Genomic DNA, 58,293 nt, shown 5'->3' on the forward strand with positions numbered 1-58,293 from the left:
ATATTTACAAGTTTTTGTGAGCATTTTTTAAAATATGTTTTGCATAAATCCCCTAAAGCTATCGGTGCACTTATGAAATCAATTTAATTGTAAGCCCCAGTGGGAAAAGCTTTTTAATTGTTATTATTATTAAATTTTTTAATACTACAAGAACAGGATACTAACACACTGCACTGATGAGTCAATGAAATAAATGAAAACTGCTGTTGTTTTTCTCAACGCATGGCTTTATTTTATCTCTCTGAAATATTTTTTTCTCTCATTTTGTCTCATCCTTCTCTTCATGTATTCACCGAGTTCTGTGGCTCTGTCACAAGAGAGGAGCGAAAAAGGGAAAGGGATGACAGATGGCGCGCGATAAGAAGAAGAAAAGAGCATTTTGAGGCATAAACAGAGAAACGTGCCAAAATAAACAAAAAAAGAAGAGATGGGAGGTTAAAGCAGTACAGAAATCTCCAGGTTTCTATGACAGACATGGTTAACTAACTAAAATATACAGAGTTTGTATGTAAAAAAAAAAAAAAAAAGAAAAGAAATGGTAAATAAATAAATGTGGTAAAAGAGGCGGTTCTGCTCCTGGCTCGTGGCAGGATGTGTAGAGACGTACACTATGATTGGCTGTAGGTATTCACAGGAGAGTAGTGGTGTAAAGGGTTGCCAAATATTATGCATTTACTCGTGCACCAAAGCTTCAAATTCTGAAAGAAAATTGGAGGTGATTGTAGATTAAATCATATATTTCGTCACTTAAGAAACATTTCTTGATTTTTAGAACAAACATGGGGCAGAGTGTATTATAATTTAAAGAGGCACCGCTCCTTTAAGAGCACTAGATGTCTCACCATCTATGCCAATTTTCCCATCTCCATCCTTGTCGGCAGCAGCAAGGAATGCTTTGGTCTCCTTATCGCTGAGATCTCTGCCATCTGCAGAGAAGCCCTTCAGCACAAACCTGTCCAAGAGAAGGGATAAACCATCAATCTGGCAACCCAGGTCACAGCTTTGGCACAACAGTCAAGTGACTAAATATGATATTAAAATCCAAAAACCTTTCTAGTGTGCGAGTTGATCCCCACAACAATAACAAAATAATTGTTTCGACATACTTTGGAGGTGGTAGAAGTGAAAACTAAGATTCTGTAATCATTCCAAACCTGTACGAGTTTCTTTCTTCTGTTGAACACGCACAAAAAATATATTTCTAAAATTGTTGGTAACCAAACAGTTGACTGAAACCATTTGCTTCCAAAGTGTGGTGGGTGAATACTTTGGACCATCAACTGTTTGTTAAGATTTTTCAAAGTATCTTTGTTTGTGTAACACAGAAGAAAGAGACTTACACATGTTTGGAACAAATTGTGGGTGAGTTAATAATGATAATCGTTTACTTAAATATCTCAACTAATTTAAATTACAAAATTGGTCTCCCCAATGGCTCTCTGTGGAAGTCTTGTCTTTTTCTGAATCTGGCAACCCCGTACTTCCCTGCTGTTGGCCAATGATGGACAGTCATATATTAATAATGAATAATAGTGGGCAATGATGCTGCCAGAGGAGATATATAGAGCCAATCAATGCAAACAAGAATGTAAAACCATGCAGCCACTGATAAAGCGTCTCTCACTTTAGCTCCTCCTCCTCGATGAAGCCGCTGGCATCCACATCCAGAGCTTGGAAGACCAACTTCACATTTTCAGCAGACAGAGCCTTCAGTCCCACCACGTCAAAGAACTTCTTGTGGTCGAAGCTGTCCACAGCTGTTTATGAGAAAGACACTTCAGTGATGACATTGCACTGCAGACCACAAAATAACTATAGCGACTCGTTCCTCAGTTCATAAAAACTATCCAAATTAAGGGGCGGTAACATTAGACTTAGAACGTGCTACATATTTTCGAATGCTGCTCAGGCACCAAGGTTTCACCTCAGTTGTCACAACATTCCTGCTGAAAAAACAGCATATGCTGGTTAGGTATGTTTTGACACTGGGATGATGGTTTATGCTGGCCCTTTGCTGGTTTATTCTGGTCCTTTTGCTGGTTTATGGTGGTCATTTGTCAGCACATGACCCACATAAACCAGCAAGGGACCAGCATCCCAGCGTCAAAACATAACAAACCCGCATATGCAGATTTTTTAACAGGGAATGGATTCTGATGCACTTGTACTGTGTCTTTTGCGATGGCATCGGAAGCATCTTATTATATTGTTCCCTCTCCCTCTCTCTTTTTATATATATATATAAAATGTGTCCGCATTCAAATGTACCATCTGTTACCGTTTCCATTGACATCGCAAACCATGCAGCTTATTTTAAAGATGTATTACCGTATTTTTTGGACTATAAGTCGCACCTAAGTATAAGTTGCATCAGTCCAAAAATACGTCATGATGAGGAAAAAAACATATATAAGACGCACTGGACTATAAGTCGCATTTATTTAGTGCCAAGCACCAAGAGAAAGCATTACCGTCTACAGCCACGAGAGGGCACCCTATGTTTTCAGTGTAGACTACTATCCAAATTAAGGGGCGGTAACATTAGACTTAGAACGTGCTACATATTTTCGAATGCTGCTCAGGCACCAAGGTTTCACCTCAGTTGTCACAACATTCCTCCATAATTATATATAATATATAATTCAATATATAATATTGAAGAATGTTGGTAGCCAAACAGTTATTGGTAACCACTGACTTCCATAGTATAGAGAAAAGTATGTATAGGCAATGGTTAATGAGAGAGTGACGTTTTAGCAAATGATGTAGGACACAGACTTGTGAGACATGTGAGAAAATGCTAGTAATGCGAGAAGTTTTGTTTACAGCAAAGGAAAACCACTCTCCTTTCGGCTTACATCTAAATTCTCCATATTTATCTTTACAAATCCTTATTCTGTACTTCTAATTCAGGACTGGTGTTTTGCTCTCTCCTCTGCACTTCAGGTTTCGTCACTTCTCACTGGAGCTTACGCTACGCAATCCACTGGAACGCCACACTTTCATGAACGTGCATTCGATAGCGGAAGCTAGAAATTGCATTTTATAGTTTAAATATAGATATTTTTCTTACACAATAGCATCTATTCGCTTCAGAAAATCGTTATTAACTTCTAGGAGCAGTGTGGAGTCCTTTTTATGATGGATGGATGCGTTTTTTGGGCTTCAAAATTCACAAAATTCACCATTCACTGCCAATATAAAGCATGGAAGAACCAAGACTGTTTTTTTTCATAAAGTCATATACACCTAGGATGGCTTGAGGGTGAGTAACTAATGGGGTAGATTTCATTTTGGGGTGAACTATCCCTTAACTAATGGTAGTGTTAGCAATTATTGTTTATTACTAAACTTACCATTGAACTGATCAAGGGCTTTCTTGATGTCGTCTTCTTTCAAAAGGTTTTTCATTGCCATCTTGACAGCTTGACAGAGTCAGAGAAAGAGAAAGAGAGAGAAGAATATTAGGTGATAATACCGAATATAATTGAAATGGATGCCAAAGCAGACTTTGAGCAGCAAAGTCATTAAGACTTTTTTTTCTTCTTCCCAGTTACAGTTAAATCCCAGGAAAACTATTATCTAATCCATTACATTCTGTTTCGCAATATATGCATGTGATATGCGTAACACAATGCACTTATGCAATAGTAGACTTATAAAATGGAAGTGGGTTGATTTTATTTTTATTGCTAGGAATTTTACAGTCGCGTCTCTAATCCAGTGCTAATTTGATTGTGTTGTCTTGTTTATCTGTTTATATTAGTCATGCCTTTCACCTCTGAGATGGTTAGCCTTTTCTTTAACTTGAAGTTTTACAACTACATGCAGGTTTTGTATTACTATACAGACTTTTTTTCCTGATGTCTGTATACCAGATTTAGCAGTGATTTTAGGCTGGGTTTCATGTGTTGATGCATTTTGGTGCACATAAACTAAATTTATAATGCCATGCAGGTGCAGTTTGCATTTGCCACTAGTGTCCACAAGGAGCGCTATAGTATAGCATAAACCATTTTCTTCTTTGGTGTTCATGCATTCCAATAAATAAGTTTGCTTTCTTGCTGTTTAATCATTCAAACTTTGGTTGATGAATTTAAAGTTAAACAAACTACTAACAAAAGGATTTAGATGGTATTTGTTTCAAATTTAAGTATTGATACAGCAAATTTTGTCAGGAAATCTTGATTCTCAAGTTTATTTGATTCTCCTGTTAATATCCAAATGGCAAATGGCAGTTACTGTTCCAAAGGTACTGATGTTTAAACCAAATCCTCCTGCTGTATCAGCTTACTATTAGAACCATTAGTGTCCAAGCTTAGGCAACTGCTGTAATGAACACTAACCAACAATGAGCTCCGCTGCCAAGAGAAGAGATTCGTTTGCTCTCATCTCAGCCTCTCATGATTGCAAGAGTTCCTGTCACCCGTAAATAACTTTACAGCATTCATACGTTGCAAAGGTGGCATGCATAAGGCATGACAGCTGTGTATGTGTTTGTATGTTTGTCTATTTAAGTTGAGGTATGTTTCATCCAAGAGTAATGGGTTGGGCAAAAAGGCCTTCGGAGAAGAATGTGTTAGCCTTCTTGAGAAACTCTATCCTTCTGTAGTTTAGACTATATATGTGTGTGTGGTTGGGGGGGGGGTCGGAGATTATAAAGTGAAGTGACATTTGAGATGTCTCCGTTGTGACGCTAAGAGAGATCTGACTGCTTAACCTTATTTACCACTTCACAACTGCAGCAGCCAATAAGAGATCGGTGTTTAAAACCAGATGTGCAACCAGCCTTATTTACACTTCTACGGCGCAACTTTACACTTCTAAATCTGTCATGCTGAGACCACAAGAAAACCAAACACTGAAAGAAACCATTAGCTAGCCAATTCTAGTACAACAAACGAAGGTAATTCAAATGTAAAAAAAAAATATGGCATGACAGATGAGATGGTGTTTTCTTAACGATTCTTCCTTGCGCAGTAGGTGTTTACGAGCTCTATACAACTAGCTGCCACAGTAACTTCACCAAAGAAAACTACAAATTGATAAAAATCACACAAAGTTCTAATGCACAGTGACTGTCAAAATATTGTTTAACTATTTGGAGTTTCTGACAAACAGTGGTCTAAAAAGTCACAAGCTCAATTTACAGGGAAAATTTAAATATGAACCATACGGGCTCACACCAATGGAACCATCTGGAGAAAGTCATTTCTTTCAGGAACCTGCAAAACTTCCTGCAAGAATGGTCAATTGAATATATGTAGTGAAGTTTCTAAAGAACATCATTAGGATATTTGTGGTGCCTTCAAAAGGGTGTTCGCTAGAAGGTTCATATTTGACGAACCCTAAATACTAGTTCCTAAAGTATCTTTTATTTTTTACAATGACTGCTTTTGCAATCTTTAAAGTAAAGGGTCTTTATTGGCATCTATGGTTCCATTAAGAACTTTTTAAAACCAATGGAACCATTCCACTGCACCAAAGGCTCTTTATGGAAACAAACTTTCTTGACGATTTTTAAAATGTTTGTTACAATAAGGAAATGGATCTATTAATTATGGTTTGCTGAATTCTTCTTTGAGGAACCGAAATTTCAACATCCTGCTTTTGTAACCTTTATTTTTAAAGAGTCCGGTTATACTTTAAGCCAGATTATGCACACAACCCATTATAAAGCAAAAAATGCTTCTTAACAGGAAAGACAATAGAGATTTTTGCTGAAGTTCTCTAAAACTTTACAAAAGATCTCAAGTTCTCAAACGCGCTTAGATGTTCCAAGATATCAGTTTCCATTAAAACTCAGAGATCTCAATAAGAACTTAAACATTTCTCATCAGATTCTTTCAAGACCAAACTATACAAGTTACGCTGTCCGCATTATCATTTTATACCTCTTTACCATCACCTCATGTTAGCAGTTGTTTCGTTTATGTCAATTATTTTTAGGAAATTCTCAGAAGAAATGATATGCCTAAACTCTAACCTTACCTGTGTGAAGGGAAAGTTGGAGGGGAGACTTGGACAGAGAGCCAGAGGTGAGAGATGGGGATCCACCAAGCGTCTTATATACTCTGGCTTACCCTATGTCTATTTCAGGATAGACTGGGTCATAATGCAACACGCAGGAGAATGAAGGATTGTGTGTGAGTGTGTGTGTGTGTGTGTGTGAGATCACTTTCTTGGTGGCACTAGCGAATCAAATGCTACTATTAATAATCAGGTCCCATTTGACTTCTTGTGTCCTCACAGTAAATCTCTGTCTGCTACTCTGTCTTCAGCTTCTTGAGCTCTTTTACAAACCCCAGTGAACTGCCCTGCTGTCTACTGCCTACATCCTGACTCAAATGGAAATAGGTGACCGATTTGAAATGCTCCTCCTAGACAGCACTTCAGCACACCACAGAAGGTGCGACTCGCATTAATCCAACTGACTACCAGTTGAGTCCAATGGAGCTCAATAGCGAATGCCCACTAAACACAAAGCTACTTGGCTGAACAGTTTTATTTGCCGTGTGATGGAAAAGAGATTAATGGAAGCTTGTTTCCAATATGTGCCAATAACATCCCCCCCCCCCCCCCCAAGATAATTTTATCTCACAAGACTTTTTTCATGCAATTATACGAAAAATCTATTTTAAAAAATCGGTCTACTACGGGATTACAGCTAATTTGCCATAGTCGCTACTACGTAACAGAATGAAAGGCGAATATATTTTGCATGGTAAATCTAGGTTTTTAGACTCATTAGCATCATACAAGACTAAAAACTCTTCTTCTGACAAAAAGTTGCTGTTTAATGCCAAAAGCACGTTTTCGCTTGCCCTTTTAAATTATTATTTTTATTACGTTAATGATAAATGATTGAATGTTTCACCGTCTTCTTGGTTGTTGCTGTTGCTTAATAATTTATGCACTCTTTGGCTACAGCAGTTAACAGTTTACGCCAGATCGCTGTTACGGTTCCATCAGCTGTTGTTGTTTAAAGTTCGCAATATAGAACCTCGGAAACAGTTGTGGTCCCACTTTGCCGAGCAACACACAGACGTAAACAAAGGTGAATGTTTGTAGTGTAATTTACAACCACTTCGAAAGTGGCCCAACCAATCAGATTCAAGCACCGGAACTATCCGTTTTAAAATGTTTAGCACACCGAATTGTCACACCAAACACTTGTTTATAAAATTAATTCTATTATTATTTGATCCTTTAAGAACCAGCTTTAAGAACCAGATTTAAGTTTTAATATTTTATTAATTTATCACATTTTTTATAGAAAACATGACTACTAAAATGAATGGCTGTCAATTGAATAAGATGCTTTTTAACCAAGAATGCTGTAAATTTTGCCAAATTCAGAACGAATATGTCGGTGACGTCCGAGTTCTAGTGTGACATGAGGTAGCATTCAGTTGTCTTTATTTTCCCAAATTGTTGTAGGAAATTCAGACTTTCTGAGAGGAATGCAACATGCCATAAATTATATCTCCAGGTTCTTGTCTTCGCCCTGCTGTTGAAATATCTTTGTTCGAGATTTACGACGACTGAGCCACGTGCCCCCACCAAAAAAGACCTAGGATGGGTTTCACTCATACTTAACGCATACTTAAGACAGTCGACGAAAGACAGGGAGAACTCCTTACACATGTTTACACACAACACCAGTGCTTGGTGGGTATACATAGCCCTGTGTGATCCCCGAACTGTAACACTGTATTAATAAGAACATCTATATCAAACCAGCTGGGTTTCAGATGTCCCTCGTCCCATAAATCACTTTCTATAGCAACTGTATACTGTATAGCATTCAGTTTATCTCTCTTCGCTTCTCAAGGTTATTTAGTACAGTATATGTACTTGAGCTTTAACCAGTGTACATCTTGCTTCCCCTTTTGTTCTTAGTGAAACCAAATTTATTAGTTTCCTCTATCTTGTGGCAGTCAAGGTAGGGGACCACAACCATCCCCACGCTCTGTGACAGTGTCGGGTCTGTGGATATATGGCTTGATAATCGGAGGCCCTTGTGTTGGGCTGAGTTTAGTTTTTTATTGTTGTTTATATTTGATGTTTTGCGACTTTTACAGTGTTGGTCACAGTGCTGTCTGTCATGTGGAGAGTAATGTGAATGACTGAGTGCGCTTGTCAACTCTCAGCAGTTTCTCTTTGGCACCTCGGAAAGTGGCACTCAATCCTGTCGTCTCAACTAACTAATGTGAAATACTTGCCGCATAAGCACACACACACACATATGATAAACTGCACAGTGATTTACAGTCATTCTTCTGTATAATTTATTGACTTATTTATTTTATATATTTATAAACAGATTTTATTGCATATATTAAGGTAATTATTGTATTATATATATATATATATATTTTGAAGGAAATATTATATAAAATACATTTAAATGTATTATTATTTTATGTATACAAATGATATTATATATATATATATATATATATATATATATATATATATAAAATAGATATATAACCAAGCAGGGGCAATTGTTTTTTTTATATGTAGGTATGTATTTATTTATTTTTATTTCACTGACTCTTGACCTCTGTATGGTGCTATTAACATTGACATTAATCCCTCCTTCACTGTTGGCTTCTAGCAGGTGAGGAGAATTTCTCTTGAGCAGACAGACAGATAGCAGTTCATCTGAGAAGGGATAGTGGAAAGTAGCTAAGGCACAAGAAAGCATTACTTGTGGCAATAGGACACAATTCATTTTAAATTAGCATCCATAATCCAGTGAAACTGACGTAAACCACTTTAGCATTTGTTCACCAAAAAATCATATATAAAAGACACCGTATCAGTTGTATTAATTGAGCACCACAACAATTTAATAATACTAAGAGGTGTGTCATGAGCAGAAAAACAGCATATTAGAATAATTTCTGAAGGATCATGTGACACCAACGTCTGCAGTAATGTTGCTGAAAATTATATATGTATACAGTATTATATTAAATTATTAGTGCTGGCTAGTAACTGATTACATAATCTAGATTTCATCATCAGATTCCAAAAATAGAGTACTCATTACTGGATTTTATTACATTTTAAATCAGATTACAGTTACTTTATTATGGTTTATATGATTACACCATTAAACGCTGGTTTCATTTTTAATGCACTTCATATAATTTTGATATCAATAAATGGAATATATTTTCATTCTCTCTTTTTTTACATCATTATGATACATTAAAAGGTAAGTTTAAAACAAGTTAGGTCTAAAAGTAATCTAAAAAGTGGTCAGAATAGGCTTACATTATGTAAAAAAAGTAAACTAGATTGCTACCAACCGTTTTCATCATGTAATTTGTAATCAGTAACAGAAAAATTTATATTTATTTATATATATTCTGATGGTTTTCATTGGTCAGAACAGGAAATGGAGCCCTGACGAGTCAAATATGTCTTCTTCTTAGGGATTCCCCTTTAACACAGCACTTCCCATCCATTAGAAATCAGAATATTGTTACTGTATCTATTTTACTGTATCAAAAACACTTGAACGAGCTGTGTTCAAACAAGTCTCTACATTTCTCACACACAACAATCTCCTGACAGCAACCAATCTGGCTTCAGAAGTGGACATTCAACTGAGACGGCCTTGCTCTCAGTTGTTGAAGCTCTAAGACTGGCAAGAGCAGAATCCAAATCTTCAGTACTTATTCTGCTTGATCTGTCCGCTGCTTTTGACACGGTTAATCACCAGATCCTCCTATCAACCCTACTGGCAAATGGTATCTCAGGAACCACACTTCAATGGTTTGAGTCTTACCTATCAGATAGGTCCTTTAAAGTGTCTTGGAGAGGTGAGGTGTCCAAGTCACAACATCTAACTACTGGGGTGCCTCAGGGCTCAGTTCTTGGACCACTTCTCTTCTCTGTCTACATGGCATCATTAGGTCCTGTCATTCATAAACATGGCTTTTCATACCACTGCTATGCTGATGACACTCAACTCTACCTCTCATTCCATCCTGATGATCCGACGGTAGCTATTCGCATCTCAGCTTGTCTAACTGACATTTCTTGCTGGATGATGGGCCATCACCTTCAACTCAACCTTGCCAAGACAGAACTGCCTGTGATTCCAGCAAATCCATCGTTTCATCACAATTTCACCAACTTAGGCACAACAACCATAACTCCTTCAAAAATTATGATTGATGATCAGCTGACTTTCTCAGACCACATTGCTAAAACTGTCCGATCCTGCAGATTTGCTTTATTCAACATCAAGAAGATCAAGCCTTTTCTTTCAGAACATGCTGCACAACTCCTTGTTCAAGCTCTTGTTCTGTCCAGGCTGGACTATTGCAATGCCCTCTTGGCAGGTCTTCCAGCCAATTCTATCAAACCTTTACAATTAATTCAGAACGCGGCAGCAAGATTAATTTTTAATGAGCCAAAAAGAATACACGTCACACCTCTGTTTATCAATTTGCACTGGCTTCCAATAGCTGCTCGCATAAAATTCAAAGGCATTGATGTTTGCCTACCAAACTACCACTGGCTCTGCACCAATTTACCTAAATTTGTTACTTCAGACTTATGTGCCCTTTAGAAGCTTGCTTTCTGCAAGTGAACGTCACTTGATTGTGCTATCCCAAAGAAGCACTTTTTACAGACTTTAGATTAAATGTTCCCTCCTGGTGGAATGACTTCCTCAACTTAATCCGAGCAGCTGAGTCCTTAGCCATCTTCAAGAATCGGCTTAAAACACATCTCTTCCATCTTTATTTGACCCTCTAACTTTATTCTAATTCTATTCTTAAAAAAAAAATTCTAACTACCTTTCTAATCTTTTTGTATTCTATTTTCCTCTAACACTAACTTGCTCTATTCTTTTTTTTTATTCTATCTGTTTTCTTTTTATTTATTATATTATTTAAAAGCCCATGCTATGTTTACTGTGTTAAGCTAACTGAGACTTGTTATAGCACTTATATATCATTGCTCTTTTTGTTGTTTTAGATTGCTTCCACTGTCCTCATTTGTAAGTCGCTTTGAATAAAAGCGTCTGCTAAATGAATAAATATAAATGTAAATGTATCTTGATCCTGCCTACATCTAATCCATGTTCTCTCTCTCTCTCTGTACTGTCTGACCCTCTGTTCTCTCACCATGCTAGCGTGTTTCACTATTTCTACCGGCCCTATTACATTACCCTGCCTCAGCAGTACTCACACACGGTGTTGGCTGTGGAAGAGAAAAACGAAGACTGAAAGAAAGGCAGAGGGAGACAGAAATAGAAAGAAAACGTATCCACAAATGGACTGTCCTCCTGCTAATAAATAAGAAGTGATGAGAGGAAGGAGGAGAGGGAATGGAAATGGTGACTGGTCAAAAAGAACTTGCTGTCGTTCGTTCACACAGAACGCGTTTTTCCATGCCACTGCGCTGCTTTTGTATGTAAACACGTGTTTGACCGTTGCACTCCCGCGTTTTGCAGCGTCCCGCTCACAGTGCCATTAAAAAAATGCGGCGCTCCAGTTAAAAGTTCAGTTCTTAACCTCGCGCTTTTTTTTTGTACTTTTTTTTTTTTTTCAATAATAAAATTAGTGACATGACGTAACAAAAGTTGCATTATATTATGTGACAACAGCTTTATTAATTATGTAAAGTAAATATAAAGTAAATAGTTTTGGTCCTAAATTGCTCAATGGGTTTCATAGTACACAGGCTACTATTTGACCAATATGCCTTTTTTATTGAATATAATATATAGCACACTAAATAGAACAGCTTTTGTATCTTATTGTTTCATTATGATAGGAATGTTTTATTAATTATTATTTATCACATCAATTGCTTTGTTTGTTTTCTAATTCAACAATGGTCTTGGACTATTCTGCCATCTTTAGACCTTGCTTATAGCTCTGCCTCTTTTCAGCGCTGCACTCATAGTCTTTTATCTTCCGGTTTGTGTTTTTGTGGTGTGTTCCAAATGGGATATATCACCCTCTGGAGTAAATACAATCATGGCCGCCATATTGAAGAGTCGTTCCAAACCGAAGTGCTCAAAACTGGCCCTTGGGAATAAAGGATTTTGAAGGGTACAACTGATGGACACTTCAGCCCTTCCTGATTCTTTGTGCTGATTCTTTGCATGATGACGGTGCCTCTATATGGGCATGGGAGGATGACACAGAAGGGCAATTCAAGGAACAGTTGTTTGGTCCCCTACACACTCCAACCCTCTAAACATCTCACCCCCTTTGAAGGGATTAAGGCATAGGGAAGAGCCCTTCTAAATGGAATGCAGGGCTAGTCTACAGACATTTGTTAAAGGGGTCATCGGATGCCTATTTTCCACTTAATGAAAAGTCTATCTAATACATACTCTTAAATTTCTCAATGCTAGTGTAAAACCTTTTTTACCCTGTCAAAACAGCTCTTTTCAGAGCAAGCTGTTTTATTTCATGCCGCTTTAAATGCAAATGAGCTCTGCTCACCCCTCCCCTCTCTTCCGAGCCAGTAAATTTAAGCCGCAGTCACCGTGAAACTTGCTAACTAGCACATTATTCGGAAAAGCCATTTGTAAGGATACATTAAAAAAAAATGTAAAAAAAAAAATTGTACAGGCTACTCACTTCTTCAGTAGGTGAAGCTGGAGCGCGAATGATGGACATAAACGCATTTATGTAATCCAACAAATGTAATCCAACAAGTCATTCTTGTCTACATCTAATCCTGCGTCAAAACAATGACTAATGACAGATCACTCAGAGCAAGTCTATTGTAAAACGCTAGTGTCAATCAACAATCATGGGAGGGGCTTGGGTCTGTGATGTCACACAGACAAGAAGCTGAGAACGGCTTGATTTGAGAAAAGGGTTATGATTTTAGTAAATTAAGAAAAAAACACTGGGTGGATTTTTATCATTATAAGGTGGTTGTGAACACAAACTGCCAACACAAATTTATGTTCAAACGAGCATGTAAAAGTGCATTTTGCACCCGATGACCCATTCGATACATCCACTTTGAACATTACAATGCTAATATATTAACTCTACAATAAGTAAATGCACTTAACCAGCTAATTAATCTTCAACAGCGATGCTGTAGAGCTACCGCAAAAATGAAAGTTCAAAGAAAATAAAATCTAAAGATGACCGACCACTTGTTTCTCTGACGCATAAGGTCTATAATTGTGAATACTGAACACTGTGTCATGTAATCTCAAATTAAGTAGGACAAGGGCAAGTAGAAAGTTTCTGTATGGCGTGTGTGTGTGTGTGTGTGTGTTCAGTGTTGTGATTTAGTCTTCATTTCATATATGTAAGCAACATTTAAATCATTTTTCTTTTCACATTCATTTAGGTGTAAAAGATGTTTCTCCTGAAGGGACAGACACAAAGAAAGAAAAAAAAAACGGACAATAGTTGATGTACAATCTAGGTAACCTTGAGTACTGTCTTGATACATTGGTTCACTCTGAAACTCGCGTATGAGATCTTTTCTCAGTAGAAACATCTGAGAAGCAGGACACTTACAAGTCTACAAGAAACAACCGATATATTAAAGTGATCTCATTTGTGGTGGGTTGTGACTTTCCTAATAATACAAGAACAAACACTGTCTGGGAAACAATCTCTTGATCCAAAGAAGCCCTGTCAGTCAAATCTTAACACTCTCCTCCTCTCAATTTGTGAGAACGTATGCGTGAGCAATAAACATAGGCATGTGTGTAACCTGTAGGTTGAGTTTTTGGAGCGTTGCAGTGAATGGCCTTGAATTGAGATCATGACACAATCGCTATGTCTTGCTGAAGTGGCAAAGTGAAACCTCAGACACACACACGATCCCTGGAGCTGAAAGCAAAAAAAAAAAAAAAACATCACAGCTGCCATGACATTGACCTTAATGTAGCGTCTATGTATATGATTGCAATGTTATAAGGTTCATCTTCTTGGATTAAAAGTGTCTGGACATTGTTGACATTCCCAGGCTTAAGGGATCTTAGAAGTACATTTTATAGTAATATGTACAGAACAGTAAGGGTCTATATATAGGCTAGTGGTGCTTAATTTATGTCTATATATATATATATATATATATATATATATATATAATGTTTTACTGTTATATACAAGAGAGTATCTTGAGAATGTATCTGTTATAAGATCGTTAAACCATTTGTGTCTCTGCAGAAGGTCTGTTCTTTTTGCTGCCACATAGCGGTCACTCATTATTACTGCATCTCCATCCTTAGCCTTTTATTCTGCTGATGTTTGTTGGTGGAATAGTTCAACCAAAAAATGAATTCTCTTTATCCTCATGCAATCTAAAAAAAAAATAAAGCTGTTTATTTATTTCTTAAATTGGCTAAATTACTCAATTTGATTTGTGAACCATTTACGTTTGTAATTTCTAGCTACAGTGGCACCAAATAAAAATGCAAAATTATCTATTGTTTTCAAACAGGTTTCCCATATAGGTTTTAGTAGTATTTTAGTAATAAATGTGTGTGTGTGTGTGTGTGTGTGATAGTATTTTAACAATGAAAAAAGGTAACATTATGCCCATATCAAAATTCAGTTTTTTTTTTGTTTTGTTTGTTTGTTTTAGCGACCATTGGTTCAACCAATAGCGTGGCTTATTGGGACTACTTGTTTAGCCGACCAATGATAGATTGGAGCGAAACATTCAATATTTTTGCTATTTGGTGACACTAGCATTTACAGAAATTATAACTTCAAGAAACTGCTTCTCGAGACCCATGAAATAAATTAACATTAGCTATATTATTTTTTATCTTTACATACTTTAAGCCTGTGTTCGCATCCGAGTATGTAGTGCAAAAATGACCTGTCTCTCCTGATGACTTTGCAGGTGAATTCCTCTCATACTCAAGAATTAAAAACTTAAAAAGACTGCTGAACCGAAAGAGAAAATGATTCAACAACACTACGTGAATGAATCAACGAAATGTCGTTTTTGTCAATTTTTTTAATTATTATTATCAATATTATAATTAATTTCTTTCTTATTAAACTAGAAAGTCTAAGTGGGCGTTACACAGGACGCGTTCTTTCACGAGGCACCTCTTGGTCTTCGCGTCTTGAAAACATTTTAAACGCGTCTTCATACCGCTGTTCTCCGCGTTCGTTAATCGTTTGTGAAGTCCACATGCTAGAACCCCCCACCGGAACTCTTTCAGTTCCCCTTTAGGTTACGTTCAACTGTAAACCCGACTCAGAAACCCACTTCCACTTTCCTCAACTAATCTCACTCTGTCTCTCTGTCCGTGAGCGTCTGAAGAGCTCGGGATCCCGCATCATCCAGCATGTCTCTCCCGCAACAGCTGCGCGATGAAAGGTGAACGAAACCATCTCTTTACTTTTATTATTTACTCGAGAACGTTCATGGAATCAAAGCCGGTGTTCCTGCGCTGTAGTAGAATCCTTTTAAAAGCGTAGTGTTTGTGTGCTATTCCAGTTTAACTTGCAGCTGTACTTTATAATGAATATGCTGTGGTGTAGTTATTCTTCTGTACAGTAGGCTACCTCCTGTACTGGATGGAGTGTACTGTGGGACAACAGACTAGTCTCAGTTTAGTATAGTTGACTAAACCTAAACTAGACAAGAATAGTCCACCATTTCTTAACACTATGTGCAGTACAGCCCTAATAATCACATACATTTTTTTTTTTGTTTATGACTAAATAAAGTTATTCACAAAGTAAAATTGATCTAAAAATGTTCAAATGTAAATAAACTTGTGGGTATTGATTTATCCACAGAAAAGTATTCTCATCTCAAAAAGTATAATTTAGACAACTATAAAACATTATTTTTTTTATTATTAGTTGTAGTAGTAATAGTAGTACTAATATAAGTGTTCTGACAAATAATATAATCTTTATATTGTGTACACACACACACACACACACACACACACACACACAAATGCCTTTATTGCTGGAGCAAATTTCTTTATTGTAAATTAATTACTTTAACATTGATTAAAAAACACATTTCAGGACATATTTTCTGTGCTAATCGAAATGTTTTGTAACATTTGTTCACCTGACAGTGATTTCGACCAGCTTCCGGACAACGTCCCAGTCACTGCAACCATTGCTGATATTGAGGAAAAGAAAGGTTTCATTGTTTACTATGTAAGTTTCCCCAGACCTGAACCCCTGTAGTTGATCTTTCCCCTAGTCTGCCTGTCTTTTACTATTTGTCTGCATTATAGTCATAACCTGTGGTTTGTTTAACCAACAGCATCCAACTACAAAATACTATTAAATGCCATGTGTATAAAATGGCAGTCTTAAACTTTTGCCATTGTGCCTCTTTAAATGTTTTTAAATCAAGCATACTGCGTTGGTTTTTGACTTTTTTATCACCTTCTTATAGAGGTTCGTGATTGAGGTGAAGACCAAAGGCAACAATAAATACCTGATCTACAGAAGGTATCGTCAGTTCTTCACCCTGCACCAGAGTTTGGAGCTCAAGTACTCATCTGAAGCCCAGCCGGGATACTACACCTGCCAACTACCTTCGCTGCCAGGTCTGGGACTAAGCCACTGTTTTTCTCAGCATTATCTAAAACACTAGCGATGTAGAGGAATCTAGGTTCATTAGCACAAGCCACACACACACTGCTGCTTAATACTGTTGTCTCCATCCACCAATTGTACTATTCACTTCACCTATCCACACACAAGGAAATGCAGTTTTCAAATTATTTCAGGTATGTGTATGATTGAATTCAAAGGAAAGGAGAGGTTGTTCTTTGGCACCCTACCTAAAGACTACAAGCCGACAGGCTTCGACGTCTCTCCGTGACTTTCCACCAAAGTTTCTTCAAAAATCCCTGCCAGCTTAACCCGAACCTATGTTATATCAAGCCCAGTTATATTACAAACTATTATCTTCATGACAACTGATTGCTCAAGCCAATGAGTAATATTGATTGTGCAATATTACAGAATGGAAAGATAATTGGCAAGTTTATATGAGGACGTTAGCAATGTCTGCTCTGATGGACTATAAAGGGACATCTCCTTGCTTTGCTCGTGCCATTCAGATCGAACTAATTCTTAGCTAATGCAGATTTATAATGAAGCTTATTAGAAACGATAGACCGTTTAAGAGACAGCGATGAGAATTGGAAGATTTAAATTGGACTTATTGCATGGCGTTTGAAATGGTGTTAAAATTGGATTCAAACCAACTTGTATGAATGGATCGCTCTTAATTTTTATTTTTTCTCCTAGTCGTATCCCATAAAGTGCTTTTGAGAATGACCCTCTGACTGTTATGATAGACCTCTATTTGTTGTTCACTGTGCACATTATTAACATTTCCGTCGGGTGAAATCAAAAATACAAATGAGAAAGTAATTTAGCGTAATATTTGGGCTGACACTACGCTAAGCGCTAATTAGCGTTAGCACTAAAGAGATTCGGAGGCGCCCTTCGGCTAGCTTTTGATTGCTTGGTTTACAAACTAATTTGTTTTGAGACATAAATACTTATTTCTGCCGCTTGTTTGTTTTCGCCGCAGGTAAGGTGTTTATGGGACACAAAAAGGAGATTGCAGAGAGCAGAATCCCAGAGCTCAACAATTACATGAAGGTGAGTCAGTTTTCGGTTGTGTCACAGTCATGTTGCATTGGTGGGAGTTGCGCTCGGTAATTGTTGCACTCGTGTGTTTTAGGGGTTGAAATCTTTGCAGGATGAACAACGCTATGTTGAATTACCAGAAGAAGGAAAAAAGCAGTTCCTTTTTTTGTTGCTTCTCTTTTTTTTTCACTCTCGGTCAGCTTAACTTGTCAGTTTTGATTTAATTTAAGGGTGATTCTTCAACTATGGGTTTTCGTAAGATCTCAAATGCCATTTTCTGTTCAATAGCATTCAAGACTATATTTAAATATGACATTCATCTGAATACACACAAAAAAGCACATTTCATTTAAGCTAAAAACATCCTACTAAACAAGTCTTAACTATATCTCTCTGTCTGTTTAGAGGTTGCTTTGTCTGCCTACCTGGATACTCTTGGATGATCTGATACGGATGTTTTTCTATCAGACTGAGTCGGACAGCCAACAGGTCCCCCGGGTCCTGCGCCGCCTGCGGCCCCCCACACGCAGAGTGTAGGAGCCTACCCACAATCCCTCATTTCTCCTTCCAATACTTCACTGTGTACTGTTACAGGATTCTGCTGTTCTGCTAACTTTCTGCCGCCGTTATTCAGTAGAAAAGTTTTGTGGCTCTATCAATCATGTCTATGCGTTTAATCTCTTGTTTAATGTGATTAAATAGAGAGCAAATTGAAAATTTAACTGCTCCTGTGACTATAAGAGCTCAATAATGTGTCAGAGAAGGTGGTTTGACAAGATCCGAACCATTGAAACTGAGCTAAGGAGTTTTTGGAGAAACATGAATGATAATACACAATAATGATAGTGCTGTCCACAATTAAGAAAATAAACAAACAAATTAATTGCGAATTCTGAAATTAATCATGATTAATCCCACCCAACATTAAAGTCTTTAAATATGCTATTGCGTTGCAATAATTTTACTTTCAATATTCAAATTAATGTGTAAACAAGAATATATTTAATATTTGTTTAATGGCATCTTTTTATGTTATTTATGGAAATAGTAATTTGATATTAATATGGGCATTTAAAATTACAGTATAAATGAGAGCTATTCATCTTAACATTTCTAATAATAATTATAAAAAAAACTTCTTATTTAATTGAAATTGTCATTTTTACCTGAGCCCTTCAGAAGGTAGGAAATTGAATAATCAAATTCTATATTAAAAATAGATGAATCATTAAAGCTTAAAAAAAGTTATTGATTTGCTCTTTTTTTACTTTTGTTCTTTGATGAACAGGAGCTGGTTTATTAGCTTATATGGCTACTGTTCCTTTAAGAGCTGCCACTGCTGAATGTGATGCAGATCTGACACACATGCTAGTAGTTTCAATCACACTTTAATATGAAATTATACAGGGTAAGAGCATGTACTACAAGCACAGTATAACAGCTGACAGGACAGAAACATATGTATGAAACATAACCTAAGTGCCTGAAACTACAAAAGAGGAACTTCTGAGCACAAAAATTCTCATTTAGGGTTGTCAGCTTTTCATTTTGACTGTCTTGTACGTGAAAACTCATGAAAATGTTGAAGAAACCACTTCTTCTTCTGTTATTCAGCTGAAGCTCACAATGCTCTTTCTTTTCTCTCTCTTACTAGAAAAACCGTAAAGCCCAAAACGGACCTTCTCTCCGCACCCAGAGCAGAGGTATACCATTGTTTCCTTGGAAACACGTTCAGAAAACAGCCTACACGCTACATACTACACACATACTCACATGCTCAAGAACGCAGGCACCACACAAAGCTCTGACATTTGGTCAGGAGGTTATTACACAACACACCTCCAACAACTTCAGTTTCAAAACTCTCACATTTTGTCAGAAGATTATGACACGAAACTTTGTGGAGGCCGAGACTCTTCCGCAATGCTGCAGTGTCACTTACAGTTTGCTTTGCGTGATTCAATGTGCTCCTTTTAGGGAGAATTCGGAATACGTATCAGAATTTATGTAGAAAATATTAATGATTTTGAACAAATTAGTTGTGACCAAACACATGACTGTAAGCTTTAAATTTTAGCATGTAACTTGTGTTATGGACAGAAATGATATCACACATTTTGGCTAAAAAATCTCAACTACCTCGAATACCCTAGCAACTCAAATCCACTCAGAAAACACCAGGATCCACACAGCAAGTCCTGGCAACCACCCAAAAGTTTCCTGTCAGTATCGTGTCAGTCTTGTCAAAATCTAGTTTCCTGATACTGTGACAGCATAATTATGTGGTTTTGTGTACTCATCATTTAATAGATTTACAGTGATGTCACTAAATCTGTAACATTCCTCTTGTACAGAGAAAAAAGAGAGCGACATCTGTGTTTTTCAGTTTTCTAGGTCAGATCTTTGGCTCATTAATGGTTCCTGCCCTGTTCTACTTCTTTTGCTAATTTCTTTATCTTTTTTTTTCCCTGAGCTGCTTTTTTAAGGGTTAGTTCACCAAAAAAATCTGTGCTCACTCACCCTCGTGTCATTCCAAAACACACACAAAAAATATATTTTACATAAAATACAGATCACTCAGTTCCAGCAAATGGAGTTTGTCAAGCTTTAAAAGGACAAAAAGCGCCGTGAAAGTGCATACAGCTTTTGCATATCTGAATCACTGAATCGGTGAGTTGAACTTGTGAACTAGATCCGTTTGATTCATGAACCACTTGTTTACACTGGGTTTGTGAACCAACTGAACTTACTGAACCAAAAGATCTGGCTCAAAATGGCTATTTGTGCATGAATTTGTATAAACCGTTTATTCTGGAGTCGGGTCGATCTAGTTCACATGTTCAATTCATCGATTACTGATAATTAGCAAGACATCTTGACTGTTATGATACTTTTAAGTTGCTTTTGCTTTCTTTTTGAAGCTCGAAAGCCTCAATCTCCATCCAATGTAATTGGAATTGAAAAGAGCAAGCAGGAAATTCTTAATTTTTCATTTTGTATTTTTATGGAAGAAATTGTCTTGAGCGATTGGAAATGGCATAAGGGTTGAATAAATGATGAATATTTTTGTGTGCTTTACTCCTTTCTATCACCCTCTCTCTTCCACCTACTTCTCAGTCACTTTCCTTCAGCCTCTCTCTCTTATCTTTCTCCTTGTCTTAATGTATTATCTGCTCTTTTTTCCATCTCTTCACTTTATCCTTCAATCCCTCCTTTAATCTCTCCCACTCTTCCCTCAGAGTTCACCCATCAGTCTTGCTTTCTTCTTTCGCTTTCTCATACCATCCTTTAATGCATCCCTCACTCTTTGTTCTCCGGACTACTTGCACTCCTTCAAGACGGTTTCCTCCATTTTGTCTTTGTGTCTTCCAATGCTGTCAGACCTTATTGCCATTCTATCATTCCTTCCACACCAGATGTGACCACAAAGAAATGACATAAATCATTATTCATATCCCACGCTCCTCTGTAGTTATGGGCGGAAGGGTGTGTGAATTTTAATTTGCATGTGTGCGTCAAAGTTTAATTGCCAAACAATTCTAATAAGATTAAATCATGTCCATACCTGCACTCAGCAAGGTGGCACTATTGTAAATAAACCTGATTTCGCGATTTTGAGTGTACGATTGATTCGACAAAATCTCATGGCAATTCAAAACTATTTTATCCTTTATGATCAAATTTGTATGTTTTCGTACATTATTCTAAAAATCTGCCATTGTTTAACAAATCTCACCATATAAATTCATACAAAATTGCCACCTAGTAAAATAATTTTCTCATGAGATTGTGTTGATTCCCATTTCCCATTTTCTCTTTGTCTTCCAATATTGAGACAAACAGTTAATCCCAAGTTATTCAAAATGCAATTGGTTGAGCCCAAAGGTCAAATTCTTTCATGCTTTTCAACCTTGACACACTTTCAACAAACACATCCTTCTTTTATTATCTCCTCAAAAAATGTTCTGATGTCCCATCCTGATGTAGATCGATGTAGCAGGTGTGCCGATAAATCTCACATGCTACTGGACATTTGTCTTCATATGCTCATGTGAGAGCAAATGATTCAAAGCATGCTGCTCTCCACATGGAGATCCCAGCGGAAGAGACTCCTGCCTTATTCTTTTGTGGACATGTGGCCGGGAGAGAGAGAACGTGACAGATTACACTTCTCATAACACAAGATAGAACAATGCTGTTAAATATCTGGGAAAGGCTGCAGGTTCGAACTTTAAAGGGGATGATCCATGAGCTGTCACTATTGAAGCCTTGAGCAAGATGTTTTTATTTGGGATAAATCATGTTGTTCCAATCCTGTTTGACTTATTTTCTTCTTTAGAGAACAAAAGAAGATGCTCAGCGGGATGTTCATGCTGCTCTTTTCCAAAAAAAAAGAGAAAAGAAATCAAACAAGTTTGTGAGATGGCAAGTTTGAATATGTGGAAGCTGAAGTTTAAATGTAAATTTGAAAGCCAGATTTTAAGTGAAAATTGAAAAAATGTTGACAAAATTATCATATGGTTTCAGAAGACTTGGGATATCGTGTAGTCGTGTTGTCCACAGTTTTGGTGCTGCATTTTCATGGCCATTTTTCTGGGGCTCATAAGACACAAGACAGAGAGCCTGTTTGAAAATCCAAGCCTTTTCTTTCTTTCGTTTCACTGTAAGGAGTTTAGACAGTAAGAGTGAGCCATCATAAAGAGATTGGAGATAATGTTTCAGTAGATCTGCTTCCATTAGAGTCCTTCACTTTGGCTGTCAGAAATACTGTTAGCGGTATGAGCAATCTAAGAGAAGATATTTTAAGCACTATATAGTCACATATAATAACGTTTAAGCATTAAAGTCAGCTATTACTGATTATATGCATTCACACTTGCGCATTATTGTATTTCACGGTTCTTTTCATGGCCCGCTTTGTAAAGGACAGCTATTTCACACCTGATCTTGCCTGATAGCTTGGGGGTGAGAGTCCCAGAGTTCTTGTTTTGGATGGTTATCCATCTGATAAAAGAGAGGCATTTATTTTTGCTTACTTTTTGTTGATTCAATCTCAAGTTCTTAGTATTTCACCCATTACATCTGCAAATTAACAACTTTTATAAGCATTGATAAGCAGGTTAATAACTGACACCCATTCTTGGTTAGACTCCTTTGTCATGTGTCATGGCCCCAGAGAGTGATCTCTTCTCTTTATATTCTGCTCTGATCCCCCAGTTGAGAAAAGCCGATCTGGGTCACTCATTTAGGTAGGAAAAAACACCTCCCTCTCCTCCCTTTTGGCCGGCCACGTGCTAATGAGCTCATTTCGGAGGTCATTGACTCCCTAATTGAAATCAGAGTGCTTTGTGACCCCCAGAGTCGTGCTATAATTAGAGATGTTCTCTGACTCCTTGATCCCGTGCTGAAATAACTCTCTGAATATGACCAAATGTGAAAGACCCCTTCAATAGAGTGCAATCGCTAATTGAAAGAGATTGATAGCCATTTGTGTTTGAGTATTATTGTTGTTAAACGTGTCTTTAGGTGGCCTCTTTTTTTTTTCAAGTTGACATACTGTATTTGGCCAACATAGCTTACACTTCCTTCATCACAAACTTCTTTTTAGGTTTTTTTAGTCTATCTATCTCGGTTTGTTCTCAACCTAGTTCTCTTCGATATTGAGTGCAGCACAAGCCCTGAGGTCTTCATATCACTTAAGTCATAGTTTTCAGCTAATATGCAGACTTATTGCTAACTAGATTGCCTGAAAGCACATATATGTCACCCAAGTGTCTATTAAATATACGTGTTTTCATCTGGAAAACATATTTTTTTATGCATTATCTCAAAAACATTACCCTTTGGATGTTTAAAGGACATCTTTCTGAGATGTTCAATTTAGAATGTCAGGCTGCTTTTTTAAAAATGTTTATCAAGTGTTTGTGCGCAATAATTGAAATGTGAAGGCTTTTCTATCAGGCACTTTTTAACAAACATCTTGGAGATGTATACTAGTGCATTAATAGTGTTAAAGTTTTAGGAAAGCTTATGATTTAGGCTTTGCTTGTTTGTAAACAAATTACACTGCTGTCATGTCATTCAGTGGACATCTTGTTTTCCGTTGGCTTGATAATGCAACACCACTTTTTAGTAGATGACTATATAAGGTAGAATATATAGAAGTGATAAAAGACCAATCACAATTCAGTATGTAAATGAGTGCTGGAAAGTAGACCAATCAATTTACAAAAACTGTGGTTTCATCATCACTTTTGTTTTTAAACGATGAACATTCTATAAAGTACCGTATTTTCCAGACTATAAGTCACACTTTTTTTCATAGTTTGGTTGGTCCTGCGACCTATAGTCAGGTGCGACTTATTTATCAAAATTAATTTGACATGAACAGAGAGAAATTAACCAAGAGAAATTAACCAAGAGAAAACATTACCGTCTACAGCCGCGAGAGAGCGCTCTTTTCTGCTCAGTGCTCCTGTAGTCTACACTGAAAACATAGAGCGCCCTCTCGCGGCTGGAGACGGTAATGTTTTCTCTTGGTTCTTCGTTTTAAATAAATGCGACTTATAGTCCAATGCGACTTATATATGTTTTTTTCCCCATCATGACATATTTTTGGACTGATGCAACTTATACTCAGGTGCGACTTATAGTCCTAAAAATAGGGTAAGCTGAATTTTCTATCAAAATTTCTTAAAAGAATATTTAACCCAAAAATGAAATTTCTGTTTTGTTTGGAATCCATTGAATTCCATTGTATGGACAAAAATGTTCTTCAAAACTTTATTTTTTTTTTTGTGTTCCACAGAAGAAAGTCACACTGGCTTAGAACAATATGATGTTGAGCATATTCTGACAGAATTTTCATTTTTGGGTGAACTGTTTCTTTAAGGATAATGTTTAACAAAATCGCTGACTGATATTATCTAGAAAGTGTGAATGTAGCCTGTATGTTTAGTAGTTCAAGATGAAGCCACTGCAGAAGACTGTGGGAAAAGACAATAAAAAGAAGATGAGTTTCAAAAGAGTGCTACCTTGCAGGGTACAGTGGCAATGCTAATGCTACTGAGAGCTTTTCTCAGCGCTAGGCTAATTAGCACATATATTACATTGGGAAAAGGGGGAAGGAAATTGCTTTGTCACATTTCCACATAGCAGAGTGTGTTTGTGGCACATTCTCACACATTTCCAAGTCTTGTTTAATTTCCAGTGTGGTTTAACCATATAATGAAAAGATAAGAAACCAGACGCAAAAGAAAACGTAGTCCAATATGAGGAAGAAAGGTGTTATTTTGTTGTTAGTTTTTGATATTAGTCCGACATCCTGCAGTTTGTTGGTTATAACAGGATTTTTCTAGTATTGTCAGGTTGTGTCACATTTTTAAGTGTTAATTTGTACTGTCCTTTTTCAAAAGGAATATAGGAACAAAATTCCATTCACTTAAAATGGTCTAATTTAACTTTACCGTAGTGTGGCTAAAGAAGCCAATTATTAGACTGATTTACTTTCCTGCACTATATAACAAAGTTAGCCCACACAAATGACCCAAAATCCATTTTTAGGGTTTCACAGCAGCAGTGGTACTGAAATAGTTTCTGAAATAGTTGCCTGCGCTCAGATACTTGCTCTGTACTGTTGATTTTGTGGAGATTTTCACATCGAGTTTTGGCACAAATTGTATCTTTCTGTTCAGAAGCTGCCTACGAGTGTGCACGGACATACACACATTCATGCTCACACTTAAAGCAACTGCCAAGATGTAATTAGCTGGTAACATCTAACACGTCTAACTCACCTACAGTACACACTCCTACACATGCAAACAAACCAAGCGACCCACAGCTCAGCAGATTTACAGCATTATCTAAACATACAGATATGGCAGAGTGCGAACAGATGCCCACTCATGCCTATCACACATACAGTTACGTTACACACTGCACTTTGAAACACCAGTTCAATAGATAGAAACTACAGGAATCCGTGGCCATAGTGCAGTGCAGCAGCGTGTATATTTGAGTTTATATATTACATATATAAAATTATACAATTTAAATATTGTTAGAAAATTAGCTATATATGTGTGTGTATGTATGTATTCATACTCTAAGCCTCTTTGTGTGTTATTTTCAGAAGAAATTTTAAAAGAAACATCTAAACAGAAGTTGGTACTTGAACAAATCATAACTGAGAGCTCTGTTCCATCTCTTGAGATATGCAGGAGCTTTTCTGCAGTAATTGACCTTGGTTTCTTTTGATTTAACTAAGCTTGAAGAATTTACCTCGACATTGGAGGACACACAAGTTCTCTCCACTGTTCACTTCTCCATTACATATCACTCCTCTTCATCACGTATATCTCACATCACACTCTCCTCTTCTGTTATGCATTTTCACTTATTCTTCTGCGTCGCTTTCTTTTTGTTTTCTGTTTTTGTAATTATGATGTGTAAACAGCCTGTACTTAACAGCACTTTTATTAAAAGATTTTGTTTTTCGATTATGCTGGGGATCTTCAGTTGACTTCTGGTGTTTTATAATATATATATATATATATATATATATATATATATATATATATATTGGATTTCCACCTTTGCACCTTTGTAATTTACTGATTACCATGGTGTTCTTCTAAGTCTCAAAATATATGTCCAAAAGTTAATATATTCATGTGAATGATTACAATATAAATGCACTATAATATTTACCAGAACATGCACAAATAACATGGTATATGGACACACAATAGCAACACCGTGTTAATCTTTGAAATACCTTGAAATATCAGAGATTTCCTGAGATTTCAGTATAATCTCAAAAAGCATGGTATTTGGACATGTTAAATAAATATGGTGTTCTTCAAAGAGTACCATGGTATTATCTTTGTACCTATCCAAACCCATTTAGGTCATGGCAAATGTCTAAGAATACAAAGATGTGTGTTCAGAATACAAGTTTTTGTCAAACTACATGTACTATACATTTATCACAGTACTATGGTAAAACTGTGGCATTTTTAAAATGACATGTTCTAAAATTATTTTTCAGTCACTCATGTACAACAAAGCATTGTATTACTACCTGCTACAATGGCCAGTTATTGGACATATTTTAAACAAGAATGTCATGGTATTCACTGAAAATACCATAGTGCAAGACAAAAAAAAAATAAAAAAAATAAACGCTTAGTATTTATGCTCAGTACTATTTAGCTGGTGACAAAAAAAACCTTCACTCCTCAGTTCTTGTTCAGCATCTTCACTCCTTAATCTCTTATTGCCACTTTGTATAGTAATTATCTTTTTTTTCTTACAGGCATCTACTCATCTTATAACACTCTCATCTTTTCCTTTCATTCACTTTCTTCAAAGTCCTTAAAGAATGTGTATCCCCTACCTGCAGCTTGATCTCACTCAGAACGTGTTTCACTCTCTTCTCTCCGTCGGTGTGTGTTTCCCGCTTGCGTGTCCTCGCTGTGTGTGTGTATGTGTGTTAGGCGGTGTTTGACTTCAGCGGCAGCGGACGCCTGGAGCTCAGTCTGAAGGCTGGAGACGTGATCTTCCTCTTGCGGAGAGTCAACACAGATTGGCTGGAGGTGAGAGAGAGATGGAGAGAGAGAGGGATAACAGGATAGAAGCAGAGAAAAGGGAAGAAGAGGATAGGTATGCAGGAGGAGAGAGAGATAGGGAGGAGGGTTTATAAGAGAGAAAAAGGGAGGGAGAGTGAAAAAGGATGGAGCAGCATGATCTCATTTATGTTTGGAAGCATTTGTGTGTAAGTGTGATTATAGCACACATACATTTATATGTATCTGTCTCTGTAATGTTGCTTCTAAGAGGTGCTTCTTAAACTACACTGAAAACAGGGTTTAATTAAAAATGTGCTTCATGTGGTAACTGTCATGATCATGAACCTGTTTTGTCTTGTTTTGTCCCTGTTTCTGTTCCTATTTTCCCTTATTTGGTCATGTTCATGTCCCCGTTTAGTTTAGCTAGTCATTCAGTACACCTGTGTTCATCCCATTTACTTTGTTCTGTCATGTATTTAAGTTTCAGTCTGTTCAGTTCTTCTGTGTCATTATTTTTTCCTGGTGTGGATTTACCCAATATTGTAGATATATTAAAGACTGTATCACTGTCGTTCCTTCCAGCAGCGTATCTTGACAGAAGACCCGACCAGCATGCAGTATATCAGCATGTTTTTCCACGTTTTGTTTCCGTTTTTCCTACAGTGTTTCTGTTGTGTTCTCCCTCATGGATGTCTTCCTTTGTCCCGGAACTGGAGCAGGGGGACAGATATTTTGGGGTCATAAAAGACGGTTCCTGATGTTAGCTAACACCACCAGCTACTTGGACGAGGCACTCTGCTCATTCAATGAAGCAAGTTTGAACACCGTGTGCCGAAGATGGTCCTCAAGAGAACTTTGCCACCTTCGTGGAGTGGATTCTGGCTAGAAACAGATCACCATTCATCATCTGCCCTGTGGATGATCTCGCCATATCCACTCCTGACCCAAAGCCCAGCCCACCATCTCCCTGCTGCGTAGAGCCTATTCCAGAGCCCACCAATGATGGCGAGTCTGCCACGACCGATGAGCCATCGCTGCACGGGGTGATAGAGCTGAGGATTGCCTCAGAGCCGGAGCTGCTGAATATGTCAGACCAGGTGTGAGCGTCTGCTACAACGCCCGACATGAAATTGTTGCAGAAAGTGAAAAGTGGAGAGTAGCCCTGCTCCTTGCGACGTGGCTGAGGGTGAGCTGAGGATAGATCTGGGTGAATGGAAAGCAGGTGAGGACCTCGTTGACTGGTACACTGAACTGCCCCCTCTCCTCCCTCCTTATTTGGAGCCGTCTGTTACCCCTGTTCCCACGTCCAGCCCAAAGTGGGCTGCAGTTTCTATTTCCACTACATTCTACGTGGAGTATCCCTTGATTCTGCCTCCAGCCTCTAATCCCCGGACTCCACCATGGCTCCTAGAGCTCTCCTCTTCGCGGTGGCCCATCTGTCAACTGGCTTCTCTGGACTCCCTCATCCCTCCGTCTCCACTTTGTTCTGTTGTCAAAGGCGATGGCTGTCAGGCTTCTTCTTCCCTTCGGCTCAACCTGGGTCATCTGTCACTCTGGCTTTACTGTGGCCTTCTGGATCTCTGTCTCCACTGCTGGCACCATCTGCCCCATCTTGGACCTCAAGATCCTCATGGTCACCCTGGCTCATCTACTCTCTATCTCTGCCTCGGGCTCCTCTGCCAACTGCTCTGCCACCATTGGTTGGCCCCCTGAAGTTGTTGGCCCTTCCTCCTCCATGGCTACTCACTCCGTCGGCTTCACCGTGACTCACCGTCATGATTGTGACCTGGGTCCTGCTTGGCTCCTTCTGCTCCAAGCCCCTCTTGTCTCCTCCCTGGCTCCTCTGTCCTCTGTTACCCCCATGGACTCCAAGGTGCCCGTCCTCCTCCTGAGCCTCCTCCCAAGTTCCCACCGGTTTCAACTTAATACATCGATATTATAAATTCAGCATCTATCCAAATGAAAATATGTGTGTACACTGTATGTAAATATACCTACAAATATACATTACTCTAAGTGGAGATACAGCATCAGAAGTACATGATAGATAAAGGTGTTCACTAAAGAAAAGAAGAAGGGAATGATTTAAAGGATAAAGTGATTGAGAAAGCACTAAAAAGAAAGATAGACCTCAAACGAGAAGATGAGAGACATTTAAGTATTAGAGTGTGTATGTGAGTGTGTGAAGGAGTGGGAAACTGAGAGTGAGAAGATGTGATATGGATACTCACTCACTCATGCACATGGTTTTTATGAGTTAGATACCTGCAATCTTATCAGATCATGACAATAAAGGAGAACGATTTAACCTGAATTGAATTCCAGGGACAGAAAGAGAGAGAGAGAGAGTGAACATAGGATATTGCAAAGACATGCAATGGACCCTCAAATAACATAATGAAGATAAGAGCGGGTGAAAGAGAAAGATCAAGCCATAACTCGCTAGTCCATTGTCTCCGAAACTCTTTTTGTCGCTTGAATGAACCTAATGTGTCTGAAGATCAGGGGCATAGCGATCATTATTCCTACCACTTCTGGGGACATTAATACCTCTGCATTATTGTGTCCCTCCACCTGTCGCATCAATTCATCTCGCCTGCAGAGACAAGAAACCATCTCACAGATAGATAGATAGATAGATAGATAGATAGATAGATAGATAGATAGATAGATAGATAGATAGATAGATAGATAGACAAGACAGGTCTTCCTCTGCTAATGTCGTGTCTTCTCTCTGTAGGGCACAGTGAGGGACAGAACTGGAATCTTTCCGGAGTCGTTTGTGAACATTATTAAACCTCTTCCAGAAAGTGACTCTGACGAAGAGGGCGGAGCTTCCAAGAGCGGGAATCATGCTCAGAGTTCATACAGTTGCTTGCGCTGCTATCTGCTACAGCCAGAGGGCATCGACACAAGGTCACAAGCACACACACACACGCACGCATGCATGCACACAGTCAGTTCATCTAAAAAGATGATCCTTTTAATCACTATCATGTTTATAATGTGATGCTGTATTTATTGTCTGCTGTAGGGACATTTGTGTTGAGGAAGATCTCTCTACTCAACCGTCTTATGAAGATCTGCTTTCCCGAATGAGGTACTTTATCCCTGTCCTGTTCAGCTTTCTAATCAGGCTGTGCTGTTTGACATGTTGTACGCTCACAGTGTGTCTCAGAATTGAAACATAAAAGAGAGCCTCATTAATTGAATATTCTAACATTTAATACTGTTCAAGCATCTCCTAATCTCTTTGTGTTTATTCGTTCATTCCCATCATCAGCATCTTTAATGCTGCTGTTCTTCTCACACTGAGGAGAGCTGGTGTCTCTCTTTAATATCCACACCATGTTTCCTGCCTTAATTCAAGAAAGAAAGGAGAAAAGGGTGTGGTAGAAAAGAGAGAAGGAACAGAAAAACATCCAGGAGTCAAAGACAGTCTTTTTTAAATGTCAAACTCTTCTGTCTGACCAACAGAAAACACTTTAGAAAACAAAAACACATCATTTTTATCTTTTGTACGGTGTAATAATTATGAATTACTTTTTTAAAATTTCTCATCTAGGCAACATGTAGCAGCAATCTTTTTTTGACAACATTTTAAGAAAAAAAAATGTATATATATATATATATACATATATAATTTAACTATATTTAATTTCAATTAGCAACATGCTAATAATTTTGAATCCTGTTTTTACAAGCAGCAACATCTACATATAATATTATATACTATGATATAATAAATGTAATATTATATTTTCAATTAGTTTCTTTCTAAGTCTTTGAAAATATTTAATATTTTATATATTTAACGATTGTAATTTTTAAATCAATATATAACATGACATTACAATGTTTTGTATTTGTTTTTCTGTTGTTGTTTTTGGGGGGGCTTTTTTTTTATAGGACAGTGTAGATGAGACAGGAAGTGAAGTGAGAGAATTTCATTCTTTGTATATTATAATCAATTATAAATGTATAATATTATTAAATATAAAGTTATTATTATTATAACTAATTAAAAATCTAGTTATTAACTATATAATATATAATAATGCATCTTATTTTTATTCATAATTAGTGCTGTCAAATGATTAATCATGATTAATTGCATCCAAAGTAAGTTTTTTATTTAATATTAAAATAAATATTTAAAAACAAATATTTAAAATAAACATATATAATTTTATTCGATTTTTATTTATTTTATTTTTAAATTGATAGTATGTACATATGTTAGATCAAAATTAATCACTCTGTAAAATTACAAACAATTCATTTTGTGCGACTTGTCAGCATTTATTGCAGTATAGAAAACAGAAATGAGTAGCTTCAAAAACAAGAGATCTCTTATGGAGATCTTTCCATAAAAAAAGAAAAAGATTAACCACAACTTAATGCTGGATTTCAACCCCCCCAAATTAATTTGTATTCTTTCAACAAATAACAGCACAAAGGCCACAAAACGATGTCTCGAGGGCAACATTTTGAGTAGCACTGTATTAATGTATAATAATAAACCTCATCAGTCATTGAATGCTGTTGTTGACTCATTTGCATAAAGGTCACATGACTGCCGACACAACATGGAGGCCTGAAATTGCATTATACTAATTATATTTGACCTCTAAACTACTACACAATTAGTTTTCCTCTGTTTACCCCCTCAGGGATGTCTTTCAAGTGGAAGATATTGCTTTGAACTACAGGGACCCTGAGGGCGATCTGATACGGATATTAGACGATGAGGACGTCACTCTCATGGTGCAAGAGAGCAAACAGACGGGGTCGAAGGTCAAACGGCCCGTGAATCAGTTTCCCTGGGAGCTGCTGGTCACGCATGCCAAAGATCTATCCGTCTACAACCACGAGGATTGAAGCGATGTTCATTTCCAAATCATTGCACAACGTTTCTTAGTTTATGTGGTTTCAGATTGAAAACTATTTTTGGTTACTAAAAGGGATAATTTTCACAATAATATGTAACATTTTTGACATATTTACCTGTCCTTGAATCGTTTGTGACATTTGAAGCAGAATCAGTTGATCCAGTCTGAATGATTCATTTATGAATCAGAATGATTCGGTTCACAGAGTCACTGATTCACTGATTCACTGATCAGGTAACATCAGTTCACAGATCACTGGAAGATAATCAGTGAATAATAACAACTCAATTGTCCAAAAAAATACTAAATGATTTCAGACCAGTGTTATTATTAATATACTATTATAGTTTTTATACATTTCATAGAGATTTTATTTTTCATATGATCTGGTTTGTTTGTTTTTTTCTTTTGGTGTTTGTAAAATTTTGGTAATTGTTTTTGTGTTTTTCTTTTACTGTTTTGCCTTTTTATATTTATTTTTATCTAATGGTTTGTTTCAGTTGTTTTAGTATTTCAATTTAAACTAAACTAAATAAGAAATGTAGCCTTGACAACTAAATAAATAAATTAAAAATATCTGTGTTTTCTTGTATTTTGTCTTTCATTTTATTATTTGTTTTATTTTTAGTTTATTCTGCTTTATTTGTTTTAGTTGAATCAAATAAAATACAAGCAATGTAGCCCTGGCAACAAGCTGAAATTAAACAGAAATTTGTATATTATTTTATTGTTTTATTTTATTTTAAGTAACAAAAACATTTTTATGTTTTTAATTTTAGTTGTAATTAGCTGTAATAACCCTGTCTTACATTACTATGTAAAGCATACAAGTCATATACATACATATATATATATATATATATATATATATATATATATATATATATATATATATATATATATATATATATATATATATATTTTTTTTTTTTTTTTTTTTTTTTTTTTTTTTTTTTGCTGCTTTTGTGTCCTGAAGCTTTAAACCCCAGTTTCTGTTTATTGTTGTTGACCAGCAGAAGTTGGGTCTAAGGATGAGTAATTATTGACAAAGTTTAATTTCTGGGTGTTTTAGTCTTTAACACAACCAGTATTTCACAGTGGAATCTGTCGCAGACAGAGTTGGGTATAACGCGTTACAAAGTAACGCGTTACTGTATTCTAATTACTTTTCGTGATAACGCAGTAATGTAACTCATTACATTTAAAATAAATGTAATTTGATTACAGTTACTGATGTCAATAAAATTACGTTACTTGCGTTACAAATGTATTGGTAAGAAAAAAATATTAAAGTAAATAAATTAAAATACATTTCTAATCACGTTTTGGGGCGGCTGCGTCAGTTATTGAGCATGCGCTTTAATGAATTACCGGAGAACTCGTGCTGTTAAAATGGACGGAGATTTTTGTTCAAGATCGGGAGGGAAGGTAACTTCTGTACAGGTGAAGAGAGCTGTAGCAGCGTGTGGTGGAGGAAATGCTGCCCTTGTCGACTGTGGAATCGCAGTCATTTAGAGACTTGCTTACGATGATAGTGACGGACAGCTCTGTACCCTTGCAGGACCGAAAGACATTTGCAAGGTATCTAGATAAATGCTATGCGGATGGAGGGCTGTCACTTTTGTGTAAAAAGCTTTTTCGATTTTTAAGACATAAGTGTTCACTGAATTGTTTGTAAAATCGATTTTCCATGTCTAAAAAAAAGACGTTTCCTTTTTTTTCAACGCCACATAGAGCGCTTGGAAACGCACAAGTCAGCAATATTTCTTATTTATTGGCATTAGAGCTTTAATCTGGCCTTAAAAGTTAGGCCCGACAGGACCCGAGCTCGACAGGTTTCGGCCCGAGCCCGAGAAGTATTCCAATTTGATTGACAGCTTTTTAATAGCCCGAACCCGTGTGCAGCGCAGCCCGACATTCAGATATGCGCATACACACAAAGCTCTTTTGCCTTTTGTCAACAATGAGTCATTTATACATGTTTTAACATAATTTATTCATAACTAACGTAGACTAGGCCACTTGGAAGTTGGAATAAAGAAAAAAAAAAAGTCCTCTGTAAACATCGTAACATCTCAGCACTCTAAATAGACAGTCTAATTTAGCCTATAGCCTAAATAAATAAAAAAACGCACCAATAAAAACGAGTATTTTTTAACAGATTAAATTAAGATACATTTTTAATTAAGATGGGTATTTGGTAATAACGAAATTAAGATAAAGGCTCCGCCGGGTTTGCTTCTCCACATATCAGCTGACATTTAATAATAGAATAATGCCAACATTAGCGTAAATACTCAGTCCACATTATGCATTTAAGCCTTAATGGATATATAGTTATCATTTGAAAAACCTTTACTCACAGAGATTAGGCTAGGTCTGCATGTTTTTGTGAAGGAAAATGATTGAATCCACTGTAGATGTCTTCAATGTGTTCCATGCGCTCACTGATGGTGCGTCATTATTCACTCATTATTCTCATTATAAACATGGTCAAAACTTTTCCACACCTCAGAACTTTGCTTTAGTTGCTGGTGCAACCAAAACGTATTTTCGCCAGAGGCAAGCCCCGTTGCATCTACTCAGCATCCATTTCACATCTTTCTCGCGCTAATCGAAACACATCACATTCATTTACCTCACAAACTGGAGCGCAAGCCCGAGCCAGCGTAACATGATATAAAGTAAGCCATAACACAAGTTTTTTACATCTATATTTTTGTAATTGTTTAATTATTTTTAAATAAATCGATAATTATTTCAAAATCGATTCCCTATTTTCATTTTCGAAACTTTTTTTGGTTGGTCCGATCGATTGTGCAATCGATTTTCGAACGAAAAGTGACAGCCCTATGCGGATATGGAGTATGTTCTTAAAAAAAACATTCGATCGTTTGGAATATGTCTCCACAACCGCAGACATCTGGACTTGTAATAATAGAAGCTTCCTTGGAATGACACCCATGTAGTTAAGACATACTGTAGATACATTTAAAAAGACTACAGTTTTCATTGTTAGGCAAGTTTATGTTAAGAATGTTAAGTTATAGAAATGCATTGCATTTTTAATTCAAGTTGCTGTTTTCATATTTCTCTAATATTTTTCAGTCAATATTAAATTACGGAAAGAACTGAGTTTCACTTTGTTTGTAGTTCTTTTCCTTGTATGTTTAATAGGTTTTCAAAGTAACTTGAAAGTAAAGTAATTAGTAATCTGATTACTTTTTACATGCAGTAATCAGTAATGTAATCAAATTACAATTTTAGAGCAGTAATTAGTAATTTGTAGTGGATTACTTTTTTTGAGTAACTTACCCAACACTGGTCGCAGAACATATCTTATACATCTTCAGTGCTAATAAATACTGATTTTCTCCTGTTTTTTCAGCAGTTTTGATTGTGTGGCATTTCACTTTTCTTGTTCGGTGAAGTTTTTAGCCAACTTCTTCTTTCAGTTCCTTTCATTGCCAAAAAAAAAGTCTTCTCATAAAATCACGGGTGACTTGATGTGTGGCGCATCTTGACTTATGTGACATAATTATAAATGTGTACATTTTATACTTTAATATAAGCAGGGATTGGTGCTGATATACTGTATATCACACGTGTGCAAATTCACAGCACACACACGATTACTCTTTAGGCGAGTGTGAGGTTGATTGATGAATGTGTGGAAGGAGGCTAATCTATAAATGAACTACAGCTAATCATTAGCCGTGTTTGCTAAGTCAAGCTTCACTAACACATCGCTCATACTTAGAGCTAGTGATTTCAGCAAAACTCTAGTTCTAATGTTACTGTACAATAAATATGAGTTATACCTCAAATCCTTTATGTATTACTTCTTTTGGTAGTAAATAAGGCAATGCTAATTATAAAAACAATTTAATATAATATTATAAAATAATATATTACCAAACGTTCTATTATTTTCTATACTGATGTAATATTTTTTTTATAATATAGTTGATAATTTGATATTAAATAATGGTTAAGACATTTAAGCAATTAATTAATAAAAGTATGTAATGTACGATTAATGTTTCAATATGTTTTTATTTATTTTAATATCTATATTTTAAAATATTCTATAATTAAATCTTTTAATATATTTTAGTTTTTATTATAATTTCATATTAAAAATTGAAATCTGTTAAATTAAGAATAGAAAATAAGATATATTCATTCTGTAACATTTTTGCTATACTTTAATATTTGATCATGTAAATATTTAAAACGTAATCAATGAATAAGACTTTACATTTCTTTTTAAATCAAATTTGATTTCATATAAAAATGTTTGATGCATAGAATAGAAAAAGATTTATATTATCTTATATATTAAATTAGTAATACAATACAATTAAAAATAATGTAATATTTATTCATTCTAATATTTAAAATTAATGATTGAATATAATATATAATTCATATTTAATAGTTTAAATCTAAAATAAACAAATACTGTATATTCAAATAGTAATGTAATATAATGAATAATTTATAATTTAATATATATGTAATAATAATTTAACACAATAATTAAGAATTAAAATATTTTTTTTAAATGTAAGCAATTAAATTAATAATAGCCTTTTATATGAATTTATTCAGTGTTTTTGAAACATTTAATATTGAAGTTTTTTAGTCATAAAAATATAATATTAAATATGATATACAAAATTTGCAATAATATAATAATTAGTATGTGAGTATATTAGTTATTATAGATGATTAGACTGGCATATAGCATTTTTTTAAATGCAGTTTTACTTTCTAATTTAGGGGAAGGAATTGTATGGCACAACAAAATCTGCAAACGAAGCAGTTTTGAACCTTTAAAAAAGTAAACACATTTGAGGTCAAGCTGGCACAGGGACACTTGAGGATGTCAGCGTGAAGCAGAAGAACAAGCGCTTGGACGGTAAGCTCAACTGGCCGTCATGCACAGATGTTTCTGAATCAATCTCAGTCATTATTCTTGTTATTAGGGATTATCCGAACCGTCCTCTTCGCCTGCTGTTGTTCAGGCAGTGATCTCCATGCGTCCAAACATCTCTATCTCCTTGACTCTGGCTGTACTGTGGACATCAGTCCGCCCAAGATGTCCTCAGCTTGACACGTTTGCTCCAGGTCAGGGCTGTTTTACTGTAATCTGCTTGTGTTTCAGCATCATTGGGTGTTTCTAGCTTTGTTTTACATCTTGTGTTCCCAGAATCCTCTGCTCTGGAGTCTTTGGAGTGCCGTAATGACTACCGCTCTCATATCCGCTGCAGCTGGAGAGAAGATCCTCACGTTCATCTCTCTCTGCTCCACATGGATCCAGATGACCACCGGTGAGAGCCGCGTCTTCATTCAGATCACTGGACATTACCACTGATATTACAGCAATAATAGCAGAAGATTAATACTTTAGGCATATTAGGAGAGTGGTAATTGTAGAGTAATAGTTTAGTCATATTAGAAAAGTAATAATAGTAAAGCAATAATAATTTAGGCACAGGAATGGTATAGTTGTAGAGCAATAAAAGTAAAATAATTCAGTTGTGTTGGTATATGAATAATAGTAAGGTAGAAATAATTTAATAATATTATTATGCATTGCGTTAAACAATGTCAGTAATTGTACTAAGAAAATTGTAATAAAATGTTAAAATGCTAAAATGGTCATATATTAACTACTTTGGATAGTAAAGAGCTATGTTAAATATTTCTGGTACCTTTTCTACTATAAAATATTTTACATCATTTTTTAAACAGCAGTATGAATTACTTTATTATCGACAGGGACGACTTATATTCAAAGGCAATCCTGTATGCTTTTACGGTAAAATATTGTTAAAATTATGTTTTTAAGTAAAAATGTATCAATTGCTTTAGAATATTTGGGAAAGGGAATGTTTTATATTCCGTGTAAAAAGTCAATTTTGTCTTGTTTTTATTCAAATAATAATGTATTCTGTAAGTAATGCTTGAAATGCCATAACTGCATTTTTGTTTTCCAGTAAAGTTGATCAATTTACAGCTATTTTTTATTAAACATTTAATAAAAAATTATGTAGAAATACTACTGAAGTAATTCAATAGTTTTTATCTGAGTTGTACTTAAACTAATATAATATAATATAATATAATATAATACACCATTCTATTCGTAATGTAATATTTATTATAATAAATTAATAAAAAAAATTATATTAAATGTATTTATTAATATTTAAAACATTTAAGCAATTCAGTGAATACAGTATAAAATACTAGAAATTATTGTATATTAATTTAATAAGAGTCATAGTAGAGTAAAATAATAGTTGAACAAGTAGTTTAGGAAAAAGATTTAAACATCACTCTGGATCTACACAGTTTAAAATCTAAAAACTGATTCATGATCAATCCATGACACATAAAATAAGCTAAAAAGACTCAAATATATCTTATGATGGCTTGTTTTTATGATTTTTTTGCTTTATTTCAGAGTATCGCCCTGTGTTCAGACTCAGAATCCTACTGGGAGGGAGAGAGTTTCATGTCAGTATAACACATCTCTATTTGCCATCGGCTTTGATGACTTGTTCTTCTTCTACATGGCACACTCTTCTGGCATTTCCAGATCCTTCAGACTCACAAGATTTGGTACAATTTGTACAACAGATTTACAGTATACCATAGACATACCTAAGCATTGTCTGTTTATGTAATGCTTAAGCTGAGTCTACTCTTGACTTCCCTATAGAAGATGCAGATCTATACTGGAATTTTTACCAGCTAGATGACACACCTCCCCCCTCACCTCTGACCTCTGACCCCTTCAGAAAGCATGACCGAGAGCGCTCAGTGAGTGTCAAAACGACCACACTTTTAGTCAAAGGTCAAGCTAAACTGACACGAGAATGTCTTTGAAATGATTTTTGACTTCCTTATGGTCAGAAAGACCAATGTGTTTTACACATAGACTATAAAATTCACAAGATCACAATCAAGAACACCACACCACCCTTTTTTTTAATGATATAAACACAAAAACAAACACTTGAATGTACATCAGTGTGGGAAAAAAAAACTACATAAAATGATGGAAACTATCTTTGGGCAAAATTTATTTTAAATGCATTTAAAAAAATTTTTTTAGATAGGTTAGGTCCCATTTCATTTATGTATCCGTTATACTTCAGCCAACCACCAGATGGCGATCAAAATCACTTTTCAGGATGTGTGCGGCACACTTGGTTTTACAAGTTGTTAATTTCGTATAAAAACATAATTTTAAGGAAAAAAAAATAACATGTAGATTCACCACTACCTTGATGTTATAGTATATTCAGTCTTACAAAAACATAAACATTTCACACAAATGACACCCTGTACTAAATACATATGATGCCTGCGACATGTGATAAAAGGTATCTTTTCTTAACTAGCGGTGACGGCGAGACACAAATTTTCTATTTTAGAAATTATATCTATTTCTGCGCTGTCGCTGCTGGAACAATAGCATGCAAACTATAACAATGGTAATCTCAGTTACTGATAATGTGTTTTTTCAATGTTAAAGTGTCTAACGTGAGTTTGAATATCATTTTCATGACCTTTATAGCCATACTGAAAGCAACAATAGATAGTGTACCTCGGATTTCGAAAATAAACAAAAAGGAAACAACTGCGAACTCAGTGCGAGCCAACATGTGTAACAACCCGTATTCCAACAAAAATGGCATCAGTCACATAGTATGTATTTCAATAATATTAAAAAGGGTTTAATAATTATGAATAGGTGTCCATTCATTAGGAAATGAGAGTGATTCTGTCGTGTCATGTATTTATTTCCCATCTGGTGCTAGTCGCTTGAATCTTGTTGCTTCGCGTCACATCAGATTAGGACACGGTGTTAGCCATCAATTCGATAAAACATAAAATACAGTAGCTACAAGCTGCCATGAGACTGTTGCAAAGACTTATATTACAAGAGTTCTTCGTGCTTTTTGGAGGTTTAAACATAACAAAGTGATTTTGTTGTTTTTAATTGTCAAATTGAATTGTGTGTTGTACCATTGTAGTTCGAAATTGGCCATGAAATAATAAGAGACAAAAATGGCGGGAAAGTTCACAACAAACCAACACAGAAACAAGTGGAAGACGGCGAGAATAGAACTGAGGTCTTGACCGACAGGCCAGAACTGATATCTGAGTGTGAGTATAAAAGAAAACCCAGTGGAAGTCTTTTATCTTTAGGCAAGTGGAGCCCCCTGGTGTCCTGTAGTATTATTGACCATTATTTGTTTCAGACTCTCTCCCCGGTCCATCTAACCTAAACTGCATGCTCAGCGACGGGAATAATTTGAGCTGTAGCTGGGATCTCAAAACAGATCTGGCCCAGTACATCAGCTACACACTGTCCTACCGTACGCACTCCACTGCACCGTGAGTGTCCGATAGCGTTTTAGATGGTGTAAACGCTGTCTTTAGCTCTGACAGGTGTGATCTTTCTCTTTTAGAAACGAGTGGGAATGTGTTGAGAAGGTGGAGGTCACAATTAAAGGAGCTTTATTGAGGATGGTTGGTGTTTTTAGTGTCTTTGAGCCTGGAGTGCTGCAGGTGCAACTAACGCCAATGCCAGTGACCAAAGTGATCCGCTCTTACGAACACAGTTTGTAGCTCTACAAATAAAACCCCCTTTTAAAAATAACCTCTACAGATCCTCAGAGCTGTGTCATTGATCTGGTCTGTATCTGTGGTTTTTGTGATCTAGTCCAGCCTGCGTGTCCCACGGGTCTGAGCGTTGAACTGAGAGGAGAAGACTGGATTTTGAACTGGACTTTAACAAATTACCGTACCGTACCCCTCACTACTGAACTCAAGTACTGGAGCATACTAACTCCTGTGAGTATTACATATAGAAGGGTGTTTTTAGCCTAAATCATGACATGGTTTAGGCTAAAATACAAGATAAAACTCTAAATATTATTTGTCTTTGCAATATTTTAAATATTTATAATTTTTATGTTTCTTTAACTTCTTTGATATACTGTATTACTTTTTTATGGATTACATGATTACATATTATTCACACAGTGGCAGTAAATTATTAAGTCTGAACAAAAATATTTCAAACATGGAAGCGTTTGGGCGTGTTATGTCATTGTTTCTATGTTTAATAATGTTTGTTCATGTAATGCAGGAATCCCCAAACATTTTTGTCAGCCAAATTCTTACAATGTAATATTTGCTTGAAAGTTAATATTTCAATAATTTAACAACACGTTCATGTTTACAGTCCTCTGATGTTTTTAAATAGATGCACTGACATGTATATAAACAAATAAAATATTTATATTTGTAGTGTTTAAGTGCTTTTATTTTACATTTTTAAGATTGAATTATTAGGTTTGTAATCAACTCACTAATGTAATGTTTAATGTATTTTATAATGCTGATATAAAAAATGTAATATATTTTTTCTTAAGTTTTTTATATCAATGATACAGTATTTTATTTTTTACATTTTAAACAAGCTTATTAAATTAATCTATAAATAATAATACAACTTTTATTGTATACTGATTAACATAAATCTTTAAACCAAATTGGCCTTTTCCACAAAAATGAATAATAATAATAATAATAATAATTTTAAAGGAAATTTGAGAAAAATATGAAATCAAGGAAAATACTACTTCAATTACAATTTTTTGTATATCCACTTTTGTACATTGTTAGTGGACAAATAAATATGTTTTCTCAAAAAGTGCTTTAAGAGAGTTTACTGCATCTTCCAAAAGTCCTCAAGGTCAAAAGTGCCATGCAGCTGTACAAACACCCACTTTCATTCTCTCACGCATGTGTTAACCTCATCTTTCTCTGTAGGAGGATGTAAAGCGCATCTTTCTCTCTGACGGGGAGATGGTGTTTGCTATATCAGAGCATTCTCTCCAGGGTTCCTCAGAGTACTGTGCTCAGGTTCGCTGTAATGTGAGTGCCTCCAGACGTTCAGGATGGCGTTACTCTGGATATCCCTCAGAGTGGAGCGACCCCGTCTACTGGACCACACGACCTGGTTTGAGACGACTCCACTCCCTACATATCAATATATCTTTGTTGTACAATACAAGACAACAACATACATTGTATAAATTAGGGGTGTTCAAACCTGTTTCTGGAGGGCCACTATCCTGCAGATTTTTAGCTCCAACCCTAACTTAACACACCTGAAGATGCTGATCAAGGTCTTTAGACTCAGTAGAAACTTTCAGGATGTTGACCCTTCCAGGAGCAGGATTGGACACCCTTGGTATAAATCTTATTAATGTATGTTTTTCTTTCAGAAGCTCTTGCGCCACATCTAGTTACATTTCTCCTGTACTTCCTCATTGCGACTCTCACGTCAGCTGTCTCTATCATAGCTTTTATCATTCTGGTTGTCGCTCAGCGGTAAATTTTGTAAAATTCTTTTACAAAGTTCTTTTACCCTTTAGTTACTGTTGCTATGTCCGACAAACTATGATGATCTCATGCCACACATCATGTTCTCATCTCAGCTTTCGAATTTTGTCATTTTTTAAGGAATTCCAACAATAAATACCGTTTTGTGGCACTTTGTAGTTGTATCTGTTGTAGCGCCTCATTTCAAACAGCATGTGAATTGATCAACTCTTCCTGTCTAATTATAGCACAAAATAAACATGAGTGAACATCAGAAGGTATCTTCTTTCAATCGCGGAAAGACATCAATACACACCTTTTTTCAAGTCCACTGATGTTAATCAATAAAGGGCAAATTCAGCATTATGATCGGTCAAAATGCCTGTCAATCAAGCTTCTGGCTAAGGGTCAATTGCAATGACAGAAAAAGATAATTTAAAACGCAACTACAGGAAACAAACATTTCTCTCTCTTTTTCTCTCTTTAGAAGACTGAGAGAATGGGACGTGTCTCTTCCCTCTCCTGTCCACAGCAAAGTCTCAAAGGTGTCACAGGTAGGTTGAGCCCTGAACTTGGACCACGTCACATCAGCTATGGCCTTGTTTACATCTGGTATGATGAAACCGAAGTAGTGGGCGAGCCTTCGTCTTTAAGATTTAAACTACAAATGCAGTATGGTTACATTCAGTGACTACCTTCGAACGCAGTTTAATTGATTGAACAGGATATTTGTTGGACACTTGCATTTATCAATGTCATCTAATTCTTCTAATCTTCTAAACATAGTACACAATCATAAGCTGACTGTGTGAACATCCTGTTTACCGATAGCATCCTCAGATGGAGCACTTCCCCTGCATTACCGAATTGAAGGATCCTGATATCAGTAACGCTCAGATTGTGGATGTCCATCTACAGTTGTCCTCGTTGTAAGTAAATTATAGGCTCTATTCCTGGAACACTCTGGAATTTCTGGAATGGGAAGTCGTAAAATTCTTTGTAAAGAGATAAATAGAGGGAGATAAATGTGATAGCCAATGATTTGTTTTTCCACGCAGCGATTCAGAAAATACCTTAAACATTGATGCCAGCAACCAGTGCAGAGAAACCGAGGGCCATCCGTTGGTTTTGCACGTTGATGATCCATGCCTTGTGTCCGTGTGTTCCTCTGGGAATGCAAAGGGAATAAATGGTCTAATTCAGCCTCGTACCACCAACTTCCATGACCCAGTTCTCCCATGTTCAGAGGGATACATGCAGAATCCTGCAAATTCTGTTGGCACTAGCCAGGGTGCATCGCAAGAGGCTTGTTGTCTGAATGTAGAAATGGGCGACAGGTACATGAATTGCCCTAAGCCTGTTTTGATCTGACCTAAACAAAAGACAAATTTAAGACAAGATTTAAACAAAGATGTTTTCCATCCACCTTCCTCAGAAAGTGCTCCAGGAAAACTCTGAGTGGAGTATATATTTAGATATTTCAGCATACCTTCAACTCATCGAAAAGAATACAAACATGTACAAAGATATCAAATAACAAAGGAAATCCCAGAAGCTCATGGCTGCTGTTTCTGTAGTGACCACCAGAGTACAGTATTACATAAGATACTGTAGTTTGAGACTTTGGGTGATGTTAGGAGTGTGCAAGCATGCTCCTGGAGATCCACTGTTTTGCAGAGTTCAGTTCTGACCCCAATTAAATATACCCAATTAAACATGAAACACGAACAACATAAAATCATTTAATGAACATTAACAACAGGAAATCTTCAGGCAAGTGTGTTGGAGTATATTTGGGATTAATTCATTGGTTTTCGTGGAGTAGGATTAAACACCCCTCTTGACCCTTGCTTTATAAGCTTACATGTACATTATTAATTCATTTAATAAAATTAAAGTTGTCTGCCAAATATATCTCTTTAATCTTGGAATTTGTGTCTTGTGTAACTACAAAATATTTCACTCAGTATCTGTTAAACAGAAAGAAAGAAAAAACCATCACAAATTTGATATCTCAATTATTTCTTATAGACATCAATATTAAATCAAGAACATACAATGTCTCCCGTTTCTCAGAGTATTTTTCCTGAGCAAAATGTCTTGTTTAATCTTGGTTTAGAGAAGTGGTTCTCATCCTTTTTGACTCCAAGTGCCCCTAATTTTCCACTCCAGTATTTGACGGCACTGTGAATTTTGATAGTTGTTTTAATCCGTAATCCCTTATCTAGTTTAAAATAAGGATTAAGGATTTTATTAATCAAATGAGATTTCAATTTGGAAAATGTTTGTGTCTTCAATTTCAAAAATCTTTGTGTATTTTTCCTGTAGCTGGTTTTATTACTTTAGCTCAACAGATAGAGTATTGCATTAGGTCATGGGTTCGGTTCCTGGGGATGACATATTGATACATTTATTTTAAGCTTCTTTGGAGAGAAGTGCCTCTCAAATACAAATTATTAGAGTTTGTGTTATCTCGGCTCTTTTGATTTCTTTTGAAGTCGTCACCCCTTGGCTGTTCTTTCATTGTGTGTTTTCTGAATGACTGTAGACGCGTGCAGTGAACAGCTGTTTGACTCTTAAGAATGAGTAATTACCATTCACTCTCTTATTTTGAGACGTTATGTGCATATGCGTGTGTTTCTCCAGGCAGTGCAGGTCTGCTTGTCAAAGGAAACAGCTGTCATTTGAACAACGGTGTGACTGCACGAAAATAAAGAGGTAGAGATAAGGCGATATGGAGACGTACTCTGTCACGCTCTGCAAAAATGAATGACAGAACAGAGATTCACTTTCAAAACTAGGTTGAGTTCAATCAAAATAACCTTTTTGAATGTGATGTTTGTGTGTCACCTAATCTGATGGATGGATATCTCACCTGTATCTTCCACACCTGGCTGTGGGCTGCAGGCCAAAAAACACACATACGCACTTTTATCACACTAGGTCAGAAACTGCATGAAAATTCTTCTAAATATCCTGCAAGATTTGTGGTAAAATTCCAACCCGATCTCACAAAAGTACATACAATTACTACGCCAAATAAAAACAAAAACTCATGGTACTGATATGCAAAAATTGACTTTGGCATCTATATGCTACGCAATGGGTAGGATTAGGGTTGTGGCGTAGATGCGTATCAAATGTATGCAAAAACTGTGTATCATAAGCACACCAAAGTAATTTTTTGCAAATCAATACCACAAGCTTTGATCTTATTTGGCATATTATTTTATATGCATTTCATGAGACCGAGCTCTAAAATTCACGTTTAAAAAGTTCATAAACAACAGTGCAGGAGGAGCTACATCCTGAAGTTTGAATCCCTCTTGTTCATCTTTCACATCTGGCTTGTTCTGAAACAGCTGTGTTTGCCACGGCCCCCTCAAGATTTATGGCCCACCTCTCCACACCTTCACCCATTCCTCGTTCTTCTCCTCCATCAGGTGCATCCTCTTACCAACCATTTCACTTCCTACAGTTACACTTTCACATGTCCATGCTTCTCTTCTTCTTTAATCTTTGTTTCTTAATCTCACAAAGTCTCGACCCTCATCGTACCTTTCTTTAGTTCCCACCTGTCCCCCTATATGCCTCTCACAACCTGTTTTAAATCTGACACTCACAGCTGCTTCTTGAACTCTACTACCACCATTATCCCACCTTTTTTGTCCTCTCCCATCTTTCCTTTTACCATTTCATTCACACCCTTCCCCTCTTACCCCATTTTCATCAACCACCATCCATTTTTCTTTGTTCATTGCCCCATGAAACTTGTTACAGTGATAAAGTAGTGTATCTCAGGAAAAACTGGATTTTTTTAAAGACATTGCACCAATGTATTGTCAGTAGGCAAGCAGTGGTTACCAGTCCTGGTCCAGGAGATCCCCATTTCAGAAGACTCCCAATTCAAACTCACCTTCAACTCGTCAATTCATTAGTAAAGACTCCAAGACCTCAAAAGTGTGTCATATAAAACAGACACCAAAACCATGGGGGGTTCTCCAGGACCAGGATTGGGAACCACTGGGCTACAGAAATGGACCATCTGAAACAGGGGTCTCCAACTCTGTAATGGAGGGCCGGTGACCTGCAGAGTTTTGCTCCAACTCTAATTACACACACCTGAACCAGCTAGTCAAGGTCTTACTAGGCATTCTAGAAACTTCCAGACAAGTTGGAGCTAAAGTCTGAAGGACACTGGCTCTCCAGGACAGAGTTTGGAAACCCCTAATTTAGAAATTGCTGTGGTTATTAGGTCTTGACTTTGTTTGAATTAAAGGCATTTCTGATGTGAAATGTAAAAACAGTAAACTTCCTGGTTTCATAAACAGACTTTGTATCATATATGGTGAAATATCACAAGTCTTGGAATAACTAGATTTTAGATTTTGGTCACCATATGGAGCCAGAAAAATTATCTAATTGGAGAATCAACATGTTCTGCAACTTAGCCTATCCTGGCAGTGTGATGGTAGATAAAGTTGGAGCACTGAAGATATCCTAAATAACCCTCACAACCTGTTTTAGATCTGACACTCACAGCTGCAATCTTGAACTCAACTACCACCATCTTCCCATCTGTTCAGAGCACCTTTAACTTTTGAAGTCTCAAAAATATAGTGCATATTTAAGAAATGTTCATAAAAATTGAGTTATGACATTCTGGTGCAAAAATAAAATAAAAAATAAAACATTGTAAGCAATTTTGTAATTACCATGATGGTCTTCTTTGAGCTGTTCCAAGTAGACTCAGAATTATATGAAGTTTCAAATGTATCCTTTGGAAGAGCCTAATCATTCAGTCCTTGTCAGTAATTATTAGGAGCCTATAGAAGCAGCACTCATCGCAACGTCCCAACAACAATTCTTCCGGCCTCCCTCCAATTCCCCATCTGATCCACTGTTTGTTATCATCCCTGTATGTAGTATCGCAAAGGGGGCGGTGGGGGGGTGGGGGGTGATTGAACTCAGAGCTCAAGTCTCAGTTTCGAGCCTTCATCGAGGATTGCAAGCCAAGTTCCGTTTACCATTAACAAGGATTGATTAGGCAGATGAAATCGCTAAATTATTATAAGCTATGTCATAATTACCTCTGAAAGACTGAAATGACAACACATGATGTTCTACTAGGAGCAGTTCCAAGTCCTTGGATTTAGAATTATGTGTCTCTATGGCAACACTAACACAGCCAAAGTGCTCACATGGTTGGAGAACTCGTAATTACAGCATGTAAGCTGCAACGTTCTGAGAGCTATTACTTGGACTATGTGATCGCTGAACCACCTCACTGATGCCAGATTCATTTAGACATTAACTAGGCACTAACTCCCAGACTGAGGACGTGGAACAGCTCTGAGTAGATCGTCACATGTTGTCACTGGTATTACGGCAATTACAAGATCGCTTGAACGCAGCTATAAATGAACCTTATTGCGAAAATTGCCACAAAAGTGTAGCATATGGCCTTTCAAACTCTTCTAAATTAGTCTTTTTCCACCCTCACCCTCCATCCCTTCTTCTCCTCCCTCCTTTTTTTGGCTTGAGCTGGCCATTAGAAGAAATAATAAAAGATGAGTGTACTGTAAGCTCCCCTTTAGCGATACATTCCTCCATGCTCTGTCTTTCTGATGTCTGTCTCTTTCTCTCTCTCCATCTGCATAACTGCCATTCACAATCAAGATGTGCAAGAGTCATTTGGAAGAAAGGAGAGAAAAGAGCCGTGTACGTGTGTGTTTGTAGGAGGTGGGGTTCCTTCATGAACTGTGCTGAGACCTGCCATAGGCCTCGAACACGAACTGCTTTTTGGCTGATTTCCAAACTCAAGCATGTAGCGACAGTCAGAGAATCTTCAGATGTACCTATATGGGCCTCCATTCAACTCATTTTGCATTCCTCTCGCTGTTTTCTGAAAGCCTGCTTTCGTTTTTAGCGAAGATTGGGTGAGATCAGGGTGCTAAGATGTCCTAAGTGTTTTTAGCACTTTGAGATGCAGTTGCAAAGTTGTCCTGAATGTGTTTTAGCACATTGGTCTCTGGTTACTAGGTATTTGAAGTAGTTTATAGTGAATTAATACATTTAAATTGTGTGCTAAGGTAGTCAAAGGCATTTTTTGCCCATCTTTGCAGGGGATGGTATAGTTGCCAGTGTTAATTTTACTGTTTTCAGCACAACGTTATGCATTTCCTAGGATATTCTGGTTGGTTGCTAGGGTGTCATTATGTGGTTGCTAAGATATTCTACGTATTTTTTATAGTAAATGAAAATATGTAAATTAGTAAATGTACAATGTAATAGAGTGTTCTGGTTAATTCCCAGGGTGTTACTAATGCCACTTTTCCACTGCATTGTACGCCTTGGCACGGCTCGCCTCGGCCCGGTTTTAATTTCTACTATACAGTAGTTTAGTGTCACTTAAGAGTGGGCAGGATTATTCACATGTCATTATAGTTATGCAGCCTCTTCTGCCACGACTCCTGAAAAAAACACTTTTTCATTCCGCATCGCGAGCGTGTTGCGTTCGATCCTTCACTTGGTGTGCTGATTTAAATCTGGCAGTTCTTTTGTGTTTGTGACGCAGGTAGTGATGATTCTTTCCGGCCAATCAGTGATCAACAGAGGTTACACATAAAATTTTGGTAATGGTACGGTTGACTTGGAACCTCAACTGAGTGAAACCTAATCAAACCAAGTGAAAAGCCCTCAAAAAGAGAACCATATCATGGCGTACCATGCAGGGGGAAAGCACCAAGTTTGAGTGCTATGCAGTTGCTAGGATGTTCTGGTTATTTGCCAGGGATCATTTTGGGGTTGCTAAGGTATTGTAAGTAGTTTTTATGCTTTTGGTTAGTTTCCAGGTTATTACTAAGTAATCTTTTATACTTCTGGTTAGAAGTCAGGTTATTACAATTTTTTTAGTGGTTTTAGCACATTGCTATGCAGTTGTAAAAGTGTTCTATGTGTTCCTTTGCTCATTGCTCTATGGTTGCTAAGGAACACATCTAATTAACATTTATAATTAATATTCGGCTGAAATGTTGTAAGAGCATGTAACAAAAGAATGTCTTTAGAGAGAATAAGAAATAATATAAAAATTAATCTGGTGCTGCCTGTGGTTTATTAATTCTAGTGATGATGTTCTACAATGTTGTCCATTGACGTTATGCGGAAACATGTCACTGGAATTCGAGTGATCACTGTCCCAACGCGCTGTGATTCATGGAACTTACCAGTGACGAATTTGTGTACACGATATACTGTTTCACAAGACCAGGAGCCAGGTAGCTGATTGAGATGCACCATTAGAGATTTTTTTTGCCCATTGCTATGCAGGAACAAGAATGTTACAGTTGGTAACCAAGTTGTTGGTGAATTTTTTCAGACTTTTTTAGCATAAGTCTATGCACTTTCTATGATATTTTGGTTGGTTGCCAGGGTGTCATTATGTGGTTGCTATGGAATTTTAAATAGATTTATGCTACATGAATAGACGTTAATGTTTAAAATTTTATGTTTTATCGTTAAATATGTCATTTATATGCTTCTATTTAGTTTCCAGGGTATTACAAATTTGTTACTATGTTGAGGTGTTGGTGGTTGCCAAGGTGTTCTAGGAGTTTTTTGCTCATTGCTATGCATGTGCTAGGAAGTTCAAGTTGGTTACCAGGGTGTAGCTATGTTGTTGTTTTTGTTTTTTGTTTTTAAGAACAATGCTATTCATTTTGCTAGGATGTTTTGGTCTGTTGACAGGGTGTAATTATGTGGTTGCTAAGGTATTCTATGGAGCTTTAATGCTAAATGAATATATGTAATTATTTCAAATGTAATGTTTTCTCATGTTCCTGTGAGGTTCAGCTTAGTTGTCAGGGTGTTGCTAAGTTCTGAGTGGTTTTTAGCATGTTGCTATTAGTTGCAAACAGATTCTAGGTGGTTGCCAAGGTGTTGGCATTAGTTATATGTTTTTAATGTGTTACAATAGTTGCAAAAGTGCTCTGAGTGTTCCTTTGCACACTGCTTTGTGGTTGCTAGGGTATTATGTTTGGTTGCTAAGATGTTCTGGGTTGTTTTTAGCACACCAGTTGCTAGGGTGTTTTGGTTGGTTCAAGGTGTCTTTTCTTCAGTGCCATTGTTATCATTTCACGTGTTTGATTACAACAAGTGATTAAGAGTAAAGTTAGCATTAGCATGTTAGCACTCCTGGATTGACCTTTGACCTGAAAGGCTAGTTTTATAAAGCTAGTTATATAAAACTGCTGTTGTTTTTTCCTTTATTCTGCTTTATGTTCATTGTCTTTGATGTTGTTGTGTTAGTTGTAGTAAATTTGAGGTCGGACTCTCCTTGTAGCCTCTAGCTGTGCTCAGTGCTAAAGTTAGGGTGCACATGCAGTATTCATGAATGCTCGTTTTCCATCACAGTGATGGACTACAGCTCTTTATATAGCTGCAGAACGACTGATGAGGGTCGTCTGGTGCTCCAAGACCTCCTCACCATGAGTGTATTCGTGTGATTCATCATTTAAATGGGTCCATTTGCCATGGAAAGACACAATTAGCCATGAGACTAATGACTTAATGTTCTCTCTTGCTAGTGTTATATTCATGTCAGGCATCAGGCGCTGTACAAAAAGCCTATTAGAAAAATGTGCGGTTTCAATGGTAGGATTTTCGGGTGGTTGCCAGGGTGTTGCTATGTGGTTTCTAGGCAGTTCACGGCAATTGTTAGGGTATTTTGAGTGGGTTTTAGCACATTGCTATGCAGTTTTTATGTTGTGTGGGCTGGTTGTCAGGGCATTGCAATGTGGTGCAAGGATGTTCCGAGTGGTTTTTAGTACATTGTTCTGCAGTTACTTCGAAGTTATTGATGCAGTCTAAGGTGTAAAGTGGTCATCTGATGCAATTTAAAGTTTTTGTTTCTCTTCGGAGTGTTACAAGCTGTTCATGACTAAAGTCTCAAACCCAAAGAGATATTCTCTCATCCAGGCCCTCCTAAAACACCTTGTTTAAACATGCCCCCACATGTCTACATCATGGTGTAGGAAGATTTGCATAACACTACCCAATTGTTCATGCAAAGAAAGAAGGCGTGACTTTGATTCTCACTGTAGCATTGTTGCTGCCGCCATCATGTCACATAAATGGTGTGTTTCGTTGTGAAAGCAAAACTACTTTGTCAGTATGGTTTTCTAAGTGTTTTAGCATGTTGCTATGCAGTAGGGTGTACTGAGTGTTAGGGTTAGTTCAAATCACTAAGTATGAAGAAATAGTATTGATTATTATGATCCAAGGCAATCCAGTACACTCAGTTTTATGTATTTTTTAAAATAGTAATCAACATATAAACAATGTCCTGATTTGAGTGTCCTTTGCTGACTTTCTGATAAATTACTGTAAGTCACAGAAAGAAAAGGTGAAATTAATGAGGAGAGAACAGATGCTTTACTGGAGGCTTTCTAAGAAAATAACATCACTCACAGTACTCAGAAGAGAGAGAGAGATAGATAGAGAGATCAGAGGCTTATGCAAGTCCACAGAGATTTGCTCTCTATTAAAATGAGCAGAAATGCATGAGTGAGTGTGTGTGTGTGTGTGTGTGCTTGTGTGGCAAGAGAGACTCAGGGTCAACTTCATTAAAAAGATTTAAAGTGACATCATCCATTATGCCGAAGAACTGAGCATATTAACAGAGAAACCTATTACAATAAGGACTGTATGCTAATATAATGTTAATTATATGCAAATTCAAGGTTAACATCATTGGTTCACATAATTAAATATAAGCCAATATATATATATATATATATATTCCATCTGTTTGAAAATTTCCAATTGTTGAGCAAACAAGACTTTATGAGCAGTGACTAAACATTTCTGCAGTCTTGATTTGGAGCCCAGACTTGAAGACATGATCACACTGTAATGGCATCATGTTGTGTAAGAAACATCAAGACAGTGGAAACAACAACGGCGAAGGTGAATTAAGCGCTTGGAGGAGAGTTACGCAAGAATACAGGTGCTACTTGTTCAACACCCGTATCTAACACACACACACACACACACACACACACACACACACTAGCCCATCTGCATCACATATTTACACCAACTTAAGAAAAACAGGAACATTGTGCTCATGAAAATATCTGCTTCCCTTTTCTCCATCCCCTCCAGCACAAGACAAAGGCATTTTTCATGAGTGAGCATGAAGGATGTGTACTCAGACGTTTGGGGAACTGGGAGCCGGTGGGAGAGCTTGAGCGTTACGCGACGACATGAAAAACAAATTTATGGGTGACCCCATTAGTGACTGTGAGGGTCAGAGTGCGGCAACCCACCACAGAACTTGTTTGTGGTGTCTTTTTAAATGCATGTGTGTGTGTGTGTGTGTGTGTGTCCACTGATATTTGTGACCGGGTCCCGTGTTTTCCGTTTCTTGGACAGGAAATGGTACCTAGCGACAAGATGAAAACACAGGAAGTGCAAGCTGCATTCCGCACATTCCAGCATTGTCTCTGTTTGAGGACACACACACACACACACACACACTCATTTGTAAACTACACAACAAAAGCAGACACACGTAGCACTTGGATGATGATTAACATCACATAAATAAAGTATTCTTTCCCAAGGGTTGCCAATTTATTATTTATGTGTCAATAATATTATATTATATTATTCAATCATAAAATGATGGTAGAACATTGGTAGAAAGGTATGCAATGAATCTGTCAGCTGTTAAATTTAAGTACACAATTAGATGATACCACTTTAGGTCAACCAATTACCAAGCAATGAAAAGACGTCCGATATTCTTCGTCTGATGTCTCCAGTTGTGTATATATATGGCTGTAATCGCTCTGCTGTAATAGATGTGCAGTGGAGCAGACACTTCATTAGTCAGCTGTATAGAGCTGAGTCACAGCGACCTGATGAAGTCCTCACTTAATCAGCTTCTGAGGTGGCTATGGCACAGCGCACGTACGCACACACACACACAATCCAGAAATATCCCACCATGATCAAATAGGAACAAGGGGAAATGGCGAGAAAGGGCCTAGTAACCGAAAGAGACGACAGGAGAGTGAATTAAAGCCTAACGCGGCTGCTAACAGGAAGTAGCGTTGACAGCTCAGGATTAAACAGAGTTGTGCTGAGGGGTTTTGGGAGACAAAACTAAAACCGTGGGACCTGGAAAGCCAGGGAGTGTGAGAGAAGGTCAGAGGTCAAGGATCCAATTAACACCAGGCTCTCTGCGCTGAGACGGGTTAAAATATCTCCAACCATCAGCGCATTTTAACACCAGACACCTCTATGGCAACCGCAATCTAAATAAAACAACAGCCGAGGACCGGAGGGACAACACCACGTTTCACAATTCTCATTTCGAAAGACTTTCACAGAGACCCACGGCTTTTATTTGGAGACGTTCCGCATTTTTTGCGCACACTGAACATTTGCTGCGTGGTGAGGCTTCTCCTTTGTTTTCAGATGAAGTTTTGATGGCAGGATGAAAGGAGGAGTAGAAGCAGCTGATGTCTTCGAACTTCTCCAAACGTTGAAATGAGAAGGAAATTAGCGGCCCTCTTACTTTCGATTAAACAAGCACATTTTATTTTATCACAAGGACCCCACAGAATGATTGCACATTCCAGTTTGGATGAAAGAAGTGAAAAAAGAGAAGAAGATGTATTTTTGCATATTTTTCAGGGAAATGTAATTGGTAATGCTAGGATGTCCTAAATGATTGCCTAGTCATTTCTATGCAGTCATTATAGGGCATTTCAAAGTGGTTGATAGGGAGTTTTGTGAGGTTACTTAATGTCCCAAATAAAAAGAGACACATTTAGGTCTCGATGTTCTGCTCTCAATATATGGATCAACCCATGTTCACTGAAAATCCGTTTCTTCGTATTTATTTTTTTATGTGCTTAAATAGCTTGAGAAACACAATGTCATTCAGTTTAAACATATTGCTAAAATGTAACAAAATGTTTAAAAAAATAAAAACAAATCTGATTAACATTGCTAAAATATGTATTTTTTCAATATATATGGCTAGAGTCCCTCCTTCAAATGTCAATTGAATTTTTTTTTATACTGAATTGTTTAATCATATATATATATATATTGCTATAATTAATATACAGTGTTGGGGAAGTTACTAAAAAAAATTAATTAGTTACTAATTACTACTTCTGTAAATTGTAATGAAATTACTTTACTAGTTACTGCATTTGAAAAGTAACTTCACTACTTATTACTTTACTTAACCTTTTTTTTTAGGGAATTCTTTTCAAATTCCGTTTTCCGTTTTAATTCTTCTGGATTCCATTTTTTTCTGTTATATTTTTTTCTCAACTCCTTTTTAATGGTTACATTTAATTGTATTAATAAAAAAGCATGTCTAATTAATTTAAATCATAACACATACATTTTCACAGCAATTTATTAAAGGTTTTTTAAAAATTACATGTTTAGGGCCCTATGAAATGTTTTATTTTTTCTTCACCATATGTTTGATTTTTTTTTAGCATGCGTAATTATTTAAATGCATAAAAACAACTTCATTCATCCAATTTTTCTTAAAATAACCTTATGAAATGTTTTTTTTTTTTCCTCAGAAATTCTGTTGTGTATTTAATTTTTTTCTGGTTATCAGATGAAGGCATAAAACATTCATTTAGATATTCTTTTTAATATTGAAAATTAAGCAAACTTTATTTTTTGGTGAACAAATGGGATTTACTATTAAAAATAAAACATAGAAGAAATGTTAAGCAGGAGATGCTTTAAAGCGAAGAAATAGAGGTTTCCCCAATAACAGTTGGAAACAAAGCAGCGCTGAGCTCACAATCGCTGTTTTATCAGGCATATAACATGCAAGTCTTTCTTCAGAAATACAGTAATGTAAAAACACCCGTGCCTCGTTTTGATATTTAAACATATAAATGTAATAATTATTATTATTAAAGTGCAGTTCATGCTCATGTTTATTCAACAAAGCCTTTTGGAAATTCGTTTAGTTTTAAAATCGTGGCGAGTCTCCAAAAATAATGAATGTATGGGAAACACATCCCAGAGCACAACCACCTGAGCCCAACTTCAGTCTACTCATCACATTAACTTTAATTGCATTTGTAAAAGCACTGCAGCCACAACACAACAATACGCAACACAGACCGGAAGTTAACTTAGGGCCAGGCGCGAGAGCCCGTGTGAGATTGCTTTACGTGCAATGTTGGGAAACGCACGTCAAACAATAACAAACGATCGTAAAATTACTCGTAGAAAATACTCTTAAGCGCTAAGATCAATCGTTATCGGGAAACCCGGCCCAGAACTTTACACACAGGCAAACACGGCATGTGTAACGCAGGAAAGCACATTCCTATAGTCTAGTAAAGTAGTGTAGTTACCAATATTATTAGTGTAATGTAGTTACTGTAATCCGTTACTTTGTAACTTGTTAATCGTAACACTGTTAATATAATTTTCACTATATATGGCTCAAGCCCCTGCTTCGATGTAAAAAAGTGTTGTTGTTTTTTTTCTCCATCAATTTACTGAGAAAAAAATGTGTGATTTTTTTAAAAGCTTAACTAGTTTGGGGGTGAGGGGCATGCAAAAGCAAAAGTAGAGTGAAATCGTCTTCAAACACCTCAACAATGTGAAACCGATAGCAAAAGATTTCAGACCATGTTTAGGCCACTTTATGTTTTGTTGGCCAAATAATTCTTAGCAACATAATGAAAGGTTAATGCTTAGTTTGTCACAGAATAACAACTTGGTTCACAATGCAACAAAATGTACTTCAGTCCTTCACAGCCTCAAGTTTACATGTCATTTATGATCAATAGCTTCTCAAACGTAGCAGTAAAGTTCTCCTACTCAAATACAAGTATAACGCTATTTTGTTTGTGGCTAATACCTCTAGCAAGCTAAGAAGGTACTAGCAGAAACTTGAGAGTACGGTTTATAATGTTTTAAATATGGATATTTTACTTATAAAAACACATCAATTTACTTCAGAAGGCCTTTATTAACCCCCGGACCCATGTGGAGCACTTTTTATGTTGGATGGACACACTTTTTTGGGCTTCAAAATCTTGACCCCCATTCCGTTATAAAGTTTGGAAGAGCCAGGACATTTTTTAACACTACTCCGACTGTATTCGCCTGAAAGAAGAAAGCCACATACACCTAGGAGTAAAACATGGGGTCATATAAATTTTTGAGTATGCAGATGTTTTTACAGTGTAGTGCAGAATCACTAGTTCTGACTGACTGTGTGGTATTGCGTGATTTGCTGTGTGTTTTAAACAACGGACGAAGAAGGAAAATGCTGAGTTAAAAAAAATTTCATTCAGCATTTCATTCAGGGTGTGAATGATTGTGACATCCAGTAAAACTATATATGTGAAAGTGGAAAATACCATCCCCACCCAAACACACACACACACACAGTTCAAGATTGCTTACAAGACATGCACAGTGTGCGAAGAAATGTGTGAGTGATAGTGTTAGAGATAAAGGAGTTTGGTGAGTGCTAGTTAGCAGGTACAAAACAGCAGTGTGTTTGTGTGTGTGTGTGTGTCTCTGTACAATCACATAAGTTAGTTTTAGCAAATTGCTAATCAATTACTAACAGTCTTAGCCCCTAATAACTGAGGGACAATTGTTTTTAAATCTCCTCACAGATACGGTAAAACTTGTTGTAAACTGATATGTAAGGTATGTATGTAAATAATTCTAACCATTTGAAAGGCAAACTAATTAGTCAAAGCAAAATTTTGCGTTAGCTTTATAAATTTAGCCTTTAGCATTAATAGACCACTGCAGTGATGACGTGTTTTTGGCCAATCCCAGATGTCAGCATCACCCTGGTTTCCTCAACAAAAACCCAAGAAGGTTTTTGCACTGGCTTTTGGTTTGTTGCGGAAAATAAGTTCTGTGACCCACAAAGGTTTCTGATTCTTACACATTTTGTGTCATAAAGATATTCTATGATTCGTGAAACATAAATACAATCAGCAGAAGTAGAAAGCTAAAGGATATAAACAAACTTCACCACAATCACATGAATTAGTCTTCTTAAAAAACATTATTAGATAGAATAGGTTGTAAGAGCATGATTATAAACACAATGAGGCTATGAAGCAGATTACAGTAGTTGCAGATTAGTCAGCATAATGATGTTTAATGACCTCTCTGTAGTTACATTTAGCCACTTATTAGCAATTGCCTTTTAAGGAAGTAAAACCTATTAGTGATGTATTAAATGTTGTAGGATTGAAAACGAACATATCTTGAACTTGAGTTCACCATAGGCCTTATTTCAGTCATTTACCCAAAAACTCATTGACTTCAGGATGATGAAACGGGTAGCGCTAAAATGCTAACTGCTTTCCAGGTTTTGGCCTACAAAAAAAACATCATCCCTGCAGCACTGTTACATTAAATGCTATCTTAGCACCGAATTTAGAGGGGATTTGAACATGTCTATGAAGAGGTTCTTGCTAATTTAGCTTCAACTGTCTGTATGTGTGTGTATTTTCAGTGCTGTCAGTCGTAGTGAAACAACACATACCTCACAGCATACGCTTGAGTGGGGCCATGATCTCTCTCACTCACACACATTGACAGTCATGGTGCAGTTAAGAGGTCTCTGACTCTAGTTGGGTGGGCTTCCCTCTACAGAGCGCTTTCTGAGGGGAGGAATTCACAAACCGGTGGAGACAGACAGACAATATTGACACAGTACTGCACAATGAGGGAGAAACCATTACAGTACATTCCCAAGATCAG

At 36.6% G+C, this 58,293-nt stretch overlaps 3 protein-coding genes and 1 long non-coding RNA gene across 5 annotated transcripts; 3 read left to right on the forward strand and 1 right to left on the reverse strand.

Annotated features, from left to right (window-relative positions):
• Positions 1–206: 206 nt before the first annotated feature.
• Positions 207–27,160, reverse strand: LOC127988270 (parvalbumin-7-like). 2 transcript variants are annotated; one of them, XM_052590934.1, is made up of 5 exons: positions 27,013–27,160; positions 3,357–3,425; positions 1,625–1,757; positions 843–952; positions 207–698 (listed from the first exon to the last, which is right to left on the reverse strand). In XM_052590934.1, exons 2-5 carry the CDS (start codon positions 3,415–3,417, stop codon positions 673–675), a joined length of 330 nt encoding a protein of 109 aa, XP_052446894.1. In that variant the 5' UTR covers positions 3,418–3,425; positions 27,013–27,160; the 3' UTR covers positions 207–672. The 2 variants fall into 2 exon arrangements, with proteins under 2 accessions (XP_052446894.1, XP_052446893.1); XM_052590933.1 differs by lacking the exon at positions 27,013–27,160 and adding an exon at positions 5,992–6,085.
• LOC127988255 (neutrophil cytosol factor 4) lies at positions 15,058–32,652 on the forward strand. The gene is made up of 10 exons (XM_052590901.1): positions 15,058–15,354; positions 16,073–16,157; positions 16,402–16,555; positions 17,554–17,624; positions 18,018–18,145; positions 19,267–19,315; positions 27,113–27,211; positions 29,925–30,100; positions 30,219–30,284; positions 31,858–32,652. Exons 1-10 carry the CDS (start codon positions 15,323–15,325, stop codon positions 32,063–32,065), a joined length of 1,068 nt encoding a protein of 355 aa, XP_052446861.1. The 5' UTR covers positions 15,058–15,322; the 3' UTR covers positions 32,066–32,652.
• A 4,246-nt stretch (positions 32,653–36,898) lies between these two features.
• LOC127988281 (uncharacterized) lies at positions 36,899–37,410 on the forward strand. The gene is made up of 3 exons (XR_008161608.1): positions 36,899–37,000; positions 37,068–37,209; positions 37,292–37,410. It is a non-coding gene; the product is annotated as an uncharacterized LOC127988281 (long non-coding RNA).
• Positions 37,411–38,660: 1,250 nt separating this feature from the next.
• On the forward strand, positions 38,661–44,389 carry LOC127988426 (uncharacterized). The gene is made up of 11 exons (XM_052591184.1): positions 38,661–38,709; positions 38,810–38,910; positions 40,131–40,263; positions 40,359–40,494; positions 40,569–40,720; positions 40,823–40,953; positions 41,938–42,127; positions 42,396–42,501; positions 42,980–43,046; positions 43,324–43,421; positions 43,551–44,389. The coding sequence occupies exons 1-11, from the start codon at positions 38,661–38,663 to the stop codon at positions 43,861–43,863; spliced, it is 1,476 nt and encodes a 491-aa protein (XP_052447144.1). The 3' UTR covers positions 43,864–44,389.
• Positions 44,390–58,293: the final 13,904 nt, after the last annotated feature.

Source organism: Carassius gibelio, chromosome B22, assembly GCF_023724105.1.
Source record: "Carassius gibelio isolate Cgi1373 ecotype wild population from Czech Republic chromosome B22, carGib1.2-hapl.c, whole genome shotgun sequence".
Classification (NCBI taxonomy): Eukaryota; Metazoa; Chordata; class Actinopteri; order Cypriniformes; family Cyprinidae; genus Carassius; species Carassius gibelio.

Excerpts from the sequence above, each read along its gene's own strand:
- LOC127988270 (XM_052590934.1), bottom strand. The coding sequence starts at position 3,417 with ATGGCAATGAAAAACCTTTTGAAAGAAGACGACATCAAGAAAGCCCTT. Across the intron at positions 953-1,624 it reads ATCGAGGAGGAGGAGCTAAA|GTTTGTGCTGAAGGGCTTCT; the intron begins GTGAGAGACGCT and ends TCTCTTGGACAG. Across the intron at positions 699-842 it reads TGGGAAAATTGGCATAGATG|AATTTGAAGCTTTGGTGCAC; the intron begins GTGAGACATCTA and ends ATTTTCTTTCAG.
- LOC127988426 (XM_052591184.1), top strand. The coding sequence starts at position 38,661 with ATGGCACACTCTTCTGGCATTTCCAGATCCTTCAGACTCACAAGATTT. Across the intron at positions 42,128-42,395 it reads CTACTGGACCACACGACCTG|AAGCTCTTGCGCCACATCTA; the intron begins GTTTGAGACGAC and ends TTTTTCTTTCAG. Across the intron at positions 42,502-42,979 it reads ATTCTGGTTGTCGCTCAGCG|AAGACTGAGAGAATGGGACG; the intron begins GTAAATTTTGTA and ends TTCTCTCTTTAG.
- LOC127988255 (XM_052590901.1), top strand. The coding sequence starts at position 15,323 with ATGTCTCTCCCGCAACAGCTGCGCGATGAAAG. Across the intron at positions 16,158-16,401 it reads AAGGTTTCATTGTTTACTAT|AGGTTCGTGATTGAGGTGAA; the intron begins GTAAGTTTCCCC and ends ACCTTCTTATAG. Across the intron at positions 27,212-29,924 it reads TCAACACAGATTGGCTGGAG|GGCACAGTGAGGGACAGAAC; the intron begins GTGAGAGAGAGA and ends TTCTCTCTGTAG.